The 72,089-nt window shown below is 34.2% G+C and overlaps 1 protein-coding gene across 1 annotated transcript; it reads left to right on the plus strand.

Annotated features, from left to right (window-relative positions):
* The first annotated feature begins 26,441 nt into the window (after positions 1–26,441).
* LOC122293885 lies at positions 26,442–27,556 on the plus strand. The gene is made up of 2 exons (XM_043102322.1): positions 26,442–26,592; positions 26,684–27,556. The coding sequence occupies exons 1-2, from the start codon at positions 26,539–26,541 to the stop codon at positions 27,380–27,382; spliced, it is 753 nt and encodes a 250-aa protein (XP_042958256.1). The 5' UTR covers positions 26,442–26,538; the 3' UTR covers positions 27,383–27,556.
* The last annotated feature ends 44,533 nt before the right edge of the window (positions 27,557–72,089 follow it).

Consider the following 72,089-nt stretch of genomic DNA (forward strand, 5'->3'; position numbering starts at 1 on the left):
AATATCACAAATAATTATATGGAGCTAAATCTCGTATACAGCTGCAACATCTTCTTAAAAGCAAGACAAATTCAGCTTCTTAAAAGGTACACATCTCTACAAATCCAGCTTCTTAAAAGCTACACATCTCTACAAACTATACTATTTAGTTAAAAAATACAGCTGCAACATCTGGAGCTAATAAAACCTACACAAATTCAACTTTTTAAGTTAAAAAATACAGCCTCAAAACAGAAAAATCCAGCCACATAACAACGTACAAAATCAGCCTTACTAAATGACATCCATAAACAACTTGCATTATCATTTTAATGTCCACAAACAGATCCAAAAGACATGTTTAAAAATACAACTTCCATTCACCAAATACTTACAGCAAATACAAGTTGCATCACATACAATTCAGATCCACAAACACTTCCAAAAAGATGGGTACTTCACAGATTTTCTATCCACAAACATTGCCAAAAACTAAACTAACATTCAGATTTTCCAACCACAAATTCATCCAAAGATTTCCATTAAAAAAAAAATAGAATAAAATCCATTCATAGTGGCTGCCCAGCCACATGCTTCCTCAGGAAGTCTTGTGGCTAAGCAGCCACTAGAAGCCGGAAATGCATGGGTCATTTAGATATACCATCTGAATCACTCATTGACTCTTCCCAAATTTTTTTCTGAACTTTATGGAAGTAGGCTTGCTGCATGGCATTCATACCAGAAAGATCCTTGCTCATTATCTCAGCATCGAACTTTCTTTTATCAAGCTCCAGTTGTGCACCTTTATCGCGATCAGCCTTCATCTGCCATTCTCTTCTCTCCGCCATGAACAATCGTCTATCCTCGGTCATTGCTCCTAATTTCATGTTGAACTCAACAACAAATGATTCTTGTGCCTTCCGCTTCCTCAAGCTTTCCTTTTCAGCCTTTTTTCCAGCAGGTTTCAACATTCTCCTCCACAACATCGCCCAAAACTTCACTTGACTGCTCATTGGAAGGTTGTCTATCGTGTGGCTTTCTCCTCGTATTCAGTGTATTCATGTGTTGATGGCATTTGGGTTGGTGTCTCAAAAGATTCCAAGAATGCTCCAAGGTGAAGTTCCCTCGTTCCATCTCTTTGTACAATATTTTTGCTCTTTCAATCTGAAAAAAGTATCCACAAACATTGTCAAAGAATAAATCTTACATAAATAGTTAAATATTAAAGGAAAATGGTACATACCTTATCTTGCTCGGTCGCACCACTCAGGTGCAATGACTCAACTTGTGCTAGATATGCACAAAACTTATTTGTGTATTTTTCGATCATGGACTAACGATTGATCAATGACCCAATTGAACGGTTCACATTATGTGGTTTCTTATATTCGTGATAAAAATCAGAAATCCTCTCCCACATTTGAGTGGATTTCTGATCAGTTCCCCGAATGGCATCAATACTAATGTTGAGCCAACCAGAGACAAGTACATTATCCTCCTCAACAGTGAAAGAAGCTCCTCTTTGAACTTTTTTTGTTGGAGGCCTCTTTCCACCGTGAAGAGGGGTTGATCCGACCACAACATTAGAATGTTGTGTAAATGTTGGAGTGGTAATAGGACTTTCTCCTCCACTTTGTAAGAGAGTGGTGAAGAATGGGTCCTCATCCAACAGATTGTCCATCCTAGGAGAATTATAATTATCCAAAGGTCAAACAAAGCAGCACATACAACACAGCACAATAAACAAGGCAGTACAATTCAAGCTTTTAACATTAGCATATATAACAGTATATGACTGCAATTGAAAAAAAAAATCTGCTACTAAGACACAAAAACAGTATAAAAAAAAAAAGAGAACACTTTTGAGATTTTAAGTTTGAAATTGTATATAATCATGTAGGAGATTTCATGCATGTGGTGTGCATCAGATTCAGGAGTTTTTTTCCTCTGTTGTTATAGTCAAGTCAGATTTTTGACTATTAAAAAAATATAGGGTTGATAAGCATAAAATGAAGACCCAAGTATACATCATGCAATCATAAATAGCAATCCTGTGAAGTACATTTCAATTAAGAGGAAAGTATAGCAATCAAACCATTTTCATTTTCAAATGTTACAGATCAGATAGCAAGCAATCAAACATTTTTTTTTTTAAATTCTAATCCAGCTTTAACATTTATTTGCATGAATAGCAATCAAACCACTATCATTTTTAGATGTTACAGATTAGATAGTAACATTTTCAGATGTTATATGCAAACATGAGTTGGTTTCCAGATGTTACAGATCTCAAAAATACAATACCAGAATCTGTGTAGTTGCTAGAGCCGAAGGCAAGACTGAGTGCACCTTAGAAAATCAGTAAAAAAATCACAAAATAAATAAAACCAAAGTCAGGGATATACAAAATAATAACACGAGCAGTTCCATTCACCAAAGTCAGGAATAAAAATAAATGTGCCCCGATTCATTGTGTGCAGCTGTGTTAATTAAATTATACAACATGAATATGCATACTGCTAAAGCTCAACTCTTATTTTAACTCTGGAAAAGAATGCACATGCATGGCTTGTAGGAAACAGAAGCTTTCCTATCGACTAAATAAAACACAAAATATTTCATCAAGTTTATACTATAGCACCTAGCTTCCACTTAAGCTCTAACATCCGACCACCAATAGGACAGGACAATGTGGTGGACATGTGTAAATCTTGAAAAATTGCAGGTAATATCCTGATCCAAATGAATAATCTTGCTGATGTTTTCAAAGATCCCTCATATTAAGATATAAAACAAATATGTTCACAATGAATGAGCCATAAAGATAGACCACCATTCCAGTCCCCAAATAAAAGAAGTTAGGGATATTTTTCTGATAAACTATTTCCTCTGTTCAAGCTAGGGGGCACACCTTGTCTGGAAATAAGAAAGTAAGAAAATAAATACAAGTTGCATGGCTGGTAAAATGTCTTAAAAGTAATGGTAACACTACTGTTGATCCCTTCAAAGAGATCAGTTTATCCCCTTTTTCTTTACTTTCTCTGATTTTCGTCGATAGAACCCTTGAGTATGGTTATTTTTGTTTTAATGAGTTCCAAACGTAAATAGAGAAGGAAAAAAAAGGAAGAAAGAAGAAAGAAGTGATTGGAAAGACTTGCTCTGATACTAAATCCAAGGGTTCTATCGACGAAAATCAGAGAAAGTAAAGAAAAAGGGGATAAACTGATCTCTTTGAAGGGATCAACCTCTGGATGCCCTACGGAATCTACATGCTTAAAAGATAGATCCTACTGGTGTTTCATTGTGCCACCTCTTCTCTACTATATAATGAGGCATTAAATTATGATTGAATTTGGAAATAACTTATTCAAAAGCAAATTTCTTTGAAAAAATGGATTGCGAAGAGGCGTTTGGGCAAAATTAAGTTTGCTTTCAAATGGCATTGCTTATGTCATCCGTTGCAAACAACCAACAGAATTATTGGTCATCTACAAGACCTTGCATAAATACATTTAGCAAAGGAAAATTTTATTCTTTCCCGTGAAGCAATTAGAATAAAAGGTTTTAATGCCTTATTTGGAAGAAATAAGGATTCTTCATTCGTTAATAATCAACCTGGAGGGGAAGATCCTTTTTAAGCTTGGTGGGATGTTAGTAGAGAGCAAAAAAAGAGAGCAAAAACAGAGCAAAAAAAGAGAGCAAAAGCCCCAATCGGGGCTCACCGTAAATCAGTAAGATGAAACCAAACTAGGGTTGCAGAAAAAACAAATCCAACGAACCTGAAGATGAACTTCAATGCACGAATCTGTTCTGACCTTGCGCTATACAAAACCCAAGATGAACCTGCTCCAAGAATCGAAGGAATGAAGAATAATAAATAGCTTGAAAATGAGAGAAAGAGAGAAAGGGGAAGAGAAAACTTACGGCCAGCCTTGGAGAAGAAGCTCGTCTGAAAATCGGTCCAGATCAGAGTGATTCTTGTGAAGAATCCAAGTGCTGTTTCGGTGGATTGAAGAATCCGAGTGCTGTTTCGTGCGAGAAATGAAAAAGAGAGAGGGGGAGAGAAAACGCGGGGAAGAAAATGAAGAGGGAAACGAAAAACCTGTTCGGTAATGAATTAAAACCGAGTAAAATAATAAGAAGGAGTGTGCAGTAGCCCTTCATATTTGAAGGAAACCATAAATTCACTGTAGGTCAAAACTTGCCATTTACCGGTTTGACTAATCCAATGCAGTGGCTTTTTACACATATTCATCATTTTATGCATTTGCATTGACTTTTGATGAAGCCAATGCCAATACTCTAAGCCACTTTATTCAAAAAAAATCTGTACGGTAAATCAACCACAAAAATGATGAAGAAAGGTAAATATGATGGTAAATTTATTACTACTTGTCATAATTGTGGAGTTATTTGTTATATAATAGATCACACTATTTTAACTTATACCAAGTACAGAAAATTCAAGGTGAAAGAAACCCAAAAAGAAAATGGAAAAGTTTAGAGAATCAAATCGATTATATGAGTCAACAAATCAATTTCATAAGTCTCAAACTTGGTGAACTAGCAGATCATTTTTACTTTCAAAATGAAGAACAGATTATTAAAAGCAGTGCAAATTGAAATTCTCAATGTACCACTGATTATGCACGCTAATACTGAACAAAAACTATTAGCTCGGAATTATAACTAATGAAAGTATTAACACAATAATTTGGTTATAAAGGGAAATCTTTTGAAAAACTCTTCAAACGTAAAACCCTACGGAGCAACCAAACCCAGGAAAGCCAATAGTATCGATTGAGAGAATTACAAGTAAAATGTTTACAAAACCATTGTAACTAAATACATATACCCAAGACATGTGACCCGCTTGTCTTGTACCGTAGTAGGAAGTCAAAATCTTGACACTCTCCAATCTTTGTCTTTCTAATTGGAACCTCTAGTAGTTAAACTTGAACACAGCAACTCCCCCTTGGAGTATGCTTTCACTCAATCTCACGGATTGAGCTTTTTGAAAAATTCTTCTCTCAAGGATTTTCTCTTACTCGATTTCTTGAAATTCTACCCAGATCTTCAAGCTCTTAAGACTTGTGAATATGTGCTCTTCAAGTGTTCAACCCAAACTCTCGGTCGAATTTTCTACAAATAGATAATATTGTGATTGATTTGGAGAAGGATTCTACTAACAAGTTTATCCAGAATCTCAATCAGATACGTTGCTAATGATTTGCAAATATCTTGAATTGGATCACTTATTCTGGATTGCATCAAATTCAAATAAGCTTCAGTTTCTTCAATAAAGCTTGCGTCTTTATCTCTTCAGTTGACTCTTCGACTCAAACCAACATAGGACTCTTGTAAACTCTTTATCTTATAAATTAAACAAGATTTGATAGGAGTTATACTCTGAATAATTATCCTTATCGGATACCCTCTTATTCAAAACTCATCCTTATCGGATGCAGTCCTAACGTTCTATTAAAACTGACATTCATCCATGATTCAAATTTAAATACAGATTCATTTACTCTTAGCCAAACATAAATAACATTTAAACAAATGAAAAGAATAAGTTAAAAATTAAAACTAAATGGGTGGTCAAAGAAGATGCCGTGTCACATTAATATGACCACTTACATGTTCTTGCATTCCTTATTTCATTTTATTAGTCTAGGACATACATTTTATTTTTCTGTTTTACTTTCATATTTCTGTTTTTCAGTTTTAAATTAGAAAAATAAAATATAAAAATCACTTTGGTTGGTTTAAGTTTTTTTGTTGGAAGTGTATGTTTGATATGTCAAAGTTTTGAGCATGTATGTTCTCACTTAATAAATTCTTGAATTTATGCATCTCTCTATTATGTGCAGTTCACTTTGTGCATATTAACCCTATAGGTCATCTTGGCAAAGTTTATTTAGAAAGCACTGGAGGAACTTATGTGTATGCATATTTTAATTAAAACTTATATTGTTTATTGAGATGCGCACCATAGAGGAAGTATGTGCCTTGAATTGACTAATACTAGTTAAACCTCGTACAATAATAAAGAGATCTTCCTTTGCCAAACACAAGTAGTTGATCCATATAGAAAAGTTGGTGTTGAACCATTGCTGAAAAAGACAAATATCCTACACAAATCTATCCCTTAAGTCTTTATAGAAAGAATCGCTACTCTAATTATTGTGAAAAAATATGAGCAACAAAAATGGACATAAAAAAATGGCCTTGCAAATTGGTGTTTGGAGAAGAGATTCATGTATCTAGGCCCTAAAATAAATTTTGATTTTTGAAGTGAGCAACAAACTCTTGGAAGCATTTATGAGAAGAAAATATTCATGAATAATATTATAAAAAATATATTGAAAGGAAAAAAGAAATAAAGAGTTGCTACCTTATATAAGTTGGCTCACTCATACACTCACATGAACTTTGACATTGATGATTTTATGAGGAATGAACATCCATAGTGATTGTTGTAAATAAGATGGTGTACTCTCTTGAATTTATTTTATGAGTTACACTATGTTTGAACTAAGATGTATCTAAGCATGTTACTTGCATCACTATTTATATATGAAAGAAAAAGAATATATAGTTTTTCTATTTTTTATTTTTATTTTATTTTTTGCTACTTATCATTTTTATGTAAAATAAATAAAGTGATAAAAATATAAAATATTTTTTTTGGGTGTCGGGTATTGGTCTAAGTCTTGGATTTGGTCTCTGATATATTGGTATAAGTCCCAGTGGGACTCTATGACTCAAGGCACACGCATAGTGCATCACCTTATCAATTTTGTGCCCCCTTGTGATTAAGACCTAGAAGTAATACTTCTAATCTACTTTCCTTCATCACGGTAAGGGGTCTATCAAAATCAAATCGTTCTCCTTTTCAAAGTCTAGGGTTCGGCACATCTATTTTTGAAGTTTGGGATTTTGGTTGTTGATTTGAGATGATTGGGCTTGGATTTTGGTTGGTCAGTGTATGCATTTATACAAATGATCATATGAGTTTATATTATTCATGTATAAAGGCTTGATTTTGGTGGGTTGGGGCATTATTGATTTCGGTTTTTGACTAGTGCCCATCAAGTGTTTGTGTTTATATCTCAACTAGACCATGATACTCATTTCTTGATCGTTTGGCATGCATTCATACTCATACATTAGGTTTATGCATGGTTGAGTTAAGATCATAGGTTGTTTTAGCAGTGTCAAATTAAGATTTTTCTCAATGTCTTCATCTTAGCACACATGAGTGGTATTTATTCTCTTATAAGTCTTATTAGATTAGTGACAAAAAGGAGGAATATTGGAGCTGACTGATTTGTTTTGTTATTTATTATGATATTGTGAAATTTAGGGAGAGTTTGAGTGTGTTGTTGCGGGGGAGTTTAATGAATTGGTTAAGGAGGAGTTGAATTTATTTTGTTGAGGGGAAGTTGAATTTTTTTTTTTTTTTGGTTTAAGATAGTTTAATAGTGGGAGGGAAAACTAAAATTTGGTTCGTAAAAATTACTTTAGAAATTTTTACTTGATGGTTGATTTCATTTAAATTTATTTTTGCTAAAAATAATTTTGATGTTGGATTAGAACGTGTTTAGACTTTGAATTAGATTTTAAATCGTGTGAATTATGACTCATTTTTAGACTTTGAATTAGATTTTAAATTGTGTGAATTATGAGTCATTATTCTATGTCATTATTTTTTATTATTTGTTTAGAATTTCTATTTGATTTCTTGGTCTGCAGGTTTTGTCACCAATCTGCCCAAGGGAGAGGTTGTAGATACAAGAGTTTGTCACCAATCCGCCAAAGGGGGAGATTGTAAATGTAAGATTTTGGCTAGGATTAGGTGACTAACTTGATAAGTTTCTATAAGACTAGGTGACTAAAATGATAAAGTTTATTTTATCATTGTGTTTGTACTTTTGGATGAATGTAAAATATTTATTAACTTTATCTTTAACAATATTGAGTTTATTTTGAACTCTTAGAGGTTGGTTATATAAGTCATTTATGTGAAATTTGAGTCTATAAGGATGTACACTTATCCAGAAAGGAAGCTGAATACAAATTAGTTATTGTGGATAAGAGTTATTGTGAAATGTCAGCAATCCGTCAGGAGACATATTCACAATAGATTCTATCCATTAGCACAGTCCTACTAAAACTGAAACTCTTTCTATATTATTTATTTAAGAGATCCTACTGGTTAAGATCTGTAGAGATTTATATTTACATATTTTTTAGAACACTTTCTAGTGCATATTTTGCTAAGAAAGTTCCTTTGATAATTTTTATATTTTTTTTATATCTTTTTTAGTGTGATCGTGCTTTTTATTAGAGAATTGATTGGTCGAGTTTCAGCTGCTAGAGTTCCAGGAAAAAAGCCAATATTTGAAAATTGTCAGAAGTTCTATCTGCTATTAAGGTAGAAGACAAATATATCATTTATCTAGTCAAGTATGAGAGTCAATTGACAAAGGTTTTGTAATTGAGAATTTACTTGTAATTTTATTTTCAAATAATAAAATTGACTTTTATAGGTTTTGTTGTTCCGTAAGGTTTTACATTCAAAGAGTTATTTAAAGGGTTTCCCTTTATAACCAATCAATGTGTCATGCAATTTATTATTTACTTTATGTGTTCATTTGATTAAATAATTACAAGATTGAGATCTAACTAATTTGTTCAAGAAAATTTATATACAATTTCGTGAATAAACAGGGGTACTTAGGTAATTTCAATAATGACCTATTTACACCCTTAAATATATGTCCCAAAATTTAATGATCTATTAAAACCCTTATCATTATTTGAGAATATGAGTGCTTTATTTATTCAACCATCATGCATATTATTATGAGTGGATGCTTGAATTCATTAATTTCTTAGTTAAAATGAATAAAGTTGACATTAGTAATTTTTTGTGCTCATGTAATTTATGTATTGATTATTATATTAACAAATAAGGTATATCTTTTAAGTATATTGATGACAAGGCATCCCTATTTATCTACCTATTTTCTTAGATGATTTGTAGTAGGATTTTCTTTATAAGTGTGATATTAAGAATGTAATTTTAGTATTGAGACCATGTAAAGGGATAAGTTTCACATCTATTAATATATCGATATACTTTAAGATCGCTTAGCATGATGCACCAAATTACCAAAATGACACTTTGGGTAGAGCCACTGCATAACGTATTTAGTGTAACGCCTGTCCTTGTGGTGGGATCTTTAGAAAATGATTTTAAAAAAATAGACAGGAATTACAGTTTCTTTTCAAATTTCTTTTCCTTCCATGTCAGGATACAAAAAACTTTATGCTTATAAATAAAACGCATTTCTTAATTTAAAAGATTATAATAGAAAACATCAAATCTTATAATTAAAGTCTCTCGCACAAAACGTTGTGTTTAGGCTTTTGTGCTCTTCCCATTAGGCCGTGTCTATCTTGATGCATCATGCTCATCTTGTCCATGGGAGGGCACAAGATGATTCGTAAGCATTACTTTAAATAGTTAAAATATAACAACATAGTTTTTCAGTCATGCATTCATCACTCCATACATATCTTACTTAGACATTCATTTCATTTTAAAATGTTGCGAGGTGGAAAAAAATGGTCTTTTCTCTTAAAACAGTTCCTCACGCTTCGCTGCCTTCATTTTTTAAAAAGTCTTATCATGCATATCTCATTTCTTAACGTGCATACATTCTTTCTTATCACTTTCATTGGCCGTTGCACACTGTTACGCCCCGTGTGTGAGGGTTAGCGGTCTTTTAGATCTGATTTCACTCGTGGCCACGAGTTAGGAATTCATTTCATTAGGGTGCAGCTCTGGATAAACTACCAGTACTACTTACCTGGCATTGCAATATGCCCAATCTAGTCCTTCGGTACCATCATCCGTTTGTTCATTCATGACTGTTATGTTTTTTCATACATTAAAACATTCCATCCTTTCATTCATTTCAGTTCTTTCAGTTTTTTCAATCCTTCAGCCTGTTCATTATTAAAAGTCACTTAAAAGTATGAGCTTAAACATCATCTTTCATGGCATTGTTTAAAGCATCAGTTCATGGCATTATTTAAAGCATCATCTTTAATATGAGCATTTAAACACTTTCTTCACGTCCTTTAAAGCATAAGGCCTAAGCCTTGTATTTTGTTTAGTGAAAATACATCTAGTACTTATCATGTATAGCATCCATTCACATGCATACACTTATATACTTGGGGTGCGTAAAAAGGGACTGCCAAAGAGGGTCGTTACGTACTTATACTTGAAAACTTATACTTAGTATTCTTTAGTAAAATGTGTTTCGTGTCATTTCGTAAAGCATTGTAAAGGAAAATCATTTCGTTTATTTAGAAAACTCTAGAAGAGTATGAACGTAATACTTACATGGACTACATGCCATACTCATTCCATGCTGTCTATTCATGTGCATGTCAGATGATAACCTACATGCATACACATAACCTTAACGTTATTCTCTATCTAGTACATGAACAACTATACTAGAAATAGAATTACATTTCACTTGGAATACTCTGAGTCCATCTCTAGGTTCTTACATGCTATTTACTATGCTAAAACCTTCCGGATCCTTTTACCATCACTACCTCCGTGTTTTACCTTAAGGTTAAGACATTAAAACCTTCGTCTTACTCTCCTATTAACCACATTCTGATGCATGACTTAGACCAACTAAGTCATGTATCTAGATCCTAGACAACATACCCAATACTACCTTCATGCTTCCTAGCTCAAACTCAACCTTCATTTCCAACCAGACATGCCACATGACTTTAAACCAACTCTGAGGTTTAAACATCGTGCAACTATGCTTAAGACAGATTACCCATTATATATGATAAATTTTCCAATACACGTATCTTACCAGATGCACATATACCTTACCATTTTTCACCTAAGATCAACTTCTAGTCTAATAAATGTCTACTTGTATAAACAAGTTCTATACTCTGATACTAATTTCTACTCAAACCCGATTAGTAGGACCTTCCTACTTCCCGAACCCTTTACAAGTTCATCCCAACACTTGACATGACAGGGTTCCATTCACCACTACATTTCGTCACGTTACATAGCTTGAGACAAATCTTGAATTACGTCACGACACCCGTCATGCTTCCGTTGCACTACTCTTACACTATCCCATCACTTCACACATACTTTAAACCATAAGTCAACTACAAGGCGATACTTGTAACCTCGGACTACAGACCACATCACTACTATTTCGGGACACCATTATACAGTTCCCGATACTACACAACATGCTCTACGCTCCTCTACTACTTGACCATCCTTTTCTTTGTAACATGCCATATGGTGCATCGCTACACTACATGGAATATGCATCATGTATACTCTCTTTGCTACATCACATATTACCACGACACACATCACACAGTAAGTCGCTACATGACACAAAGCGCACGCCACATGTACTCTCTTCACACCACAACTACGACACACACCTCACATCCATATTTCACAGCACAGTCTACAACACTACACAATTACGTCCAATACATCATTACACAACCACCTTTCACTTCACAACTACGCAGCGAACTCCACAATACTAAGTGCACAGTCCACAATCTATCAACTAACATTTAATATAAATAACAAGGGATAGATGGTTATACCATCAACAGGATAACCCGTGCGTGCTCGCTTCCCGTCATGATCAAGGCATTGAAAGAGTTGTACGTGGCGGTTAAATTGCGTACAATGGCTATTTGGACTACTAGAGGTGGCTATGGGTGTGGATTCGAGCGTAGGAGGGTTTGATCATGGTACTAAAGTGGTGGCCTCATAGTGGTGCCAAAGTAGCACACATTGGAGGCACAGTGATTCGTGGAGGAGGTTTAGGCTGTGGCTCATGGCATGGAAATTGAGAGGGAGGCTTGGTTGGCAAGGAGGAGCTCAATGAGGAGCCATGGTGGTCATGGAAGTCCGTGGGTGGCTATGTGGTGGCATGAGAAGCCGTGCACGGTGGTGCAAGTGGAGGAACCTGTATGGGTTTTGTGCAAATGGAGAAGAGGAGCTGCGGTGGAGGAAAGGACCGTGGGGGAAAGGGAGGCTATGGAGGTGGAGCTGGTGAGGTGGAGGTGCCGGTGGAGGTGTTCAAAGGCTCCTTGGCCCCATACGACGATGCAAGGTGAGAGAATGGGTTTTGAAACCCATTTCAGTTGAGCTGCAGAGAGAGAGAGAGAGAGAGAGAGAGAGAGAGAGAGAGAGAGAGAGAGAGAGAGAGAGAGAGAGAGAGAGAGAGAGAGAGAGAGAGAGAGAGAGAGAGCACGTGAGGAAGGGAGGCCAAGATGGAGGAGGTCGTCGGAGGGGAAGGGAGTGGCTAGTGAGATTGGGTTTTCACCCATTTCGGGTGGAGTTGCCATGGGAGGAGAGAAAGGGCACATGGGGGCTACCGACGATGGAGAGGTACTAGCCGACATGAGAGGAAGTTGTCGCTGGTGGAGGTGAGACTGGGCTGTGCACAACGGCGCCGGGCTAGAGAGAAGAGAAGCATGACCATGGAGAAGAAGGGGAGAGGCTGCCTGTAGGGCTGAGAGAGAGAGAGAGAGAGAGAGAGAGAGAGAGAGAGAGAGAGAGAGAGAGAGAGAGAGAGAGAGAGAGAGAGAGAGAGAGAGAGAGAGAGAGAGAGAGAGAGAGAGAGAGGAACAAGTGAAAGGAAAAAGTTAGGGGTTTGGGTATTTAATCCAGGTCCTTCGGTTTGGGATTTTTAAAACGATCTAATGTTGAGTTTAAATAGTGATTTGAAAATGCGTGAGCATTTGTTTAATTTAAAATACTGAGAGGAAATAAGATAGAATATTATTTTATGAACTTTAGTTCATAAAATAATATTCATTCATTATTAATTAAAATGATGAAGTCTTGTTAATCATTTGAAGAGAATAAAATCATTTAAATTAATTTAGAGTTTTCAACATAATTTAAATCTTGTAATGTTTTTAAATGACTAAAATAATTATATTTAAATAATTTTCCACAATTATAATATTTTTAGAATTCTTCAAAAATATAATAATTGTGTTATTTAAAAACAAAGCTTAGTTCGATAATATTAGAAATATCACATATAAATATTTTCAGAACATTTAAAGTATTCGTAAGTTTTGAAATACTTAGCTTACTTTAAAATCTACTTGGTATCTTTTCAAACACGCTATCAAGACTCAGCACGTAAAACGAGGCTCGTAACTATAAAATAAAGAAGGAGTGGGTTGTTACATTTAGCGTAACAATTATATATATATATATATATATATATATTTATAGATGAATGAATTATATGTGCATGTCTTATATATGTTTAAGATTCGTCTACAAGTTCTGTACAAAATTAATTAGATGTGGTAATTAACTTGTATGGTAAGAGATTATTACTAATTTTTTGCTTTTCAATCTTACAATATACGAAGGAATTACATGGTCCAGTTATATTTTGTAATAAAATCAAATGTTTGTTAGTGTGAGTATTGGATAATAAATATAATAATAATGGTTACTAAGAATGTAGTTTTACTAAATGAGAGAAATAAAAAAAAGGCTAATTATGACATGTGGCATAGGAAAATTCAAGATCTTCTTAATAATCAAGAGATCCTGAAAAACTTGTTGAACCTTATAATACAATCTGAAGCCTATCAAAGTTGAGCAAAGAAATATTAGTGCACGCGCTTTCTCAAGTCAGATTTTTTCATCCCAATTCCCATGGTAGAAGCTGTAAATTAGGGGCAGCTCAATATAAATTAAGGTTTAAGAAATAATTTTTATATTGAACATTTTACAAAAATTTTAATAAAATAAGGTTTCATTTAAAATTTTTAAATAATTTTTTTTAAATTTATATTTAATACAAAAATTTAAATTGAGACCTTATTGTAAATTTTAAACCTCAATTTAGCAAGATTTTAGAAAAATTTATTTAAAAATATAAATTATTTATTGTATTAAATATTAAATTAAGTATTATGGAGCCTTTGAACACATTAAAAAATATAAAAATTATTTAATTTTTTATCTCATGAAATAGTTTTTATATTTTTTCTACAGAAATTTCAAAACAAAAAAAATAAGAAACACGTCACTTTTAATCTTAGGGACTTGCACAGGATGGGGCGTTAGGCAATGGCGTAAGTGGCCGCCGTGGAGCAAGACTCTTCAGGGACGTGCCTGGACCTACATAGTTTTGTCTTGTTCCTTAAGGTCCAAAAGTCGCAACTGCTTAGAGGCAACTCCTTGGCCCAAAACACATTCAGAACGAGATGTACCTAGGGAAAACCAATAGTCAATAGAGAACAAGCCAGGAATCCACAAAACGTACTTGGGATTAGATAAAGAACGGCCTTCTTTGTGGTGGTGGTTGGCAAATGATATCTCCCACCAGGCATCACCTCTTACGAAATTGATTCCTCTTGGGCTCCCTAGCCATAACAACCGCATAGGGAAGCTTAAGCTATGTTTGACTGTTAAACTAAATTTAATTCATCTAAATTAATTATCGATAGAATTAATTATTTTTTTAAATTTTTATAAAAAAATTAAACTCATCTCAATAAAACTTATAAAAAAAAAATGATAGGGTTACTATATTTTACTATCTATTTATTACTTATTTTGTATTTAATTTTTTATTTTACTTAATGATTAAGGAAGTGGCTATTAATAAAATTATATATTTTTTTAATTTTTTCTTAATGACTAAAAATGTTAAAAAAATACTTAAAAGAAAATGATGAAAAAATAAAAAAAATTCTAATAGCTTATAAGTAGTAAATGGATAGTAATAGAATAGTAAGTCTATCACTACTCCTCACAAAAATATTAATATTCATAATTTAACTCAATTTATCTAAATATCGAAACGCATTCTTAGACTTTTTAAGAGGGGTTTGTGGAACACTCCAAAGGGTGGAGTCCATTCAAGGTTTCTCATACTTCGCTACTGTGAATCCCATGTAAAGGATAGAGCTCTATTAAGAATTAAAAAAATACTATTATCATAAAGAAATTTCACATAATTAACTTCATAAATTAAAATAATTTGATATTAGATTATAAAATTATTTTTATTATAAAGTATATTTAACATATTACATGAAGTCACACCAATTTGTGAATAGTAAAATTATTTAAATATTACTTATTAATATCATTTTATTTTAAAATTTATAAAAATTATATTAATTTTTGTGTTTTGTTTTAAAATTTATAAAAATTGTATTGATTTTTGTGTTTTGTTTTAAAGTTTGTAAAAGTTGTTGATTTTTGTGTTTTGTTTTTAATTTTGTAAAAATTATATTGATTTTTATATTTTAGTAATATCTAGATAAAAAGATTAAAAATCTGAAATTAAAAAATATTTTATATTTAAATAATAATTAAAAATTAAATTATGAAAAATTAAAAAATATTTATGTTCGGCAAACGTCACCGAATGGAAACAAGCACACAACCAAGCGAGCAAATAAATTGCACCGTTGGGACAGTAAATACATCCACAATTTACCCAAAAAAATATCAAAAACAGGAGATGTAAAAAGTCGCAAAGTCGAGAAAAGATTTCAAAATTCCCAACCAACCTCGTATGTTGGGCTATGTTGGCAATGATGTCGTGCGAATCGGGGCAACTGGCAGCGGCAAATGCACAGTGCACTGTAATGGATGAAGAGTGACAGATGTCACAAGAATGACACATCAGCCCGTAATTTGCTACTACCACCACTAGCAAGATATGTAGATCATGATCATTTCCGCACGTACAAATTAATCGACTGCATAAGTAGAAAGAAAAGGAAAAATATAATTATAAATGTAATTGTGTATTAATATATATATTAATTTAATATAATTAATTTTATTAAAAATAATATTAATTTAAATTTTAAATATAAATAAATTAATATTAATATATAAATTAATACGTAATTTTATTTATGTGTCGTAAAATTATAAAGCAAGAAGTAAAAGAGGAATTGACCTTATTTATGAGTCGTAAAATTATAAAGCCAGAAGTAAAAGAGGAATTGACCGTTTCATCCCTCTAGTGGACGAAATCCGTTCTTGACTTTTGAGTACCAATTCTTTTCACATTTTTCACTCGGAATTTTCTCTAATCTTATGGAAATGTGCCACGAAGCTTCCGGTGTCATATTCTCATTCACATTTAAAAAGAAAAAATAATCTCAATATTGATTTGACATTTGCTGGAAAAGCTTTTGCAAGCAGATTGGATTGGATGCCTATGTGCCATCGATGCTACTGGATAGAGTTAAAAGTCTTCAATTTTCGTGTGATGCAAGGAAAAAATTAATTAATTTTATATTTATTTATTTTTTAATTCTATTATATATAATTATTTTTATATATTATTTACTCACTCAATTAATATAATTAATTAAATCAATTATTTATATTAAAAAATGACAAAATTAATTATATTAATATACAAATAATACATAAAAATAACTATATATAAAATTTTTATTTTTTTAAAAAGAGTAAAATTTACATATTTTAATATTATAAATATCACTTTTCTATATCAGTATTGTACGAAATATATTAATAATTGAAAATAATAATATGACTATTAAATATGTTTAATACTCACTTATATATTTTTATTTTTTTAATAATTAAAAAAATGATTATTATAAATTTATATTTTTTTAATAATTAAAGGCGTGTAAAAAATATTTAAAAAGTTAATAAAAATATTATTTATATATCTAATCACCCTGACATTGTCCTCAATCATTTATGACTAACAGAAGAATCTTGCTGTCCCATGTTGCCATCGACATGGCACGACAAAGTCATTGTTGCAACCCAACCCACTTCGTGTATGATCATGATGCATTCTCTGGCATCAAACATGATGTGGGTCCGAGTAGGAATTAAAAAGAAGGAAAATGTTAGATCGCCCGCTAAGGGATCTCGTTGGGAGTTACTCTTTTTAATTTTTTTTTCTTAATAATTAAATAAAAATTATTTAATATTATTATGAATTTTTTATATTTTTTTAAATATTAAAAAAATAATGTGAAAAAAATAGAAAAATAGAAAAAAATATTTTGACCTAGCGGAAGCTCCCAGCTGGAGTCCTCAGCAGTGGCCGTAGCACTATCCTAAAAAGAATACGTAAATAATGAAGCTGATCATGTCCAGCTGGCAGCTATAATAGTCAAGCTATAAAAGTCATGGCATAATGTAATTTAAAAATAGAAAAATATAGTTATAAGTACAATTATACATTAATCTGTGCACTAATATAATATAATTAGTTAAAAAATAAATTTTATTGAAAACAATGTTAATTTAAATTTTAAATGTGAATAAATCAGTATTGATATACATATTAGTGCACGACTGTGCTTGTATATAGTAAACCTCTTCAAAAATATTATCATGTAAATTAATGTAGTTTAAAATAATTTATGGATAAATAAAAAAATTATTTAATTATTTATGTCTCATTTGAAGATGATTCAAGGATTATAATTGTATCAATTCTTCTACATACAGTCGAGTTATGCAACCGATGTGCAGTCGCGACGCCACGTTAGATTAAAAAAAAAATACAATAAAAGTAGAATAGGAAAAGAAGCCTATAGAAAATTGACTTTTATCTCACATTTATTTCTATTCATGATCTCATATATTTACAACCAGAGAGACCTAATTTTAGGCATACAAGATATGTAATTGAAAAGGAAGATTATAATGTAATAAATGACAATATTTACAACCCGACGATAGGTCTCTAAACACTTGTTTATTTGTCCTAGGGAGAGAGGTCTTCGTCTTTGAGGGAGAGAAAAACTGAGAGTCTCAATGACAACGAAATGAAAATCGTCTTCAAGGGAGAGAAATCAAGGGAGAGAAAAAAAGAGAGGGAGGGAAACCGAAGGAGGTAGGGTAGATTTGGGAAAATGTCAAAATGAACTAAATTCGTTGAAATGGTGCATTGTTATTTCATTGAATGGTGCGTTTTTATTTTATTCATGTGAGACCCGTTTGCCTCAAGGTTGCACCAGGCGACTGCAATAAGAGTTTTTCTAATTATATAGAAGAATGATGGTTCTATTTCATAATCTAGCAATGTTAGTTAAAAGTGGTAACTTTTATTTAGCATGGGATTGAAATATGAATCCTTGAAGCTTGGTTTGAATTTAGAGATGATATTGGATGAGATGAGATGTGATAGTTTTAGATGAAGAATAAAAGTTAAATAAAATGTTATTATTATTGTTTTGGGATTTGAAAAAATTGAATTGAGATTTGAAAATTTTGAATTATTTATTATATTTTATGTGAAAATTTGAAAAATTTATAATAATGAGATGAAATGAGTTGATATCACTTCCCAACTTTTCCAAAATTCTCATTTTATCTTATCTCATCATTATAAGTTTTTCAAATTTTCACATAAAATATAATAAACCATTCAACTTTTTTAAATTCTAAAATAATAATAATATTAAAAAATAATATTTTATTCAACTTTCAATTTTTATCTAAAACTAAAAATTATCATCTTACCATCCAAGCATATTCGAGTGTCCTTGAGATTGTGAAAGACCAATCATATGAATCTCATATTTATAGTTCATACAAGAACTCATGTAAGGCCTAAAGTTAAAATAGAAATAGAGATACATAGTTGATTACACAGTATTTATGGCTGTCCGATTACAAGCTTAATATTTATTATGCATCTATTTTATGTATTTATCTTTCTTTCACTTTTTATTTTAGAGTTTCTTATGAACTTTAAAGGATCAAATCCCATTTCGAGTACCATTTAGAAGGAAGTATGATTTCGATCACTAATATGAGAAACCTAAAAAAGAGTTTGGGGGCATAGCGCCTCTTCAAACATTAATCAGCTTTGTGTCACACAAGCTCATTCTAATGCCTTATCTTTTAGAGTTATTTCAATTTTTTTCTTTATTGGTACTCAGAATTTGATAATAAAGCTCAGACTAATTTTATGGGTGTATAGAATTTCAACTAAGGAACTGTTTGGTTTTTAAACTCAGCTCATCTAATTATTACAATTTTTTTAAAACTTTACACAAAATAAAATAAACAATTCAACGTTTTCAAATATCAAAATAAAAATAATATTAGAAAAATATATTTTAATAATATTTTATTTAACTTTCAACTTAAATCTTAACTCATATCATTCATTTGTGAAAACAAATGAGGAAGTGTTTGCAATCAAAGTCTCGACTAACTTTGAAATACACAAATTTTTGACATGATCTCATGAGTTTCACGCAAGCACATGTCAAATAAGTAAAAGAGAATTCATTCTCCGGTATAAACGATAAGTCCATATATAGTCATGTGGATGCAGAATTTTGAATCAAGAACGTCTGATCCTTACGGCTTGACCGCTATGCCACCCCTTCATGCGCTGCCTTGGCCTTTTAGGTTATTCTCAGGAAGTTGCGTCTTAAACATTTCTCCTTGAAGTGGCCCCACAGGATTGGCTTGGAAATGCACCACCGTTTGGCAACTTCAACGAGTTTAAGGTTGCGAGAGTACTAGCTCCTATATTGAGGAAGACCATGCCAAACACGTTCCTCCATGGGTTGATTAGCATATCATCAGGCCATATATAAAATGTGTTATTCCTCCAAATTTAAAACGTTCTGGGTATCTAGCTGAGGTTGGCTTTCCACGATTTCCATGTTCATTGAGTGGGACCAGAGCATGCAAATCCCGACCAACTTCTTCTACATACAGCCAAACAATTTATCTATGCCACGTTTGCTTTCCAACTATTTTCTCAAAATTCTTCAAACCATTTTTTCATGACTTTAATCAATATATGATCGATCTTTTCAATACCAAAAGTCTATGACACAGAATTTTTAGAGATAGATTGGATATGGACAGTAGGATCATTTTTATTTGCTTCTTTTAAAAACAAAGCCTATGACAAAGAATTTTTGCCCTATGAAACCTATAGGTTTTTTTACTAAAATAATTGTAAAACAAGAAACCAAATAGATATTTAACTGCAATAAGAGTAAAATGACTAATTAACTTGAAAACTATTTCAGGTAAAATCAAAACAAAACTGCAATGAGTTTGCCACTGCTCAGCTAAGCTAGTACATCACTTACATATATGTATGCAGGCTACAATATTAGGCTAGTTGGTGGAAAGTCCTAGATGGAGATTTTCTATTGCTTTTTAATTTAACTATTTTTTAAAATGAGGAGAGAGATAGACACCATACGAAGGAGGATTTCAAAAATTCTATGTGTAATTAGTATTTTTGCATATTTTTTATTCACACCACTGATATGATTTGTTGTATTATTTTTTTAAATATAAAATAATTATTTTGATCAATCAAATTAATACACTTCCACTGATATGATTTGTTGCATTATTTTTTTAAATATAAAATAATTATTTTGATCAATCAAATTAATAAAATGTATAAAAAATATATAAAAGTGATTGTATGTAATTTAACACTTTTCATTAGATACATGGCAATGTTGACTTAAGCATATAATGTAATGGAATATGCATGATGTGTTTATCTCTCTCCAAATTGTATAATACATGTGAGCCACAAAATTGTAAAAGGTTGTCGAATATGACATGTTATGTTTTCCCCACACACACATGGACGGTAATTGTCTACATTGACTTTAGGGTATCTTTAGGTTGGAAAAATGTTAAGAATATCTGAGGAATATTCTTTTAAGATAATTTTGAGATATTTATAGTTTTTATTTGCTGTTGTGAAATCTTTGAAAATCAGTTAAATAGGATTTCTTAAAATATGATTTGTGTTGGGATTGGTAATTAAAAGCGAATGAGTAAATTTGAAACATAATTTTTAGGATTTTTTAAAAAGTTGTTTTGACTTTTGTTTTGTTTTTGGTTTTTTCATATTATTCTTTTATTGAAATCTAAGCTGCAAATAATTAATTGAAAGTATTTTGGAGAAATAAAGATTTTTTCTCCAAGATTTAAAGATTGAATTTGAAAAATCTTTTCTGAAAAAAGAAAATGAAACTTTCTTTCATGCCAAACACGTGCATCTTTCCAATAGTTTGCAGGTCTCGGATTTGTCAAATAGAAGCCATCTTTCCATCAACTAGCTAGGACTTTGTTGTTCAAAAGGGGTCCATGATCAACTTTCTTTTGGTAAATATCGGTGGCAAAGTTTGGTTACCAGCTTCTTTCTCTGACCAATAAAATTATTTTCCTAGACCTTATAATATTTGAGCATTAGAGAAAGAGATTGAAATGGGAAATATACTTATCTATTTTGTAGGGTTGTATTCAATCGTGTAGTCCATCATGGGCGTGAACTTGCACATGCAGGCATTCCTGGAGTCAAAAGGTCATCAGTGCCATGAGAAGCTGCTTCGGAGTACATGATTCGATCTCCCCCCCCCCCCCCACATCTTTCATTTGCTTTATGAAATTTGTTAAAAATTACATATCGCTTTAACAGCTCCCAATATCTTGTGAGACTTCTAGAAGTTGATCATCAGCTGAATCAATTAATTAATTATGAGTCCTTTGATACAACTTATATTATATGCCAAAGTAGTAGCTATATGTAATGATACTCAAATGCATCACTGATGTGAAAAGTCTGTCGTACATTTGCATAAAAATTTATTTTTATTTTATGATTTTTTACTGTTGATTTTACAATAAATTGCGTATTTACACACTAAGAGCCTGTTTGGAATTGAGTTTGAAAGTTTAAAAAGTGTTTTTAATTGTTTAAAAACTCTTTTAAAGAAAAAATGATATATTCAGTAAATTTATAACAAATACTTTAATTACCTAAAAAAAGCTGAAAATCTATTTTTTTTAAAGTTCCAAATTAAAACTTTTATTAAAAACCTCCTACAGATAACTCTATATTTTTTAAAAATTAATATAACTAATTTTAAAAGTACTTTAGATACATGTTTATCAAACAATAAACAATTTTTAAAGTATAGAACTTATTATTTAAGTTATAAGCTATATGTCTTAAAATTATAAGTTATATTTCCCACCATAATTCTAAACATGCACTAACTTATAGGTAGTAGAGCTTTAAGATATTTTACTGTTACAATTATTACCACGTCTCTCATTTTCTATTGATGATGATATCCTTTTATCAAATTTCTTTGAGATTCAAACCTAAACAATTACCTTCTTCTCATCTCAATATATTTTTTGAGTAATATTACGTAGAAAGTGAAAGGTAATAAACTCTATACAGGCTTTCTGAGAAAAGTGAAACAACACGCAAAAATGGATTTTTTTTTTTTTTTTTAAAAGAGTCCAATTTTTTTCGAGTATTTGCACACCTTGAGCTACACAAATCATCTTCAATATTTTTGTTCAACAAAATTGGAGTTTTTTTTTTTTTTTTAACTTTTTCATTTGGCCGATCGTAAGCTATAATAATAATAATAATAATAATAATAATAATAATAATAATAATAATAATAATAATAGGCAGACTCGATTACTTATTTATATGCATTGAAAGATTTAATTAAAAGACAATTTTCACCTCCTAAGCTCGAATCGGAGAATATTTATAATTTGAAGCCTGCTTGAAGAGATAGGCAAAGAAAAAACTAAAATAAAATTAGGAGATCAGATGGAGTATATAAGGTTTATTCTACTGACCAAACAAAATCTATGAAACAGTATTACAAGATCGAGAGTCGAGACGAGCTGAGATAATTTTTAGTTTTATTTTTAGAAAAATTGTTATCATTAATTTATCAGAGAAATTTACATTATGATATGATATATTTTGAAATATTTCCATATCAAACATGATATCATAAATCAAAATAATTTATTTGAAATTCCATTAATACACTATTTCTTTTTGTGATTGGTCTGGTCTTTACTAGTGATGATACTCTCTATAAACAAACATTCAAGAGAGAATATTTTCTACCTAAATAAAGATTCAACCTCGCATTTTATAAAAAGAAATGATTAAATCTCTACATACAAAAGTCCAAGAGATAATTTTTTTTAAATTTTTTTAATTAATAATAAGGAAACCAAAAAAGAAAACAGTAAGACAGATGCGAAAGAGGATGAATTACAATTTGGACCAACTCGTGTAAATTTTAGAATCTGTGACGGCTTATGAAGATAACATGCTTGTCTCTTTTCAATTACAGAGGTTAAACATAAAAGGTTTAGCGATGATGAGTCCGGTGATCTAACGCATGAGGAGTGCACACAGATGTGGGTGGCGCTTGAGAATCACGCATGGTGATTTTTACAAAATCATCACTTTCTTTAGAACAATTTGAAAATAGTGAATCTATTTGAGTCTGATAATTTAACGCATGATGAGTGCACACAGATGTGGGCAATGCTTGAGAATCACGCATAGCAATTTTTGTAAAACCATTAATTTTTTTAAAATGATTTTAAAATAATGGATCTATTTGTATCGTGCGTTTTTCTCGAAAGTTGTCAAAAGTTGTTGATTTGTTTGTTTTTTACCTTGAAAAAAGTAAAATAAAACTTAATAAAATAAACCTTAATAGATAAGGCAAGCGAACGGAGAAAAGAAAAAAATCAATCTGGAAACCGTAATTTTTAATTTTAAATTTTTTTGGGGGGCCTCGACGACCTGCGATATTTATGTATTATTATTATTTTTTTTGTAAGCAGACAACCTGCGATAGTTGGTCTTGGCCATTCCATTCTTTACAGTAATAAAATAATATAAAAATTCTTTCCAAAATCCACGTAAAAGTTAAAAGATTAATCCTACCCAATATGTGGTTTAAAAATATATTTTTAGCAAGACTCAAGTCTCTCATACATTAATATACTCAGTAAATCAATCATTTGCTTAGAGGTTAGCCAACCTTTCCAATCACACGACTCTTCTTTCTTTCTGTTTGTAAATTTACGAGGCACCAACTGATCTTGACGGAATCAAGGTTTAACATTCTTTTTCAGCGGCTAAGCTCCCATTGTTTGATTTTACCACCACCTTCTCCATCTTTTTATGTCTTCTAGTGACAATACTTAAGAATCAAAATACTCCATCGAATTCGATTAAATTAAAGCTTGAAATTACTCGATTGCTTCTCGTAAAATATTCTATATTAGAAAATGTGATAAGTGGTTTGGATTGGGAAATAATCTTATCTCACCTCATTTTATTTCATTATTATAACTTTTTAAACTTTTACATAAAATATAACAAACAATTTAATTTTTTCAATTCTCAATTCATTTTTTTAAATTTTAAAATAAAAATAATAATATTTTATTTAATTTTTATATTTATCTAAAATTATTTCATCACATTTTATCTCTCAGTTCAAAACAGGATCTTTGATAATGGCTTTTTGTTTTAATTATTTAATTTTTTATATTAATCTCAACTTTTATCTCCTAAAAACAAACATAACATTCGAGTTGGGAGTGGACGAAAGCATCTCCATGTGAGACCTAAAAGATTGCAGGAATGAAGCCTAAAGAACGTCAGCATCCGTAGGGTTTTCTTGCTCCCGCTTTTATCGCTGAGAAATGATTCACCTCGCGAGTCTGAGCAGAGAAATTTGACTTTTTCTTCAATTTTTTTTTGGGGCAATGATCTAGTCTATGCGTGAGACAGAGCAGAGCAGAGCATGTCGGAGTTGGGTTGCTCTGCTTTTGGCCGTTTGCGTTTTTGTCTAAACCACACCGAGAAAAGCAAATCAAGGGAACAACCTAGAAGGCTAGAACTGTCGTATGTTTTGTCACCGTCAAGGCCCTGTCTAGAAAATAATTTCTTCCTCGCTCAAAAAAATGAAAGGAAAATACTATTTATTATTTTCTAATTATTCATTTATGTGATATTAAATAATTAAAAAATAAGGAAGATATGATAAATAGATTTTTAATATATTTAACACTTCTGAAAAAAACAAAAACACAACTCTCTCCCGCTATAGCTCATTCCTCCTGGCTCCTACTCAGTAAATTTATGTCGCTGAAACTTCCAGGAAATTATTAGAAGTGCTGCCATATGACCAACGGTATAGAACCGCACATGAGTTCCGTGTCACCTCGTGAAATCACGCTTCCGAGTTCCGGCCAACAAGTGCGTGCGCTCACGTCACGTCTTAAAATCGGCACATGGGGCCAACGGACACATGGGCAGCGCGGCACAAACACTGGCGTTCTTAAGGTACCGTTTAAGACCATAACTGTATGATCTAACTATTTTAATTTGTCTCATTTTCTAGGAATAAGAACATGAAAGTGGTAGAAGCGTAAATCTCCAACTTAAGGGGCAAACGATTGATTGTAGTTTCTATTTATCAATTGTCTTTCTCCTTGATAAGCCAAGTGGCAAGTAACATGGACACACTTCATTCATTTTCTTTTTTCTCTTTTATTTTTATTTTATTTTCTAGCAATATATAGGGTAAAAGAACAATGACAAGTACTTCCTGTAAAGATAAAAATTTGATAGGATTAAATGACTAAATGATAAAATTTATCTTATCGTATTATTTGAAATTGTTGGATGAATATAAAAATAATTATTGATTTATCTCTAAATAATATTGAATTTATCTAGAAGTCTTAAATATTGTTTAAATAAGTCATTAAGGTTAAAATCGAGTTCTAATAGATCTGTATATATTCAGAAGAAAGCTAAACAGATATTAGTCAATACAGAAGAATGTTATCGTGAAATATTAGTAGTCCGTTAGAACACGTTTTCGCGACTATTAATAACTGTTAGAAGAATCCAACTGTGACTGAAACTCTTTCTAGACTTTCTATTTAAACGGATTCGGTTTTGTATTTAAGAAAAGAGTTTGAGCCACGAATTCTAGAGAGTATATTCTAAACATTTATGAGAGAAAATTCACTTGAAGATTTTCATTTGGTTTATCATATTTTCTTGAGTATGATCGTGCTTTAAATGTGAAGTAATATCAATTGGATTTCAACCTCTAGAGTTTTAGAAGAGAAGTCAACATTTGAAAATCGTTAGAGGTTCTAGCTGCTATTACGGTAGAAGACAAACGAGTCGTTTGTCTAGGCAAGTAAGATAGTCGAATTGTAAAGAATTTGTAATTGATGATTGCCTTGTAATTATTTTTCAAACAATAAGATTAATTTTTCTAGATTTGACTACCCTGTAAGGTTTTACATTTAAAATTTTTTTTAAAAGGTTTTTTTTCTTAACTAATCGTTATGTTTTACAAAGTCGATTATTTATTTTAAAATATTTAATTCATTTTATAATTTTGTTAATTAAATCTAATCTATTTATTCAAAAAAATTGATAGACAATTTCATAATCCACATCTTATGTTAGCAATTTCACTTCCTATAAGAGGCCAAAGGACCGCTCAAAAAGGCCACCTCTTGCTTCCACCTCACCCCTCTCTCTCTCTCTGCGCGTGAAGACTCGTTCAATATCTCAGTCCAATTATAGGAAGATGAACAACCAACGCAACCCTCTACTCAGCTGGGTTTACAACTGCCAAGGGAAGGTAAACATGGTTCTCCGTTTGAAAAATGCATGATGGGGTTCCTTTATCTGCTGTTTGAGAGCTAATTGTGTTGTCAATTTCAATCATACAGACAATGGAAGAGCTAAGAACGTCCCTTCTATACACAACTTTGGAACTTGATCAAACACGGTTGGCAGCTCAAGAGGAGATTAGAAAGAAAGATGAGGAATTAATTCATTTCAAAGATCTGCTTAGGGAAGCCATCAGGGAGAGAGACGAAGCACAAGAGAAATGTCGACTCCTCCTTGAGAAGATCTTACTCCAACATCATCCAACTCCAACTGCTCCTCTTTCAGGAAATTCTAGCATTGAAGACGAACCAAGAATTAGAGGAATCGACTCAAACAATGGCCTCTCATCCTCAGATTGTGAGGAGAGCATTGTTTCACCTTCTCCGGTTGTTGACCCAATTCCACAATCCTTGCCACAAGCAACAGTAGAGCAGCTAGTGTCTGGGAAGCCATTACCGGAAAAAGGTAAGCTTTTGCAGGCAGTGATGAATGCCGGTCCACTCCTTCAGACTCTCCTTCTCGCCGGACCACTTCCCCAATGGCGGCATCCACCTCCCCCACTTGAGTCCTTTCAGATTCCTCCGGTGACCATTTCTTCACCACCACAGCCAGCGCTCCTCCCTCAAGACTCAATCACCAACATTCTACGTTGCAATAGTACCCCCACCAGCTGTGGCATCAACAGAAAAAGGGTTCTTTGTGAAGCCTCTGATTCTCCTATAGATCAGACAAAGTACCAAAGGCTTGTTATTCAATGACAACTATTTCCAAGAAATCCCAATATTTTTCATTACGATTAGAATCCACCAACCAATATTAGTTGGGTAAGTGACCGATCTTGCAATATTTGTACCGAGGTTTTTCCTAGGAAAGGAACTGCCAAGATTTTTACTCACTGAGAATGGAAAAGAAAAGAGCTTTCTCTTTGCTCCTATCTCCCTGTTCTTTGGCTAGATATTTTGTCTCAGTTTTTTCACATTTAGTGGATTCGTTGATGAGAAAACATTAACCAGAAATACTTGGGGACCCGAATTTGGGTTCCGAAGTAGCGTCCGAATTTATTTATTTATTTAATAATTAAAAAAGTATCTTTTAATAATGTTATGAATTTTTTTATATTTAAGAAATAAATTTATTTTTTAAGTTATTCGAAGGATTTTCAGACTAGATCCTTCCATGTAATGGCCTGGTGTGGAGTTGTTAGGAGGGAAGAGAGGTGTCCAACAACCAGAAGGTCTCAGAGCCCTGCATGTCGGGTTGAGTGGATCCCACAAATCAGTCTGGATATACTGCAGTGTGATTTGTAATTATATTAATGGGAAGTATGATTCTTGATATCTAAATCTTTTCTGAAAATCTTTTTTCCCCTGCCCTGCTCTCTTACCATTTTACTAAGAGTATTGATAATAATTTCTTTATCTTTATATATAAAATTATATATTTTAAAGATTAATTTTAAATATAAAAATTTTTTTATATTAGATTATATATTTTTTGATCAAATAATAATAAAATAATAAAGAGAGAAGAGAAAAAAAAAGAGAAAAAAAGAGAAAAGAAAAAATTGGTAGGAGAGAGAAAATAATAAAATAATATTTAAAAAAAGAAAATGACATATTCAAATATGAATAACGACTGTTCATAGTTATTTAACATTATGAAGATAAATAAACTAATATAGATAAAATTGTGATAAGTTTATTTAAATTTGACTTTAAAAATAAAGATGAATAAATAAACTTCATAATGTTACTAAAAAGAAAAAACTAGTACTTTAAAAAATTTCAACATACGTAAAGAAGTTACTAAAAGTAAATTTATAAATTAATTTGATTTATAAATATATTAAATTTATTTTATAATAAAAATAATTTTATAATTTGATTTACTATATTAAAATACATTTATTTGTGAGTATTTAAATATTTGTCATTCAGTAATGCGTCTTTTGTCTATCTGCCCGCACTCATTTTGTTCCAACTTTTCTTTAATGGTTGCAGTTATTTCAGCGAGCCCCTCTCTCTCTCTCTCTGACGTTGAGAGTTGCACAGAATGCTCTTTTGACCAGTCTAGACGATCTCTTAGCAATGCAGATGAAGAAGCATCAGTACGGCCTGGAGCCCTTATTCATTCACTAGACACGGCTAGACTATAACTTCGGAATTCTTTTTGGCTTAAAGAGATTCTCCAAGAAGGGAATGTATAAGTTTCTTATATTTCCTTTAAAAATTGTTGAAAGATAAATTTAAAATTCATTAAAGATACTTTAATGATGAAATGTATTTTTTTTACGGGGATATATAAGTCTTATATATCTTACGTCTGTATTTAATATATTATCATTTTCATAAATAGAGTAATACTATTTATCATCTTTATTATCATTATTTTTTTACTATTTTATGATGTGATTTTAAATAATTAAAGACTATTTATTATATTTTATTTGTAAATATATTATCTAATATTTTTTTGATCAACAAAAGCACTTGTTTTATTTATCAAAATCAACCAATTACATCAAAGCATCATGCTTAATGACTTGATAAACAAACTCTAGAAAAGAGTGTCACCAAATTACAAGATCATCTATATGTCATGAATGTTTAGCCAAACAATGGGCCACAACATTGACCATACGACCTCTATGCTGAACAGACACCGTAGGAAACCTTTGAAGTAGCCTCCTAATTTTAAAGACCAAATTTTCCCATATAGATATAGATTCCTAATCATTAATAAGCTCTAGTACCACCAATAATAAATCTATTTCTACCTCTAATTCATTAATTTTCAAAGACAAAGTAAACTTGAAGGTCCCTCAACACTGTCAAGAATTCTATTTCTATCGGATCAGTCATTTCATGTTCTGGTTTATTTGCTGTAAAAATCACCTGATCTTACTTATATCTAATAATTCTATTATCTAATATTACATTATGAGATAATAAAAAAATATATTATTATTTTCAATAAATAAACTAATTGACATGGAGATTATTACTATTATACCAAAATATCATAATACATATTATTTTGTGGTAACTACCGTGACATGGTATACACTTAAAAATAATTTTTTTTTTTCTATAAACATATAACTCTTTTTAACATTCTTTAAATATTTATATTTTTATAAAAAAATATAAAAGTAATTAGAAAAGCATCACAATTATTCTTTCGTCGGGCATCAACCCAAAATTAAAAGAATGAAAGTTGCCTCAGATGTGACAGCATGCAATTGATTAATTTTTATAACGAGAAAGAAAAGTCATACAAAGAAAGAGAAAGCAAAAACATCGGTGACATGACAGGAAACAACAACACCCGAACCGATTTCATAAGGTGAGCTTTTGAAGTTTGAACTTAACAGCGTAAAAGCCCGCAACTGCAAAGAATGTTGGGGGCCAAGCCCAAAAGCAAAATGTTATTTCTTTGTGAAGTGGGATACGTCGTCCAGTCTACACGGTAAAGAAGATAATAAAAATAAAGAAACGTTGGAGTGGATCGAGCGTCGAGATACATTGACGAAAAAGACTGGAATTAGACAAAAACTTCCTCCATCTCCTCTTCACATGGGAAACGTCAACTCACCGTTATCTGTATTCAGTTTCTGCATCATTCCATGATGGGAAATACTTTTGGTCGCCACCGTCAACTCACCTACGTATGGTCGCCACCGTTTTCTTTTTATTTATTTATTTATTTAATTTTTTTACTTAATTATTAAGTAAATATTTTTTTAATAAATTTCTAATTTTTATTTATTTTTTACAAAATTTTAATAGATTTTAAAAAATTAAATAAAAAAGATGAAATCACAATTACCTATTCCGTGGATGTTTCGGAGACCTCCATAATTACCTCCCTTGAAGCCCCTTCCATGATTTTGTACTACTGTTCTGTGTAAGACTGGCAAAATTAAGAGCATTCACAATTAATAATGTAAAATATAGTTTTATGTAAAATATAAAAAAAAATTGAAAAAAATTTCTTCAAATAACGAAAACTTGTTCAAATTTGAGGTAAAAATCCATTTAAAAAAAAAAATTAAAACAGTTCTCTCTGTTTGGTGCTATTATATACCAATTCCCTATCTTTCTTTATTTTCATTTTAATATATTCTTTCTTTTATTTCTTACTAGCATCTGGCTTTATCACACGGCTGTTTTTACGTTCTTTTATAGCATTTTCAATAGCCTTTTCGTCATATTCTTTAAAATATATTATTAAAATCTATTTTTTTTTTAATTTTATTTTATCTATTGACTTTTATAATATACCATACATCAAAATATTCATAATGGTTTCTTTATCATGTCCTTCAAAATATATCACTAAAACTTTTATAATAGGTCATACATCAATTTATCTATTTTTTTCATATTATTTTAATATTATTTCTTTTAATATTTTTTTATTCATTTCAAATATTTCCTCTAACTACCAATAAATTTGCAATATCTTCATATTTTTGGATGTTTACAATATCTCTTCTTATATAATATTATATAATTGTGTCATATTTCGGATTAATCCACATTTAAATGCCAAACCACTATTACAAGTTTTGGATCCAAGTGCTTTTCTCTTCTTCACCACCTTCAAACAATCATTTAACATGCATAGGAGAGATATGGCCAGAAATAAAATACTGGTAAACAAAAACAGTGGGGAAAAACATCGGAAAGAGAAGAAGAGCGGAAGCTTTCAAAACTCTAAAACTGTACCCATATGGGCACTCTCTAGCTGTAGAGAATATTGTTCACAACTCCAAAACTTGAGTGGCCATATGGGTAAAGGATATGACTCTGAGTATGGTATATAACTTGAGTGATTCCCAGAACCCACAATGGTTATTATATTAAATGAGTAAAGGATATGACTTAATGTTCTTGTAATATTAGGACACTGCTATTACTGTGGTTTGTTGTTTTTGGAGTAGAAAAATGACCTTGATCAATGATGGAGTCGACGAGCGAAGTTGAAGGAAGATGGTTGTAAGGGGATTTTCCTACATACCACTAGGCTAAGGTGGGGTGGCCATATGGGCTCAGGGCAGAGCCCAAGGCTCAGCAAAATGAGGAGGGGCCCATCAAACTGACTTGTGGGCCAAGTCAGGGTGGTCGTGTGGGCCGTCGAGCTCTTTGGGCTCTGCCGGTCCCTCAAGTACTTATCAGCATGGGTGAATGTGAAGCAAAGGGGAGCCCTTCAATCTCTGACACTACTTCATCGATGGACCAGGAGAGACACCAAGATGGCCACATCAAATGGGAAACTGTGCTGCATTAATGGTGCCTTTGTCGAAGCACCCCGCATTTATGGCAATCCAGCTCGAGCCAAACGTCGCGTTAATGAGACTGGATCAAGAGTCATGATGGGGACAAAGGACCCACAAGGGTAGAGAGGATCTGCCCCCCTTCTCGGATGCTAGTATAAATACCAATCCCCAAGTATGAGAAAAAGGCTCTGGCTCCCACTGCTCTTTACTTCAGTGTTTTATTCGCCATTTTCAAAGATATGATGGCAAATAATATGCTCGGTTACAGTCTCTCATAGCCTCTCATCCTTACTATACAATGGATCTCTTCCCTCTCGTTTTTCTCTCAACATTGGAGTCTTTCTCTCATCGGGTTGAAGATGATGAAGATTTTTCCCACTGAAATCTGGCCCAAAGTTTGAATTGTCCAAAAAGATCCTCCCTCTGTAGATCTCCCTCCCTTTATATCATGTAGCCCTTTCACAAGTCACTTCTCTTGACATCTTTATGTCACATCGTCACTTTTTCCTCTCCTCTTATTACCATCCTCTGCCTGTACTGCTCCCCTTGCCCTTGTACCCTTTCCTTCTCTTCATGCTTCCTCTCTCCTTGTGGAGCCCCCCCAAGGGGCTGGGCCTAGGAACTCCCATGGGCCAAGAGAAAATTTCCTTGTAGTTACTCCGCCAATTTCTATTAAGGGTGGGCAATGGGGCCCCGCTACCCTGCCGCCGGTTGCCCTACCCCTACATGGCAGGATGGACATCTCGCCCTGCATCTAACCCCCTTAGCTGGGGCGGGGGGCAGCGAGGGCCTAACCTTACCCCTCATTTCCCATCCCTGGCCCCCCTTATATATATATTATATATGTAAAAATATTATATATACAAAAACATAAATATTTTTATTTTACAAATTGTCTATATAAGTATGTATATTACAATTTGTTAGATTTGTTCACAAAGTATGTACTAGCAAATTTAAAAACTATATAATTTTTAAATTGTAGTCATGTTCACAAATTTAAATTTATAATTTGAATATAAAAACATATTTTTAATCACTTTTGGACCTAGAATTAATTTTTAAACCTAGTGGAATATAGTTTACATTTTAAGGGGAGATGAGGCGGGGCGGATTGGGAATTCGCCCCGAACCCCACCTCCAGGATGCGGGGGGTGGGGGCAGATGTAAAAACCCCACTGCCACCCCTATGTGGAGTGGGGTGCGAGGAGGGGCTACCCCACACCGTATGGTGCGAGTAGCACACCTAATTCCTATTGGACCAGTCCTATGGGAATTTTACCAGCCTGCTTTTCATTTCACCTTGTCTCATTCTATTGGGTCATCAGTCTTTCCGTTAGTTGGCCTGTAGGTGGGGTTCTACCCCATCGAGCCTTCTTGTCGTCACTTTGTTCTCCTAATTTCCTTGAACTCTCCCATTTCCTTAGTCACCTTCCCTCCGCTCCAATTTCCTCAGCTTTGTTCCTTCCGTTGCTATTTCCATAGCTCAGCTCCTTCCGTTCCTATGTCCTTTAGCTACCTTTGTTATGTTCCTATTTCCTTTAGCCAACTTTCTTTTTGCTCCAATTTCCTTAGCTACGTCACCCCACCGGGCCCTTTTTCTTTCCTTTTGCTTTGTCTCGCCGCTTTTCCTTGGATTTCTTTTTGCTTTGCCCCACTGCTTTTCTTGCATTGTCAAAGTGTTAGTTTTTTTCGATAAAAATTCCTTTGGTGAAGATTCTATCGATGGAGATTTCGTTGATGGAGATTCTATTGAGGCAGATTCTGTTGATGCAGGTGACGTGATCTCAGATGTGCCTCCAAGGATAGAAATGTCAAGTTATATCAAGGATAAGTTTAGGATCATTTTCCATAAGGACAAATGATTATTAGAGTATTTGTGAAGATTTCTTGTAAAATATGATGATGTAAAATGCTATGTAAAATTCTTTTTAGATTTTTATTTTTATGAAAACAGTAAGTGAAAGGGGAATTATTATAGTCACAATGAAGGATTTGTTGAAAATGGAATATATGGTTGAACTTTGAGGGTCTCAGAGTTGTAACTTTTGTTTTTCTTTTCTATTAAGCCAATTAAGGCATTAATAAAACAAAATGTGGAAATTTTAATCTCAAGATAAAAAGTGCCGAGACCTATAATTAAAATATTCTCGCTAATCATCAAACAAAATTCATTTAACACTCACTTGATGAAAATCTTTGATTAATTCAAGGTTTTGTAGTGCCTAGTGTCAACAACAAAACAACAAATAAGAGTAAGAGATTTATCAACTTTCGCTCATTAAAATTCAGTCATCAAACAAAGTAAGGTGTGAAATTAAATCAACAAAAATCTAGCAACAATGAGAAGCATAGAAGCTTTACCACAACCCAAGCCATAGAAATTAGCCGATCATCTTCATCACAAGCTAGTAAAAATACTAAAGTGAAAAATATCCAAAAGTTGTATGAAAATCACCTATGAACAAAGTAGGAAAGTGTAGAAAAATAAAATGAAAACTTCACCCGAAAATCCCTCTTCCTTTTATATTTGGAATCTTCTCTCCTTCGCTCTCTTCTTGCTACGAATCACAACCTCTCCATCATAACTGCTTCTCTTCATGGTCCCTAGGCTTCGATTCTAGAAAGATTGCATAAAATCACCTTAGGTTAGCTTGCTGTCGGGTCTTCAATTAAATCATGGTTTGCCCCTATGAATTCTTCATGGGTTAAGCTTCTTTCCTTCACAGAATAGTCATGTATGGGCTTCGATTTTGTGATGTGGGTTGCTTTCTTTATATTTCTTCTTTGGACATCATTTGTTGCTTGCATTACCATCATGTCGGCTTCTAATACCTCAATTACTAAATGCATGTAATCTCTTGCCAATTGCCTTCTTTTTCTTCACAAATTTTGTACAGATGTAAGCCTTGGTTACAAGCTTCAATGGGCTTCACTCCTGTAATGGGCCAAGATTCAATTGTAAGTTTACTTAAATGTTAGTCAGCCCTACAACATAATGCATTTATATTTAATTAGAGGTAAAATATCATTTCACATGCCAAACAAAGTTAATTCACATTATGTAATTAATACTCTTATTTTAACACATAAAAGCTCTTTTAACCCAAGATATTTAAGAGTGTTAATACCGCATAATTGATCATTTATCAGCAGGTTCTGTTGATGCCAAATTTATTGATGCCAATTTTGGTTAAGATTCTGCTGATGAAGACTCCATTGATGAAGATTTTGCTAATGAAGATCCCGTCAATGGAGATTCCTTTGATGAAGATTCCACTGATGGAGATTCCCCTGGTGGAGCTTTTACTCATGGAGATTCTACTAATGGAGACCTTGCTGATGGAGATTCCGTTGGTGGAGCTTCTGCTGATGGAGATTCCGCTGATGAAGATCCCATTGATGAAAAATTTCACTAATGAGTAGCCTTAAGGCTAGACTAAGGGAGGTCGGGATAGCCTGGGGCTAATCCTGCCTATTGACCTAAACGTGGAGGTAGTCTGTTCGAGCAGTTAGTGACTGTACCTACTCCTGCCCTTTGACGTCATAGGAAAGGGTAAGTGAGGGCCATGTTGGTGCTTCGCCCACTCTTTGCTGTGGCGGAGGTTGGGGTAGGTATTCGGGTGGTTGGGGTTGATCCTGCTCTCCCCCATAGGGGAGGTAGGTTATTCGGATAGTCTGTAACTAGACCCGCTCTTGCATGTTGAAGCTCATGAGGATGGTAAATCTCTAGCTTAGAACGATTGAGGACTGGTCGCACTCCATTAGGGAGGGGTCAGAGTGCCTCCAGCCAAACAACCCCTTTTGTACTGCTAGGAGATAATTCAGATGGTGTTGTGATTGATCCGCTCCTTCATCGCGATGGGGATGGGGTAATATTCGAGCAGCCTCAATGCTGGACTTGCTCTCTCTTATGGGGGAGGTTGAGATAGCCTGAGGCTAATCCTGCTTGTTGACCGGCACGTGGAGGTAGTCTATTCGGGCAGTTAGTGACTATACCTGCTCCTGTTCGTTGACGTCATAGGAAAGGATAAGTGAGGGCCAGGTTGGTGCTGCACCTACTCTTCACCGTTGTAGAGGTCAGGGTAGGTATTCAGGTGGCCGGGGGCCGATCCCGCTCTACCCACGGGGGAGGTAGGCTATTCGGGAAGTTTGTAACTAGACCTGCTCCCACTTGCTAACGCTCACAAGGAAGGTAAATCTCTTGCTTCGAACAACTAAGGACCGCTTGTACTCCATTGGGAAGGGGTTGGAGTGGCTCAAGCCAAATCGCCCATTTTGTCTTGCTAGGAGGTAATTTGGATGGTGCTGCGACTGATCTGCTCCTTCATTGTGACAGGGATAGGGTAATGTTCAAGCAACCTTCACTCTCCCCCATGGGGAAGGTCAGGATAGCCCGGGGCTAATCTTGCCGATTGACCTGCACGTGGAGATAGTCTGTTTGGGTAGTTATTAACTATACCCACTCTCGCCTGTTGATGTCACAGGGAAGGGTAAGTGAGGGCCAGACTGGTGCTACGTCCATTATTTGTCGTAGCTGAGGTTAGTGTAGGTATTCGGGTGGTTGGGGGCTAATCCTGCTCTTCCCCACAAGGGAGGTAGGTTATTCCGGCAGTATGTAATTGGACCTGCTCTTGCCTGTTGATGCTCAAGAGGAAGGTAAATCTCTAGCTTCGATCGATTAAGGACCCACTCACACTCCATCGGGGAGGGGTCAAAGTGCCTCAAGCCAAACCACCCATTTTGTCCCGCTAGGAGGTAATCCGGATGGTGCTGGGACCGATCCACTCCTTCACTGTGACAGGGATGGGGGTAATGTTCCAACAGCCACAGGGTTGGACTCGCTCTCCCCCATAGGGGAGGTCGCGATAGCCTGGGGCTAATCCCACTTCTTGTCTTGCACATGTAGGTAGTTTGTTCGGGCAGTTTGTTAATGTATTTGCTCCTGCCTGTTTACGTCATAGGTTAGGGTAAGCGAGGGCTAGGCTGGTTCACGTTGAAGTTGTTCGAGGAAAGGCTTCGGGGGGGCACTGGCCATGGAGGCTGGGCCTTGGTTCTTTGGTGGATGTTGACCAATCGCGATGGCTGCAAGGGGCCTCGTTGGGGATAGACAACCCCTACAATCTTGACGATGAATACCAGCAAGAGCAGAGGTGGCTCATGGTTGTCTGTTATGGGTTCATTCTGAACGCAGTTCATGCTTTGTAGTGGGTGGGCGATCGTTCTGTTGCAGTGGTTGGAGAGCAAGCTAGAGGGGATAGATGATGCCAGTGGTCCAAAAGTTACCGTCGGCGAGCTCCCTCGGTTGCACGACAAGTGGGCGGCATTGGGTGCGAATGGGAGTTTACAATGCTAGCCTCTACCAGGTGGAGTTTGGTGGGTTAGCTCCCAGGTGGTCTGGGCTTGCGGCTGGGTTCTGTGAGCAATTGGGTGCATGACAAGGTGCACCCAATGTGTGGTACGTGCGTGGCACTATGGTGCCATGCAAGACCGGCTCAGTACATTGTGCACTTAAAGTGCACAGTGGACACTTAGTCCTCGCCTCGAGGGTGTTCTATCTTGTCCTCTATTCTTTGTAAATTTGTAAACCACACGGTCATGGGTGAGAATTTGCAATCATTTTCTGTAGTGTGATTTTTTTAAAAATAAGAATAAAAATAAAAGTGAGAGGTTGAGGACACTTATTTGGGAGAGTTTCATCTGCTCGTTTGGAGATAGTCTAGCGTGCTGAAAAATCATCATTCTTCCTCTTTCGATTCCACAAAAAAATCTTCAGCGGCGTACATGGAGTAAAAATGATGTTCTTAATTTTCGAATCACTTGGAACAGGTTGTTGCAGGTATAAAAAGTACACGTAAGGTCTGTAAGGACCTTTAAAAATAGATCCCACAGAGACTTGGGCTTTCTAACAAAATTAAGAGCATTCACAATGAATAAAGTAAAATAAACTTGATGTAAAATATAAAAAAAAAATCAAAAAAATTTCTTCAAATAATGGAAACTTGGTCAAATTTGAGGTAAAATCCATTTTTTAAAAAATTAAAAAAGTTCTCTCTTTTTGGTGTTGTTATATACCAATTCTCTATCTTTCTTTATTTTCATTTTAATGTAATCTTTATTTTATGTCTTATTAGCATCCGGCTTTCTGACACGGCTATTATTATGTTGTTTTAGAGCATTTTCAATAGCTTCTTCATCATATCTTTTAAAACGCATCATTAAAATATATTTTTTTATTTTATATACTAATTTTTATAATATAACATAGATTAGCTTATCTATTTTTTCTCCATATAATTTAAATATTATATATTTTAATATTTTTATTCATTTCAAATATTTTTTCTAATTATCAATGATATCCTCATATTTTTTGATATTTGTAATATCTTCCCATATACAATATCAAATAATTTTGTTATATTTTAAATTAATCCAAATTGATAAGCTAAACTAAAATATAAATTAATTCAAAAAATAAAAAGAAGAGATTATATAATGAAAATATTCTCAAAGTATATTATGAGAATATCAATTTTCGATAATTGTGAAAGAATATGGTGCCTTGAGCTTCTAGTCACATTAAATTGCTCTAGATTTGTTCCCAAAATCACCTCTTTATCAAGACACAAATTCACAAACACCTAGCCCTTATTTCTCTAGTCTCCATAAGGGCCTCTCGAGTAGTAATAATAGTGGCAGTCGCAGTATCTGCATTTTCTTCGATGTCTTATAACAAGGGGCTTGCGGTTGCTAAGGAAGCTGCTTCTCTCACTGCTCAACTCTGCCAGGCATCTCTTCCCCCACACTCTCTCGCTTTTCTTAAATTTGGCGATAGGCATACAATGTTTCTTGTTATCTAGCCTGGTTCATGTGCGTGTTTTTGTTTGCATTCAGAAAATAGCTCACTAGAAGATATGGAGTTGTTATTATTTGAATAAACCTTGGTGCCTAGGGGTGTTATTTGAGAGAAACCCAGAACCTAAGAATTGTTACATGAGAGGAGTAAAGTCCTGATCTGAATTTCAGCAACATTTTGAGTATGGTATATAACTTGAGTGATTCCCAGAACCTACAATGGTTATTATATTAGATGATTATAGGATATGACTTAATGTTTTGGCAATATTAGGATGCTTCTATTACTATGGTTTGTTGTTTTTGGAGCAGAAATATGACTGATGGAGTAAACGAGTGAAGTCGAAGGAAAATGGTTGTAAGGGAATTTTCCCTACAAGGGTAGAGAGGATCTGCCCCCCTCCTCGGATGTCAGTATAAATACCAATACGTAGGTACAAGAAAAGGGCTTTGGCTCCCACTACTCTTTACTTCAGTGTTTTATTTACCATCTTCTCAAAACCCTTACTAACTTTAGCATTGGAGGCTACCCAGCCCCCAGGCCGCCCTCCCCTAGCTTCAACCTCCTTGAAGTTTTACAGGCCATTATTGAAGACTTGAGTCATTGTAACCTTGCCCAAGGGAATATGAAACACGACGTTAACAATGGTGCCTTCAACTTTTGGTTTTGTCTTTGGTGCCAAACAAAGAAGAAAGTGTGGGAACGAGAGAGGGTTTGAAATAAAAATAAAGGACTTTTGAAGAAATGGAAAAAGTTAGCACGAGGAGACATAAACTAATTTAAAATGTTTACAATGATGAATAGTTTCTTCCACATCTTGTGGGAGTACTATCGCAAAATGTAAATTGAAAATGGAATACAAGATCCATTGGAGGGCACTTTTGAGAGAACTTCTTTATATTTGAAAGAAAATTGTATTATAGAGCATCCATTGGGAATGCTCTTGCAAAGAAAAGAATAAACATAAAGGGAGTGATGTCAAGCATTCCAAAACTTGCTAACTTGAGTCGTTAGTGTTGTTTTGACACAAAAAGAAGAAGAAGAAGAAGAAGAAGAAGAAGAAGAAGAAGAAAGAAAAAAGGAAAAAAAAAAAAATAAGAAGGCTTAGTATAGGAGTGGTATCCACCCTGCCACCTTGTGGTAGCCCTAGTTGCGCCCCCAAACTAGGTGGTTAATGGTGGCCACCCACGAGGGCTACCCTTGAAAAATAACGACAGCAAACTCAAAAATTAATAAAATGAGGGATGATGGTCCAATGTAAAGTATTTATGAGGATGATAATTAAATTTTGACTAAAAAGAATTTTTTGCTAGTGTAATGTTAGTTACAATCACGTAACAAAGTGAATGTGTGATATATATATAATTTTTTACTTAATATATATATATATATATATATAATTTTTTTTGTAGTTTAATTAATGCATTAATGATAAAGAATATAATGTATTAGTTAACAATATTACAGTCGTATATGGAATATTGTGAACAACCCACTCGACTCCTCTAGGGTTAGTCAAATATTTAATTTTAGTCACGGACCCTAAACCTTGTTCTAATTTTAATAGATGATGTTAATCGAGCCAAATCCATTTGAAATTGTCGAAATATCCTTGAAGTCCAAAATTTATATTTAACTGAGTTATTTTAGTTATTATTGAACCAAATCCATCATTATTTTGCCCTTTTTCTCTCTACGAGCGATTAGGGCTTCTCTTGCCGCATGTGTTGATCTTCATGTCAGGTTGCATGGTAGCCATTGACGGTGGTACAATTCTTGACCTGGTTGTTTCTGTCCCTTAGCCCATCCCAGAGATGGTGCTAACGCCTCTTGCTCTGAAGATTGTTCATGGTGAGGTTTACTTTCAGTTTTCCAGGGAAGAAATTGCATGATCTGTGGATCCATTATGATATTAAGTTGTCCTCAAGTTCTTGAAGCAGCAACCTTTGTTGGATGTAGTCCGTGCCTTCATTCATAGCAGCTAGGGTCTTTCGGCCACGCTGATGCTTTCTTCCATGCGACAGCCTTGTAATGTCTTAGTGCATATGGCTAATGAAGCCAATTTCGCTAAAACTTTGTCGTGGGATTTTTGTGAGATCAATGGGATTTTCTATCATGCCTTTCGCTAGACACCTAAATTTGATGAGGACAAAGAGTCCTCTTGGGTACTAGTATGGATTTCTCTTTTAGGTCTTCCTCCCAATTATTATCGTGAAGCTTTTTTTTTTTTTTTAAGACTACTCTTATGGCTCCTATTGGTACGTCGGAATAATCCGACTCGTTGCATTACGAGAACAGATGGTGCAAGGTTGTGCGTAGAAGTTGATGCTGCCAAGGAACCATTGACTCACTTTTGGATTGGGGAACCAGGTTTGCCTACTACTAGGAAGCAAAATATTATGTATGAAACTCTCCTTGCCTATTGTTGCAAGTGTAGAATGCAAGGCCATAACTCTTAGACTTGTCGAGCAGTTAAAACTGTGATGATTATGAAAGCTCGGGTATGGAAGAAAGGGCAGAAATTGACTGAAGAGGTTGTGGAACCTATTATAGATCTTGTGATGAAACCATGTGTCTTTGCGGATGATTCTCTATCCGATCCCACAAGGGGTATTCTATTACTGTCAGAGAAAGAAGGTGCTTCGGCTCTTGTTATGAAAACCACAGTGGTGCAGTCTGACCTCTTTGGTGATGCTCAGTTAATTTTAGAAAAAGATGTCACTAAGCAAACTAATACGGAACTGAGCATCCCAGCGTGTGTTGTGAACTTTGTTATAGAATTTGTGCTAGGGGAGTCTTCTATGGTTGGTTTTTCAGAACAGATAGTGGACCCAGTGATTATGGGTAGTGAGGGGTGGCTCTTTCTTATTTACTATTTGTGGTTCAAAATGATAAGCTTAGTGAAGAGGAACCTACTGATGTGCCAGTTTAGGAGTCGCTTATTCTGGACGCTATTGCTTTGGAGTCGGAACCAGATATATATCCAGAGGTCTTCCCACAAGATAAAGATTATCTTATGGAGTCTGAGGTCAATGAAGGTAAAAAGAAGTATAAGAAAAAGACTTTTGTTAAAATTAGAAGTTCTTCTCGGGTTCTTGCCGATATTCAAATCTCTCTTGATGATTGATCCCATTTTTGTATGGAATATTAGGGGGGTTGGTACCTCTAAAAGTAGGTTAAAACAGTTGATTAGTAAGTTGAAGCTGAAAGCTGTTGCTATTTTGGAACCTTTTCAAAACCTTGATGTTGCTTGTAGAATAACATGAGTTCTAAAATTTGATAATTTTATTTCAAATGAGGCTGGGGGGGGGGGGGGGATATGGATTTTTTAGGATGGTACTATTGAGGTGAATTTGGTTCAAATGAGAATGCAATTTATTTCTATTAGAGTAGGTGAAAGTTCTAAGAAGTTTTTGCTTATAGTGATCTGTGCCAAATGGCACAACTTGTGGGATGATCTCAGTATTAATAATTTGGGTTTAGACCCTTGTGTTTTTGTTGGTGATTTTCATATTATCTGTAATGATTCAGAATGAAAGAAAGATAGGCCTCGTCCTATTATGGATATGGAGGATTTTAATAACTGGATACATTAAGGAGGTTTGACTGAAATGGCTATGAAAGGGAGTGCTTATTCTTGTTGCAATGGGTGATTTGGCCTTGCTCGCTCTTGGGCACGTCTCGTCGTGTTCTTATAGATGCCTCCTTTCTCTCTTTATTTCCAAATGTTATTTGTTCATACCTGCTAAGATCTACTTCAGACCATGCTCCCATGTTTATTGAGTTCAAGAAAGATCCTTTCTCTTATGGGCCATCTCCTTTTCGATTCCAACAGATGTGGGTGGATCATCATAATTTTTTGGAGTGTTTTTGGACTACCTCGACTTCTTAGGCTTGTGGTTCGGCTTTTCAAATTTTGGCTATGAAATTAAAGCAGAGCAAGGTGGCATTGAGGGAGTGGAATAAAAGGGTCTTTGGGCCGTATTGATGCTCTTGAAAAACAAGTTGAGGAGATAGAGCAAAAGCTTCAATTAAATTGGTTGGAAGACTTGGAGAGAGAGCTGTATTTGGTAGCTTCGAACCTGGCAACTTGGAGGCGCCGGGGAGAGACTTGATTGGCTCAAATGGCTAAACTAAAATGGCAGGTTGATGGTGACCGAAACTTAAAATGTTTTCATGCTTGCCTAGCCAACAAGAGACAAAAGCGTGTGATAGAAATGCATTCGAATGACGTTGTTTTTGAGACTCCAGAAAGCATTCACCAAGGTGCAATGGATTTTTTCTACTATTCTCCAAAGGGAACTGCCAGCTGGGCAGCCTAGTCTTAAGTGATTGAGATGAAATATTGCATATTTTAGCTATTTAAAACCAATGTATTTTAAATTTTTCGTGACATTATTATTAGTTTTAGATGGAAAAATAGTTAATAAGAATAAATACGAGTTGTGATTTTTAAATAATTGATATTATGTTTATGCTTAATTTACAACTATGACATAATTATGCAATAATTCTTAACATGCACATTCATCACCATACCTCTCTTCATGTTGTATCAAGGGTCCACTTCAAAATTAGAGATCACTTGGAGGAGGCTGAAATCACAGATGATTACTTTGATGGTTCTATGGAGGACAAATATGTAAAGCAACCACAAGAAAAGGGAGTTGAAATAGAAAACTTGGATGAGAAAACACTTTTTACACGAAGAGCTTCCCATAAAGAACTCTGTTATATCAGACAAGCAACATGCTTTCCAAAACCTTGACCCTCTGTCTACCTAAACATTGAACACATTTTGCATCATATTGACTGAAACCATTCACAAACCAGATATTGATATCAATATAAGGCTCAAATCAACTACTAATTTCATGTATCATTAAACTAATATCTATATATCATGAGAATAACCAAATATAATCACAAAATTAAAAGACAACAAGTATTTTCACAGTTATAACTCCAAAAATATTTCCTTAAATCTTTTACATTCAAACATTATCATCAAAACATACCCAAATTAACAAAGTAACAACAGGAAAAAAAACCCTAAAATATTTGAACAAGGATGCAATAGATCTGGCATGAACAAAAGCTACACAAGCTGTAGTAGAGAACAAAAGCTAAACATATCCAAATCGACAAAAAGGACCCAAATTGCAGAGAACAAACCTTTGGGTCACGAGGATGACGGCGATGGCAAGGGATTCGGCGCTCAAAACAGAGGGATCATCTTCGGCGAGATAGTGAAAAACCCAGGGGGGAAACGGCGATGGATAGGGTTCCAAAGCTAGATTTCATGTGAGAGAGAGAGAGAGAGAGAGAGAGAGAGAGAGAGAGAGAGAGAGAGAGAGAGAGAGAGAGAGAGAGAGAGAGAGAGAGAGAGAGAGAGAGAGAAAGGGGTGGTCGGGACTCGAGGGGGGGAGATGGGTTGCTTGTGACACTGCGGCGGCTAGGGTTTCTTAGCTCCTTCCGCTTGAGAGAAAGACAGAGAGAGAGAATCGGGACTGGGACACTCGATCGGGGACCGGGGGGGTATTTCCCTCTTTTATACAAACCCAGTTGTACCGGGTATTAAATACGGAACCCGGGTTTCATACCCGGGTCCGGACCGGATGTACCGGTTATTATCATTGCGGGTTTCGGCCCGGATTTGACCCGGGCCGAAAACCGGAACCGGAATCCGGTTATCCAGATTTCTGGGCCGGGCCGGATTTTATCTGGCCCGTATAAACAGCCCTAAATCTAGTCCATGACTAGTGCCCTTTTTCATTCTTGCACTCTTCCATCCATTGCACATACCATTATTTTTATTTTTTTCTTAGTGAATATTTCCACCATTTTTAAACGAGTTTGATTTTAAGTAACTTTCCCTAAGGAGACAATCTAGGAATTTATTCCTAATTATTACATGACATCCTCCTGCACTTGGGATAGCCTTTGTACTACTCATTTTTGAGTGAGTCAAGTTTTTGGCACCGTTGCCGGGGAAAAGTTGTGTAACTTAAATTTAAACTTGTTATTTTATTTTTAATTTAATTTAATTTATTTTTACTATCTTATCTCCAGTTACACATCTCATTTGCATCAACCACTCAGTCACTTGAATCTTATTTATGCTATTTAGATTGATGTTTCATGTCATGGGTGAGAGACAGTTCAAATAGGTTGCTTAGAGTCACATCAAATGTTGATAGTAGTATACATAGCTCAGAGATAGATAGCTCTTCTGTCTCTTCTATGAGCGAGGATATTGAAATTGAACAAAACATGGCTGCACCTGCACCATGCACTCTTAAGGATTATTTGCAACCCGCTTGCACCACTACACCTTCATGCATTATTTTACCTAATGATGCACCTAATTTTTCTATTAAGTATGGTATGATGTCAGTGATACCTCAGTTCCACGGGATGGATTCTGAGAATCCTTACCAGCACTTGACAGATTTTGAGTTGGCTTGCACTACTTTTATTACTAGGATCATTACTGATGAATTTATTAGACTTCGTTTATTTCCTTTCTCTTTAAAGGATAAAGCGAAGATTTGGTTTAATTCTTTGAGGTCTAATTCTATCTCTAGTTGGTCTGATATGCAGCGTGAATTCTTACAATTTTTTTTTCCTTTTCAGAGAATTTAGTTTTTGCAAGAGCAAATTAGTCAATTCAATCAGAAACCTGATTAGACTTTTCAGGCCAGTTGGGAAAAATTTAAGGATTTGATAAATATCTGTCCACATCATGGCTTCGAATCTTGGAGGTTGGTGAGCTATTTTTACACTGTTCTCACTCCAGAATGCAAGCAGTTTGTTCAGATGATGTGCAATGGAGAATTCTTTAGTAAGGAACTTGATGAAGCACTATCATTTTTTGACTATCTTGCTGAGAGCGCACAACAGTGAAACACTCATACTGATTGAGTGCCGTTAACAGCATAGCCACTAAGGGCTATTTTTGGAGGGGGTAAATATGAGCTTAAGGAAGACACTGATGTTCAAGCTTGAATAACTGCTTTAACCAGAAGACTGGAGGTCATGGAATTGGAAAAAGTGAAGGCTGTGAAAGTAGTAGAGGCATGTTCTATATGTGTTGATTCAAAACATAAGACCCCAGATTGCCTAATTATGCTAGTATTTCAAGAAAGTGGATCTGAGCAGATGCAATCAGCTAACTGGATTAACAAAGTACAGAATCAGCCTTTCTCCAACACATATAATTCGGGGTGGAGGAATCATCCAAATTTCTCATGGAGAAACGATCAGCCTGGCCTGTCTCCACCATCTCAGCAGCATCCATTTCATCAGGGTGCTCCTCAGCACCAGTATCATCCATATCAGAGTTCTCAGAGCTATCATTTTGTGGCTCCTCCTGGATTTCAGCCTTATGTATCTACTCAAAATTCTCAGCCTCAATCATTTGCAAAGAAATCTCTAGATGATAATATGACACAGATGGCCAATACACTTTAGCAATTCATGCAAATTCAAGCTACCACAAACAATCAGAACACTCAGGCCATAAATGAGTTGCGTGGCACTGTTAATAAGATGAGCACGACCTTGAGCACTCTAGAGAAAGGAAAATTTCCAGCACAGCCTCAGCCTAATCCTCAAGTATACAGACAACAACAACATCAAGTGCATAATGTCTTAGGGGACGTTATTGAGACAGCGAAAGCCGTTCTTACTTTGAGAAGTGGGAAGGAAGTTCCCCAACTTGAGATGGCCTTAGACACAAAGGTAGTTGCTCCTACACCTAAAGATGCAGCAGAGACTGATGAAGTTGAAAAAGAACCAGAGGTAGTGAGACCAGAACTGAAGAAACCTATGAGTGCAGATACTGAAACTAGTAAGGGGTACCAACCTGTGGTTCCCTATCCTCAGAGATTGGCAGTTGGCCAAAAGAACAAATACCACTTTGAGATTCAGGAGATTTTCAAGCAAGTAAAGATTAATATTCCACTTTTGGATGCCATACAACAAGTGCCTTTGTACGCAAAATTTTTGAAGGACTTGTGCACAGTGAAAAGGAAGTTGAATGTTAAGAAGAAAACTTTCCTAACGGAGCAAGTCAGTGCATTGATATTGAGCGAGACTCCTTAGAAGTTTGGAGATCTCGGCTCTCCTAACATTTCCATTATGATCGGCGAGTCACGCATTGGGAGAGCTTTACTTGATTTGGAGAGTAGTGTGAACTTACTACCATTCTCAGTGTATGAGCAGTTAGGATTGGGTGAGCTAAAAAAGACCTCAATCATGCTACAGTTGGCTGACAGATCAGTTACGGAGCCGAGGGGTATTGTAGAGGATGTGTTGGTCCAGGTGGAAAAATTTTACTACCCAGTAGATTTTGTAGTTCTTGATATGCAGCAGCCAGCCTCCACTATTTACCATTCTCCTGTCATCCTTGGAAGACCATTTCTAGCCACATCAAATGCTTTGATTAATTGCAGAGTGGAGTTCTGAAACTTACTTTTGGGAACATGGCACTTGAATTGAACGTTTTCAATGCTTGCAAGATGCTAGCTCATTTTGATGACACAAGTGATTTGAATGCTGTGGAGAGTTTGACACCAACAGAATTTATTTGCTCAACTTTTCCTTTCTCTGATAATGATTCTATTTTTTAGACACATGAATTTTTACTTGATGAAAAAACTGACCATGCTGAATTTTTGGACTGTTTTGCAGATTCTTCTTTACCACTTGAAGTACAATTTGCAGGTGCAAGATGGAATGTGTATTGATACCAACTAGAATGGTTACTGGTTGGAGAATGTGCATTGATTATAGAAAACTCAATTCAGCCAGTAGTAAGGATCATTGTCCTCTACCTTTCTTGGATCAAATTTTAGAAAGAGTGACTGGTAATTCAATTTATTGCTTATTGGATGGATACTTTGGTTATTATCAAATTGCTGTATCGCCTGAGGATAAGGAGAAAACCACTTTTACTTGTCCTTTTGGCACCTTTGCTTTTATCAGAATGCCTTTTGGTTTGTGTAATGCTCCAGCTACTTTTCAGAGATGCATGATGAATATTTTTTCTGACATGATTGATGATATTTGTGAAATATTCATGGATGATTTCTCTGTTTTTGAAAAATCTTTTGATAGTTGTTTGTATAATTTGGCACGTATTCTCCAGAGATGTGAGGAAAAAATCTTTTACTTAATTGGGAGAAATGTCAATTTATGGTTACTCAGGGCATTGTCTTAGGACATATTGTTTCTTCTGAAGGTATAAAGGTCGACAATGCAAAAATTGAATTAATATCTAAACTTTCTATCCCTAGGACAGTTAAGGATATTCGTTCCTTTTTTGGTCATGTTGGCTTTTATAGGCGGTTTATTCAAGGGTTCAGTTCTATTGCAAAACCTTTGTGCACACTTTTACAAAATGATATTGAATTTATTTGGATTGATGAGTGCCAAAAAGTTTTTGATACCCTTAAGCAATCGCTTACCACTGCCCCTATTATGCAACTCCTGCAGTGGGACCTTCCCTTTGAAATCATGAAAAATGCAAGTGATTATGCCTTAGGAGCTATTTTGGGGCAGTGTGTGGATAATAGACCTTTTGTGATTTATTATGCCAGTAGAACCTTGAATGATGCCCAGAAAAATTATACCATTACTGAAAAAGAATTGCTTGCAGTGGTTTTTGCACTTGATAAATTTCGGGCTTACATTTTTGGTTCTCTTGTTACTATTTTCATTGACCACTCTGCTCTTAAGTATTTGTTGGCTAAGAAAGATGCAAAATCACGCTTGATTCGCTGGATTCTACTACTTCAAGAGTTCAACATCAACATTAAGGACAAGAAAGGAGTTGAAAACGTGATAGCTGACCACCTCTCTAGATTGACATCATCCTCATTTTCAAATGTTAGCCTTCCTTTTGATGATAGTTTTCTGGATGAGCAGCTGTTTGTGATCAATAGAGCTCCCTGGTATGCTGACATAGTTAATTATCTGGTGACTGAGCAAATGCTTTTTGAATGGTCAACCCAAGATAAGCGTCGGTTTCTATCTGAGGTAAAACATTTCTACTTTGATGACCCTTATCTTTTCAAATATTGTTCAGACCAATTGATTTGAAAATGCATTCCTGATGATGAGTTTTCTTTAGTATTGAGATTTTGTCATATGGGTGCATGTGGTGGTCATTTTTCAGCAAAGAAAACAGTGGCAAAAATTTTACAAAGCGGTTTTTATTGGCCTTCCATGTTTAAGGATGCTTATAATTTTTGCAAAGCATGTGATTCTTGTCAAAAGTTGGGAGCCATTAGCAAAAGAAACATGATACCCCTTTCCCTCATTCTTACTTTAGAAATCTTTGATTGTTGGGGAATAGACTTCATGGGACATTTTTCGGGTTCTTTTGGAAACACATATATTTTATTGGATGTGGACTATGTTTCAAAGTGGGTTGAGGCCATTGCTTGCAAAACCAATGACCATCATGTTGTACTAAAATTTTTACAATCTTTGTTTGCTCAGTTTGGCATGCCCAAGGTTATCATTAGTGGTGGGGGTTCTCAGTTTTGCAATAAACCATTTTCTATACTTGTAAAAAGATATGGTATCACACATCGAGTTTCCACCCCCTATCACCCCCAAACAAATGGGCAAGCTGAATTGGCAAATAGAGAAATAAAAATCATTCTGGAGAAAACGGTAAATCCTAATAGGAAAGATTGATCGATTAAGCTTCTTGATACTTTGTGAGCCTATAGGACAGCTTTTAAAACTAATCTAGGAATGTCTCCTTATCGATTAATTTATGGTAAATCTTGTCATTTACCTGTTGATATTCAACATCGAGCTTTGTGGGCCATAAAATATGTTAACTTGTCACTTGATGAAACTTCAGGGTTGAGAAAATTGCAGATGAATGAATTGGATGAAACTCGTCGGAATGCTTATGACAATGCTCAGCTGACAAAGGAACACATGAAAATTTTACATGATCAGAAAATTCATCCAAAGCATTTTACACTTGGCTAGGAAGTTCTTCTTTACAACTCTCGCTTACATATTTTTCCTGATAAATTGAAATCCTGGTGGAGTGGTCTGTACATTATAAAGAAGGTTTATCCTCATGGTGCGGTAGACATTGTCAATCCAAAAAATAGAAATTGTTTCACTATCAACGGACAACGTCTAAAGTCATTTCTGAAGGTTTTTGATCCACATGAAGAGATCTTGCTTGTGCAAGATTCCAGGGAAGTGTTTTGATTTTTCTCTCTTTACAGTTTTCTTTACTTGCAATTTTCTATTATTATTATTACTATTATTTGTTACTTTGCTTTGATTTTATATTTCATGTTGATTTTTGTTGTTGTTTTGCTTGCTTATTTCTGTGCATTTTGTTTTCTTTCATTCGATTCATTGAGGACCATGTCTCTCACTAGTTGGGGGGTAGCGTGTGTGCACAGATAATAATTATAAAAAAAATTAAAAATTAAAAAAAAATTAATATGATATGCATTGATACATATATGATTGACACACACTCCAATTCTGTTATTTTGTGGAATTTGAGCATTTTGGTGGAGTAGTTGAGTGGAATCATTTTGTAAAAATTTATTTTCAAGCTTAAGCATAGAACATGAATTTTTTTGATCCATCATATTTTGTTGATGAGTAGCTTGAAACACCTGGATACTATACTTATTAAGATGAGACTTGATAAGATTTTTGTAGAACGAAAGACAAAATTTTGAAGGACATTTTGCATATGCTTAAGCTTGTAGTCTTTCTTATTTACTATTCATTGATTTAACACGGGAGAAGTAAACTGCAGGACTACCGAGCCATGCTAAAAAAAGAAATAGAGAGAGATTCGATAAAAAAAAAAAATTGGAATAAAGGCGACATAATGAACTTTCCTAAGTAAAAGGGCTAGAAACAATTACCCAAGACTTTGGGAGTTGAGTGTTCAATCTTTAAAAACAGAGTTTGGCGTGAAAACTACTAGTCCCTTGGGCTTTGAGGTAGTTAGAATCAGCAATGATTAATCTTAAGGTTAAAAAATCCTATGACAAATCATGGTTGGTAATAAGGAACACACAACCGGTTTAGCTCTACACACACATTTGAGTTCTAAGAAATTTGCCTCAATTCTATGTGAAAGATTGTTGAGATAGTCTTGATGGGTATAGCCCTTGGGGGTTGAATGGTAACGTGTCACTTTTGTGAGAATTCAGAATTATGTTTGATTGCTTTTGTTTGAATCTCGAGCTTTATGCAATTTTCATCTCAATTAATTTTCACTATTTTGCTCAAGGATTAGCAAAAAGCTAGTTGGGGGGGTGTGATTGAGCTGAAATATTGCATATTTTAGCTGTTTAAAACCAATATATTTTAAATTCCTCGTGACATTGTTATTGGTTTTAGATGGAAAAATGGTTAATAAGAATAAATATGAGTTATGATTTGTAAATAATTGATATCATGTTTATGCTTAATTTACAACTATAACATAATTATGCAATAATTCTTAACATGCACATTCATCACCATACCTCTCTTCATGTTGTATCAAGGGTCCACTTCAAAATTAGCGATCACTTGGAGGAGGTTGAAATCACAGATGATTATTTGATGGTTCTATGGAGGACAAATATGGAAAGGAACCACAAGAAAAGGGAGTTGAAATAGAAAACTTGGATGAGAAAACACTTTTTACACGAAGAGCTGTTGTAGATGGAAGACAGCTGGAAGGCAAGCTGTTCATTTCAGGTTTCTTGCTTCTACAATAACATAGTAGCACATGGAGAGCTCACAAGACACGAAGAGCTGTTGTAGACAGAAGACAGCTGGAAGGCAAGCTGTTCATTTCAGCTTTCTTGCTTCTACACATGGAAGAACACTACGGAAGCATGGGCTGCACATTTGCTTTGAATTTTAAAATAACATAGCAACACATGGAGAGCTCACAAGACAGCTGGATTGCTGAGACACACGGCTATAAAAAGGAGCTTAGAGAACGAAGAAAGAGTAGAGGGGGAAGGGGCTGAAAGGCTTTGGTGTACGGCAGTTTTTATTAAAGGCTGAAATGCTTTGGTGTTTGGCAGTTTTTATTAAGTATGCTAGGAATTGTTCTAGAGTTTTATTTCATTAAGTGTACTACCTTAATTTCTTGCAAGTGTGCTAGTTGGTCTCATAAAACAAAAGAATTGTTTTAGAGTTTTCATTAAGTGTGCTAGCTCGTTTAATGAAACAAAAGAATTGTTCTAGAATTTTATTTCATTAAGTGTACTACCTTAATTTCTTGCAAGAAGGGTTCGGTTGAGAGTTTTTGTTTTTGTTTTTTTTTTCTTCTGAAACATGATACATGGGGCGTAGAGGGAGTTGAGCTTTTCATTCGTGAAGTGAAGTGAGTCGGTTTAGATTTATTTTTCTGGAGGAGATTTAGTTGGTTTGAATTATATTTTTCAGAGAGTGAAGGAGAGAGCTTTTGTTTTTGTTTTAGTTGGGCAATTTATTTGTTGTTTACTTATTTCATGCTATTTATTTTTCACACTTCTTTAAGCTTTTATTTAATAGTGATTACAATTGTTATGGATTAATGTTGAGAATTTGTGATTTGAATACAAGGATGAATTCTAGAATCTTGGTTTTGGGACTTTTCAATTTTCAGTTTTTATTTTATCAATTACTTTCTAAATTAATCTTAGCTTAGTTTTATTGATTTCTTAGTTCAATTGCATATTAGATTGATATGACTTAAATAATTTCAGTTTCATTGTTTAATTTTTTTTCAGTTTAGGTGACTCTTTGATTAATAATTTCAATTTGTTAGTCTTTTACATTTCAATTTCGACACTAAAAAAAAATCTAAAAATATGAATCTAGTCTGCCAGTGCCCTTTTTCATTCTTGCACCCTTCCATTCATTGCACATACCATCATTTTTATTTTTCTCTTTGTGAATATTTCCACTATTTTTAAACGAGTTTGATTTTAAGTAACTTTTCCTGAGGAGATGATCTAGGAATTTATTTCTAATTATTACACGACATCCTCCTACACTTGGAATAGCCTTTGTGTTATTCATTTTTGAGTGAGTCATTAAGCATCTAATTTCTCCCGTCATTTCTGAGGAGGAGAATGTCTCCCTTCTTTGTGCGCCTACAGTAGAAGAAGTCTTTGATGCTTTGTCTTCTATACTAACTCATAGCACTCCTGGTCCTAATGGCTTTGGTTTGGGATTTTATAAGAGCTATTGGGAGGGGTTTAAATTGATGTGTGGAATGCAGTCTTGGAGTTCTTTATGTCCAAGCATCTTCCAAAGTTTCTTATGGCTTTGTATTTGGTTTTAATACCAAAGGTGGATTCACCTATAGGATTTGATAAGTTCTATCTCATTAGCCTTTACTCCGTCTTTTACAAAATTTGCTCCAAGATTATTGTACATTGGTTAATAGGTCTCTTGCCTCGCCAGATTTCTTTGGAACAAGGAGACTTTAATCCTAGTAGAATTATCTTTAAAAACATTAGCCTCACTTAGGAAATGGTTGAATGTATGAATAAAAAAAAAAAACCATTGGAGAAATATTATGTTGAAAGTGGATATAGCAAAAGCATATGATTGCGTGGATTGGAATTATTTGTTGAAGGCCATGCTGAGGTTCGTCTCTTCTCCCCAATTCTGTGACCTGGTCCAATTTTGTGTTTCAAGCCCTTGGTACTTGGTTATGATGAATGGTATAGTTAAGGGCTTCTTCCCAGGAGGCCGCAGCCTTCATCAAGGTGATCCTCTGTCACCTTACTTGTTTATTATTCAATAAAAGGTCATTTCTAGGATGATTAATCGTAGTGTGGCAAAGAACAAATTTGGCCATTTTCATCAGGCCCAAGGTATGCCTATTATTTCTCATTTGATGTATATGGATGATGTTTTTATTTTATTAATGGGAGTTAGAGGTTGGTTAGAGTGCTTCAGCAAATTCTGAGTCAATTGAATGGTGGTCGGGATAGTCTATAAACAAACATAAGTTTGCTTTATATTGCTCGGACAAACTTCCCCTTACTCGTCAGCAGAGTCTATTACGATGTACTGGCTTCATGGAGGGGACTTTCCCTTTTCAATATCTTGGGGTGCCCATAATTATTGGGTGTCTTAAGTAGTCACATCTTGAAGGCATGGTAAATAAAGTGAGGCTAAAAACAAGTGGTTGGAAGATCGACTTCTTTCCATCGAAGGGAAACTTGTTCTGTTAAGGCATGTTATATCCAGCATGGCCCTTCACCTTTTCGCTTTTTTACAGTTAAGCTACAATCAACAAGATCCACAGGTTGATGAGCTCTTTCTTTTAGAGAGAGTCTAATGGGAGAGATAGAAAGAAATGGGTGGCTTGGAAACATATTTGTAGTCTTGTGGAAGAAGGGGGACTCGGTTTGCGGCATCTCCAGGACACTCAGACAGCCTTATATATGAGGTTTACTTGGAGCCTTCTATAGGGTAATTATCTATGGACTAATTTTTTCAAAACTAAATATGTGGGATCGAAACCTTGATTGCTAATAGATGCTACTAAAGGGTCAATATTTTGGAAAATGGTTTCTAATTGCATTCCTTTGTTGTTAAATAATTCTAAATGGAAGACATTTAGAAATGTCTATTCATTTTTGAAAGGCTTGGCATATGGCCTTGAGTGTGGATGATAGATTGCGCCATTTTGGTATTCCCCTTGTTTCCAAACGTGATTGTTGTATTGCAAGCCATTATGAAGATATTAACCATGCTCTCTTTGATGGTGATTTTTGACTCACTCAAAAATAAGTAGCACAAAAGCTATCCCAAGTACACGAGGATGTTACATAATAATTAAGAATAAATTCCTAGATCGTATTCTCAGGAAAAGTTACTTAAAATCAAACTCGTTTAAAATAGTGAAAATATTCACAAAGAGAAAATAAAAATGATGGTACGTGCAATGGATGGAAGAGTGCAACAAGAATAAAAAAGGGCACTAGTCATGCACTAGATTCATATTTTTAGATTTTTGAGTGTCGAAATAAAATGTAAAAGACTAACAAATTGAAATTAACAATCAAATAATTAGATAAACTGAACAATGTTAATTAATCTGAAAATTAAATAATAAAACTGAAATTATTTAAGTCCTAATTAAACTTTAATCAATCTAATATGCAATGGAACTAAGAGATTAATAAAACTAAGCTAAGAAATTAAACTAGATTAGAAAGTAATTGACAAAATACGAAACGAAAATTGAAAAATTCAAAAATCAAGATTCTAGAGTTCATCCTTGTATTCAAATTACAAATTCTCAAAATTAATCCATAGCAATTATAATCACTGTTAAATGAAAGCTTAAAGAAGCGAGAAAAATAAATAACATGAAGTAAAGAAATAGCAAATAAATTGTCCAAAATTTTAAGCTAAAAATCTTAAAAATATTTCATAAAATTTAAACTGAAATTAAATAAAAATTAGAGAATGAAAAGAGCAAGTTAATTGAATGGAGATGAAGATGAAAAGTAGTGAAGAAGGCTAGCTAGCAGCAGGGGACCCTTCAAGATTCTTCAACAATGCAGTGAATGCAAGAGAAAAAAAGAAAATTGAGAGCGGCGCTAAGAGAATTGAAAACTCTCCTAAGAGAAAATAGATGTGTGTGGCTCCAAATATGTTGCGACTTAATACTCTTCAAAAGAAAAAGTTCATACGGCACTCAATAAAAACCTCTCCCGCAGGAAATCTCTCCTGTAGGTCAAAGTCTCTTCCCATTAATGTAGTGTGCGTGAGTCAAATGCCAAAATCCCTAAATGTTTCCTCGGTCAAACGGTCAAAGCCCCCATAAAGACTAATGTGCCGTACACTTCTTGAACAAATGAAAAGCATGAATCTTTTTAAATCCCTTTTTATTTCTTAGCTTATATATAAAAAATAAAAATAAAAATTAGAAATAAAATAAAATAAAAATATATTATGCATATAAAGAAATATTGTCCAATTTAAATTATAAGTTATAAAATTAAGCATAAATTCAAGCTATTAATCAATTTAAATCATTACTTAGATTTATGCATCTTAATCATTTTTTCATCTAAAACCAATAATGATGTAATAAAAGAATTAAAATATATTGGTTCTAAATGTATAAAAATATGCAATAACTCAGTTCAATCAATTTTCCTCAAAACATTTGGTCCTTTTTTGGCAACCTTTTTAGAATTCCTCTTGGTAGGTCTTGGAAATATAATGTCTTGACTTGGTTTAGGCATGCTAGCTCTTCCTTCCAGGTGGGTTTTATAGTCGGTATTATGCCTATCATTGTTATTTGGCGGCTTTGTAGTAGAAGATGTGTAGCTCGAATGGAGGGCAAATTGGAAACTCATGAAGTTGTTGTTCAATCTATTTGTGTACGTGTGGATTGATTCCCTTTGTCATGTAGTTAAGAAACCGATTAGGTTGTCTCGTCTTGATGGCATGATCCTGGAGGCTCTGCGGATTAAATCGATTGTTGCAAAAGCTAGAGGTTGCAAAGTGGTTAAGTGGCATAAACCTCCATCTGAGTGGTTCAAGTTGAACAAGGATGGTAGTAGTCTTGGAAATCCGAGCTCTTATGGCATTGGTTGCGTTATTCGTAATGATCTAGGTAGGCTTGTTTAGGCTTTTGCTTGCCCTATTGGTCTCGGCTCTAACAATAAAGCAGATCTTCTTGCGCTCCTTAAAGGTTTGAGGCTTTGAAAATCTTTTTGAAATGTGATAGTAGAGATTGATTCAATGATGGTTATTTCTTGGTAGAATAGAGGGCGTTGTGGTGTTTGGTACCTGGAGGATTTTTGGGAAGAGCTTGTTGGATTGACTCATATTGTCATTTTTAGCATGTTTTTCGTGAAGGTAATAAGGTGGCTGATTGGTTAGCCAAGGAAGGTGCCTCCGGCATAGAATTGGTTTACTCTAATAATTGTAACATGCCTCGGATTCTTAGAGGTTTTCTCCGTTTGGACTTCTTTGGCCTTCCCCCTTTAAGGTGTTTGTAGTCTTTTTATTGTTTTTGTTTATCTTGTTTTTGTTTACAGGCTTGTTTAGTTGTTTATTTGGTTTTGGTCTTGTTGGATTTTTTCTCCCATGGGTCTTGATTGTTACCACAGTATTTCTCTGCCATAAGTAAGGATATTATCAATAAATTTGGGAGGGGGTTACTATTGGACATGTGACTACCCGCTCTTTATTTAAAAAAAAAAATCCATCATTATTTTTAACTCTAAGCTACCATTTTAAAATTTAGAGCCTTCAATTCACTATGAGTTTTATTAATCCATTGTTACAAAATGAATTTACTTTATTTTGGAAATTTTTACAAGATTTCAATAATTTCCCTTAATTATAGTGTTAAATTTCGAAATTGTGTAGAAAGTTGGAAAAGTTCCAAAGTTCCATACGAACCCTCCCTCTGCCTCTCACCTTTTCAGTTTCTCTTATTGCTTGGTTGCATCTACGTTCAAACCACCACAATGGAAGGAAACACTAGTAGAAAATCAACACTCTTGCGCCCAACGTGAAGTTGCAGCAACCAACATCCACTTTATAATATCCTCCATTACACAGCCGACACTCTTCCTCAAGTTCTTCCTCTCTTCTTCTCAGCAAATCAACACTCTCTCAAGTGGGCAAGTTCAGAAACTAAAGTGAAAGACATAAACCAGAAGCACCAAAACATCACCATAGCAGCAACCATGGCAGGTGGGTGCACATGCTTGAGTCAAATGTGTAAAAAATTGAATTTAACATTAGCTGTATAGCACCAGCAGTATACAGTAACACATGTAAGGGCCTCTGTTGTGGATTTTGAATCTTTCTGTTCAACCCTTGCATAACATACCCTAACTCCTTTCTTAGAGCATTGGAATTGGCTAGTGTATATCCCAATTTAGCTAATATCATCCACATGTGGCCCGTATTGAATTAGTCAAACTAAAATTATCTAAGATATGAGCTACAATAATTCCATCCTACCAGTCAAATATGACGTGCACTGTAACAAAGTCAAATGTGTGTGTGTTTTTTTTAATATTCTACAAACCTTGTGCACAAAGCATCTTTCCTGCGGCTCTTTCTTCTTCTTCCCACATTCTCTCCTGCGCACTTCTCCTTCTCTCCTGCGTGGGTCCTTCCCTCTTCTCCTTCTCTCCAGCACAGCAAGCCCTGCTGCCAGCTTCTCTCCTGCATGGTTTTTACAGTATCTCTTTATTGGCATCTTCTCTCTAGCACGACAAGGCTCCAGCTTCTTCTTCTTCTCTCCAACATGGCGAGGCTCGTTCTTGTCTCTAGCTTCTTCTCTTCCCTGGCACTACTCACTTAACGGAGGGTCAAATTCCTTGGACTACATTTTATTTTTCTCTTTTCTTTAGCAACAGCTCCAAAAGGGGCAAGTTCCTCTATTTCCCCTCCATGAATGCTCCAGTGCTACTTATACGAGAACATCAACTATAAACTGAGAAATCCAGCACATTCATATCCAACTCCAACTCAAACTTTATACTATCTTCGAGCTTCAAGGTGCATTAATCACTTAAAGATCCTCCCATCTTCGTCCACGGCTTTTCCAACTTTTCTCCAATGATTCTTTGTTTCTTGGTTCTATACTCTAAATCCATTCAACGTAATATTGATTTCTCCAATCCTTATAGTTTCACTTGTCACTTAGCTATTTAAGATTTAGTTTGAATTTGTACTGGCGAGCAATTGGATCAGTCATTTGGGTTTCTTCATGCAAACTATGGTGGGTGGTTTTTTGTTGTGTTTGAATGCGCTAATTGGGTTTTTTTCTATAGGGTTCATATTGGTAGCTTCGTAACCTATATGCAATATGTTGTTGTTTATGTTATTTTAGTCCTGTCTTATCTTGTTTTTTTGGTTTGGAAATATTTCATGTCCAAGATAGCCTTGACACCTGATGTAGTATCTGTTAGGTTTGACTCCATGATACTAATATAAGATGTTGTATGAGGGATGAACATTTGTATTTTTGAATAAGGGGTTGTAGCTATAGCTAAACAAACTTTCAAAAATGGTATTTTTCATTTTTCAGGGATGGTATGTATTTGTTACTACTTTGTGTGCCCCTTGGTTATAATATGGGAGAAAATAGTCATATATGTGGTTAATTATAGGCTTAATCATCGAGTGTTAAATGTACTGGATTTTTTTTCCTCTTGAGAATTTTCATGTGAGTTATCTTCATCGTGTTTGATAGACAAATGTAGGAAGCTTAATCATTGTTTGTGATTGTGGCAGTGTTATTTGTGTTGGATTTGTGTGTTCTCAGGTGGCAGTGTTATTTGTGACTGTTATTATAGCCAGGCAGTGTTGGATTGTGACTGTTATTGGTGTTGGATTTGTGTGTAAGTCTATTTGTGTTGGATTATTGCAGGCAGTGTTGGTACTGTTGGATTGTACATATGAGATTTTTATTTGCATATGAGATTTTACCATCTATATACATATGAGATTGTTATTTTATAGATTGTTAGATTGTGAAAATGAAAATGAATATGATTGTTGGAGGTTATTAGAGATTATGAAAATAAAATAGAAATTAATTAAAGAAATATAAATAATAAAAAAGAATAATATTTTATTACTACAAAGAGTGTGATGGTTAATCCAATGTAGACTTTAAATTTTGAGTGATTAACTAAAAGTAAAAAGTTTACATATTAGTCAAATTTTGAAGATTGGAATGATCACAATGCTCTTATGTGTCATATAAACCACTTTTCCTCTTCATTTTAGTGAAAAGATTATTTTGGAAAGTTTACTAGATGTGCAATATTTTAGTGGTGTCTATGTATTGGCTTTTCTTTGTTAGCCTATTTTAAATTCACCTGTCTATGATAAATGTCATGCGTTAGGATGATGGAACATATATTGTTTTAGTATTATCCCATGTTTATATGTGTTGCTACGTAGTTAATGAACGGAGTGACAAGAAAGATGAAATAAAAGAATTGTGAATAGTAATAAAAAGTAGGTGAAAAGTAACAATAAATAGTAGTAAAAAGTAGGTAAAAAGTAATGAATAATAGTAAAAGTAGGTGAAAAGTAATAATGAAGTAATTAATAGTTGTGAGAAGTGTTGAGTACCTCTCAGTACCCAAACGCAACCTAAAATATTGACATGAGCTTAGCTCTATTTTCCTCAAACCTTATTCGCCCTCTCCATTCCTCCTCTCCATTCACCATCGCCGTTGTTGTTCGTCGTTCACCTTTCATTGCTGCTCCCTTCTGTTGCTTCTCCACCTTGTGTTCAGATCTATACACTCTCACCAGTAGTTCTCCATCTACCCCACTCTTTACTACTCCAATCCATCACAAGTTTCTCTCTTACTTTCTCTCTTGAAGATGCAAGCGTTTGGCTAGGACTAGATGACTAAGATGATAGACTTCATTTTATTTTTGGTTTTATAACTTGGATGAATGTAAAACACTTTGACTTTATCTGTAACTATTTTGATTATATCTAGAAGTTGTTAGGAAGTGTTTTAGATAATTCAAAAGTATAGAAGTCAAGTTCCAAAAGTTTTGGTCTTATTCATAGAAGAGTTTGAAAGACAAACTGCTACTGTTGTGAAGATAAAGTGTTAGGTGTCAGTATTCCATTAGCGGAGTCCTTCTTCAACACAATTCTACTGTCTTACAAAATGCTTCTAGATAGGATATTTAAGTGATCCTATTAATGAGAATATGCAGAGATTTCAGACTTGGAAATTTTGGAGAGTCATTTTGAGTGCATATGTATGAGAAAATGTCTAGTTGTTTTTCTCTTATCAAGTGTGATCGTGCTTCATGTTGGAGATTGAGTGATTGCGATTCAACCACTGGATTTCTAGGAGACAAGCCAATGTTTGAAGATCGTCAGAGGTTCTTGCTACTACTACAGTAGAAGCAAATGAGTTGTTTGTAGTGTTAAGTACGAGAGTCAATTGACTAATGTTTTGTAATTGAGACTTGTACTTGATTTTCAAATAATAAAATTTACTATTCTGGGTTTGGCTACCCGTAGGGTTTTACCTTTAAAGAGTTCTTAATTTAAAAAGTTTCCTTTCGTTACCAAGATTGGTGTTATGCAATTAATTTATTTTATATTATTGTTTGGTTATTAAATAATTGCATGATTGAAAACTAACCAAATTTTTGAGTGAATTAGTAGATCTTTGTGGTACTATACAGGGATATTTGGGTAATTCTAATTGGCATCAGAGTGGTTCAGTTATTTGAGTGTGATTGGTGTCCTTGTAGATTATGTCATCATTGTTGTCACCCCCGCCACATTTTGATGGGGAAAGGCTATGCTTATTGGACACTTTGTATGAGGGTTTGCCTCAAGTATTTGGATGAACGTGTGTGGTATGTCGTTGAAGGAGGATGGAATAAGCCCGAGACAACTCTTGATACTTGGACTAAGGATAAGATCAACAACTGTAACTAGAATAGCAAAGGACTTAATGCTATTTTCATGGTTGTATCTCCAAAAGAATTTAAACGAATCTCCATGTGTGAGATTGCCAAAGAAGCTTGAGATATTTTGGAAGTTACACATGAAGGCACAAGAATTGTAAAAGATTCGAAATTACATATACGAATCTCAAAATTTGAAGAGATTAAAATGTTAGAAGATGAGAGTTTTAATGATATTTATGCTAAACTTAATGATATGGAAAATTCCAGATATAATCTCGGCGAGAAGCTGGAATATTCAAGGGTCGTGAGAAATATTTTAAGGTCATTACATGAAAGATTTCGCCCAACAATTACAGCTATTGAGGAAAGGTAGGGTTTGGAAGCTATTAAGGTTGAAAAACTGGCTGATTCCTTGCAAACATATGAGACCTCACTTCCTTAAACAAAAAAAGGTAAATTTATTGCTTTAAAAACTGTGCAAGAAGATCGAGATAATTTTTCTGATGAAGAAAATACGAACAATGAGAATATTGCTCTCATTGCGAGGAAATGCAGAAAATTCTTGTTTAATAAGAAAGCTAGTGGAGAGCAAAAATGAGTTAAGGAACTTTCTACAAAGAAAAATGATTCTAAAAAATGGAATAAAGAAAAACCTGAGTAAAAGGACAAAGTAAAGTGCCATGAATATTCTAGATATGGTTACATCAAAGTGGATGCCCAAATTTAAGAAACAAATAAGGGAAAAACACTGAATGTGACAGTGACAGTTCATAATCTACTTATAGTTCATCATTTGATGATGAGAATTCCGTTATAGCTTTTACCACTGTTATTGACGATTTTCCATAAATTGTGCTAACAAAATCTGAAAGTAAATTTGATGATAGTGACTCGGATATAACTCTTGTTGATGCTGACCACGAGCTAAGCATACAGGAGGTTTATAATGATTCATGTGAAGAAGTGCTCAACCTTTAAAAGCTTAAGAAGAATCTGTACAACAAACTCACATTAGTGGAGACTGAAAAGAACAATCTCGGAAGCACTGCAAAATTTCTAGAGTTGAAATCTCGAGATTGAAGGTTCAAAGGATGTACTAGACAAAGAATTGAAAAATTCCTAATAGTGCCAGCAAATATCAACAACTCAAAAATTAGATGAAATGTGAAGTATTGGAAAGTCCACCTTTGATCGTACTGGGTTAGGGTACAAAAATTTCCAAAACAAAGATCCTTAAGCCTTATCATCTGCTATCACTACCTTCAAGAGTATTATCTTAATAAAAGGAAATCAATTTGTGGGTGCTCCAAAAGAAGTCACTTCAAAGCCAAATCGTGTTGAAAAACCACATGAAAGATCAAACTTAAAAAAGCTTAATCGAGGTGATTTGAAGGTAAGTCTGTTCCTATTTGTCATCATCGTGGTATTTCTGGCCACATAAGGTCATATTGCATTAATTTGAGTAGAGCGTAGAAAAATGTAGGTGACATAAAGTCAAAGAGGAAGGGAAAAGAAAAATGTAGGTGACATAAAGTTAAAGAGGAAGGGAAAGACTACTGAAAATAGTTCAAGAGTCAAGCCATCAAATAACCTCTACAAGCCTCAAGCTTGGTGAACTATTAGAATTTTGTCTTTATTGCCCAAATGACTAACACAAGAGGGGGTGAATAGGGTTTTATTTAAAAATTAGTAATTATAAATTAAATACATAATATAAAATATGAACAAAATACGAAATAACAATAACTATATAGAGTAAGGGTAAGAGAGAAGCAAACTCAGTATGTAAACAAGGTTTGGCCTCACTGCCTACATCCTCGTCTCAAGCTACACTTTGAGTATTCCCAAATTCACTATTCAACCTTTTCAGGTGGAGATAGAAACCTATCAGATCTTGAGCAACACCACTACAAAAAATCCATGTAGAACACTCTATACACTTGTAATCACCTTATATATGGTAATTCAACTATTCTCTTTGTAGAATACCATCTATACTCACAATGGTTGTATACACCATTTTACTCATGATACAAGAACTGATAGTGAGTAGATTATCAGAGAACACTCCTCAATGAGTGAAATAAGAACAATACAGTGTAAACTATATATCTCTAAAAATGAACAAGGGTTAAGGCTCAATACTTTGAGAAAAGAGATTGAAAGTTTTGAAGGAATATTGTATGCTCTTATTGTTATATATTTGAACATCTCTATGAAAGTTTCGAATGAATATTGTATGCTCCTTGAAGCCCAACTTTATCATTTTAGTGTGGCTGGAGATTTAAATTGGCTGATGTTGTTGACAAACGGGATTTGGCAGAGATTTGAGGGCTCTAAGTTTCTATTTAAAAATAACCATTTTCACCCATCGGATACAAAAAAGAAATCTCACATTGCTCCTTAACTTGGATTATGTTTTTCCATAACGATAGTATTGCCAAGCAACTATCTTTCAGGAATGTTCCAGACTTTAATTAGGAAAAACCCTCTACACCTCAACCACCAATTTTCTCTCATGAGGCTGTCAATACCATGATAGGAGTAGAGATCCATTTTTTTGGTAGAACTGATTTTGAGGTTGTTACAGACTCAAAAATGCTCAGTAATCAGTCTGTCTCAGAGGTTATTAGCAAGGGTGAGTGAGATTGATTGTCTTAATAATCAAATATCTGAGTTGTGTCAAAAGCTTGCTAATAAGGATATAAAGAATAAAGAGTTGAAAAAATTTACAGATTGGTATGGTCATGACCTATAACCACAAACAGAGAAGCTGGAATGAGAGAGAGTTCAAATACAAGGTCAGCATTAATAGATAATAGTAGAGTTTCAGCGTTTACGAGAAAAATTGGAACAACTTGTTGTTAATCTCGCTGACTTAGCAAGATAACTTTTGGCAATTTGCGTCCAGCATATCTTATAATTTTTGACTAAGTAAGATTTGAAGAGATGATAGCTTGTCTTGTTCTCATTTGTATCTTTATAAAATTAGTCTTGAGTTTCATCTAATTCACATCAAATCTTCTTCACATCTCTATAATTCCCCTACCTTTCTTCAACATTCACGCTTTAATGTTTCAATTCTTTTCTCAATGGCTTCTTGTCCTAGCACTCTCTAGATCTATCCATGACGTATTCTACACCTCAATCTTCTGTTTTTTTTGCAGTTGCCATAGATGCCATGCTGCAGTAAAAAAATAATAATTTGGCTAATAAAACAGACTCCGACTCATTTATAACTTGGTGAGTCTCTGGGCTCGCTACTCCTCCTCCATAGTTACCTTTTCCCAACGGCTACAAACTAGAACCTACAAGGTGGAAAGGTTTAATGAACAAATTGTTGTATTTTAGTGAATTGTTCAAAAGTCTCATGCACGAGAAGGAGTTCTTCAACAGAAGAATAAAAAGTTAAAGTTCATATTAGACTCTTCATTCCACTTGTTAGTTCCCATAGATAGGGATGACATGATATTATATGAAGAGAATGAAGGTCTCAAACATGAGGCTAAGAAGCTCAAGTTTATATAAAATTGTTTTAAAAAAAATTTCTATCTCTATTTTTATTGACTATAGTATATCTCTTACTAGATATTCATAGCATGCATCATATCTATTTATCTTCTAATCATGCATAGTCTATCTTTCGGCTAAGGTTTTGTGAAAATGTTTGCCACCTGATCGTGTGTGCTTGTGAACTGTAGTACGATATTGCCCTTTTGCACATGATCACGAAGAAAATGATATCTAATTTCAATATGCTAAGTTATAGAATGTTGTATTGGGTTCTTTGAAAGATTTATAGCATTTGCATTATCACATTTGATTAGAATATGATTATACATGAATTTAAAATTCTCAAGTTGTTGCTTCATGTAAAGAACTTGAGCACAACAACTACCTACAATAATATATTCTGCTTCAATAGTAGATAATGCAATAGAATTTTACTTTTTACTAAACCATGAAATAAGTGCTTGACCTAAGAAATAACATGTTTCACTAATACTTTTTTGATCAACTTTGCAACTAGTATAATCTGCATCAAAGTAGCTGAGAAGATCGAAAGGAGTTTGCTTACGATACCAAAACCCTAGGTTACTTGTACCAATAAGATATCTAAAAATTCGTTAACTACAGTCAAATGAGATTCTTTTGGAGATGAGTGAAAACGTGCACATAAGCATATATTGAACATAATATCTAGTCTACTAGCTATCAAATATAATAAGCTACCAATATTGAACAGAAGCTACCTTGATATACCTCAAGTCAACTGGCTTACCGATTTCATCCTTATCAAGTTTAGTTAATAGGCTCATTAGTATTTTAATTTCCTTAGTACCTTCTATACTAAATTTTTTGAGTAATTCTTTGATGTATTTTGACTGATTAATAAATGTTTCACTTTTTGCTTGCTTGATTCGCAATATGAGAAAGAAGGGAAGTTCTCCCATCATGCTCATTTCAAATTGTTCATGCATACTCTTAGTAAAAACTTGGTGCATTTTTTCATTAGTAGCATCAAATATTATATCATCAACATAAATCTGAATAAAAAGAATATCATCATTTTTGTATTTAATGAAAAGAGTTGTATCGATTTTTCTCTTGAAAAACCTTTTTCAATCAAGAAATCACTGAGTCTCTCATACCAAGATCTAAAAGTTTGTTTAAGTCCACATAATACTTTTGTGAGTTTGAAAATATGATTTGGAGAAATATGATTTTCAAAACTTAGAAGTTGCACAACATATACCTCTTCATTTATAAAACCATTTAAAAAAGCACTTTTAACATCCATTTGAAAAAGTTTGAAATCTTTATAACTAACATATGCAAGGAGCATTCGAATAGCTTCTAACTTGCGATTGGTGCATATGTCTCATTATAATCGATTTCTTCTTTTTGATTGAAATCTTAGACTACAAGTCGAGCCTTAATTTGAGTAATGACTCTGAACTCATTTTTCTTGTTTCTAAAAACCCATTTTATTCCAATAATAATATGATTTTTGAGTTTAGGAACAAGTGCCCAAATATAATTTTTTTCAAATTGATTTCACTCTTCTTGGAAAACTAGAATCCATGATTCATCACTATTTTTGGGGTGAATCTCATATAAAAAAGTAGTATAATTGTAAATATTTTTGAGATATAATCGAGTACTTACACATCGTAAAAGTTCTCCTAGAATTTGTGTCACTGGATGATTTTTCACAAATTTCTACTATTTGGTTGCATTTTGCATTAAGTTTTGATAATTTTTCCTGATGTCTTCATGTTGGACTTCCTTTATTGTGTTCTTTTTGTTGAGATTGAAACTTTTTGTGTTATTTATGTGATACCCTGTATTTACGTATATTTTGAGTAAGTAATTATTGCATTTCTTAGGATTATGGACTTTCTTGTTTTAAATTTTAGATGATTTACATGGTATTATTTTATGACTTTTAATTGTGAAATTTAATTCAATGTGCTTTATTGGTATTAGTTATTGATCATTATTTGCAATGCTCTTTATTTTAAAGAATTTATTATTGGATTCTATTATATTATTTTACTTAGTCACTGTGTTTAAATTAGTTTATTTAAATTGCCGCTTTGAAATTATTTGTGTTGGGTCAATTTTTATATCGAGTGAAGGGAGTGCACGTGGCGTGTGCTTTGCGTTGTGTAGTGATGCACCGTAAGGCGTGTCACATATAAAAGGATGGTTGCATAGTTGAGGGGCATAGAGTGTATTGTGTAGCGTTGGGAGCTGTGTAACAGTATCCCGAAGCAGCTGTGACGTGGCCAGTAGTCCAAAAGTGACACCTGGTTGAGAGTATGTGAAGTGGTGGAAAAGTGTAAGAGTGGTGCAGCGGAAGCATGATCGGCATCTTGACATAACTCGAGATTTGCCTCGAGCTACGTGATGTGACAGAGTTACATTTGTAGATGCAGTCCTCTTGTTAAGTGTCAGGATGAACTTGTACAAGGTTGGGAAGTTGGGAGAGTACTATCGGCCGGGTCTAAACAAGTTGGTTTTGGAGTATGGAGCTTTTTTATACAAGCAGGTGTTCATTGGACTATAAGTTGGTCTTTGGTGATAAGAGGGATAAGACACATGTGCCTCTGGCGAGACACGTGTGCCAGACAGGTTTATCATATGTAATGGGTAATTTGTCCTTAGCATGGTTGCATGATGTTTAAGCCTCAGGGTTGGCTTAAAGTCATATAGCATGCCTGAATGGGAATGATGATTGAGTATGGGCTAAGATGCATGAAGGTAGTGACGAGTATATCGCCTAAGGTTGGGACGCGTGACTCGGTCGGTCGGAATCATGCATTAGAATGTGGAAATAGAAGAGTAAGACAAAAGTCTTAGTATCTTAACCCTAAAGTGAATTATAGAGGTTCACTTTAAGGAATAGGACCTTGAAGGTTTTAGCATAGTAAATAGCACATAAGAGCCCAGGAATGAATGGAGAGTGTCCAAGCGAGGCATAGTTCTATTTCTAGTAAAGTTACTTATGCATTAGATAGAGAATGACGTACGGTTATGCGTATGCATGTCGGTTGCCATCTGACACACACACGAATGGACTGCATGGAATAAGTATGGTATGAAGTCTAGGTAAGTGTTGCGTTCATACTCTTCTAGAGTTTTGTTAAATAAATGAAAAGGAAAATGAAACACTTTTCTCTAAAATGCTTTAAGAATTGATGCTTTTCTCTACGAAACACATTTTACGAAAAAGAAAGCTAAGCATAAGTTTTTAAGTAAAAGTACGTAAAGGCCCTTCTTGGCAGCCCCTTTTCAAGCACCCAAAGTATGTAAGTGTATGCATGTGGATGGATACTATAAGTGGTACGTATTGTATGTAGATTCATGAAATGAAATGAACTGATGCTTTAAAATGATGCACGGATTGACATTTTAAACGATGCCACGAAAGAAAACACTTTTTTAGAAATGTCCCATGCTTTTAAAATGACTTTTATGAATAAAAGGACTGAAGGACTGTAAGAATTGTTAAGAGATGTAAGAACTGAATGAAAGGAATGAAAGAACTATAAAGGACTGAAAAGGAATGAAAGGACTAAAAGGAATGAATGGATTGAATGCTTAATGTATGAAGATACGTAACGACCATATGAATGGAAAGGAAAAGGTACCAAAGGACTGGACTTGGCAGATTGCAATGCTGGGTAAGTAGTATTGGTAGTGCACCCAGTGTTACACCCTAACGGAATGGATTCCCAACCCATGGCCACGAGCAGAATCAAGTCAAAAAAACCGCTAACCCCAGCACACAGGGTGCAACAGTGTGCAATTGCCAATGAAATATATACGAAAGAATGAATGTATGCATGTTAAGAAAGAATGCTTGTATGTATGAAAATATGTATGTATTAAAATTATTTTCTAAAGGACCCATCGCAAGGACGGGCATTTCAAAGATCAAAGAACTTAATTTTGTCTCTCGTCATGTGTCTTGAATATCTACTATCTAAAAACTATTTGTTTTTGCTTGTAGAAGATTTCATGCATACTTATAAAAACAATTAAAATGATTTTTCTTGGCACCCAAGTTCTTTGAGTCCTTCATTTATTAGTATTAGAAGAAATAAGAGTTTTAGGTACCCATACGACCTTAATAGTCATTGTATATTTTCTTCTAATAGGACAAGCACAATAATTACGACTATTTCTATTACAAAAATTGTAAATAACCTGTAGCATATATGAAGAACTTAAGTGATTGTAATAATACCTTTCTTTGAACAAGTTATTTTTGTGAAAATAATTTTGAATACTGGATTTTGATTTAGAAGGATCATCAAATAAGTTTTTTATAAGGTTTGTATTTTTGTTTTGGCATGTATCTCAAGCTTGTTCTGTCAAAAACACATCTTTGAATACAAATAAGTTCTTCAAAATTTCTTTTTTCTGTTTGAAAAATTTTCAACAATCTCTTTTAAATCAGTTAGTTTTTCCTTCAACTCATGAGTCCCATTTTTTGAAACGATGTTTTCTTTTCTTAAAACATCTATTTCATTTGTTAAAGAAAAATTTTTATTTTTCAAAGCAATATATTTGATACCCAATTTTTCAAGTTTCTCATATACCTATTCTAAAATATTTTGCAATTCCTCATACAAATGATTTTCATTATTATCAAGATTGGTTACCTTAACTTCATCTTTAGCCATAAGACAAATATTTGCTAATTCTCCATTACTTGCTTTGCTGTCTCATTACTTATTTTACCCTTATTTCGATCTTTAATTAGCAGAGGACAATCTAGGTTGATATGTCTAGGTTTATTGCATTTATAACAAGTTAAAAAGTCATTTTTATCTGTATCATTCTTGAAGAAATGTTTGAAGGATTTCCTTTGGAGAGTTTTATTTTTCTTTAAGAATCTCTTAATTTTTCTTGTTGTTATCGCAATTTCTTCATCTTTGTCATCACTTTTCTCATCTTCATCACTTTCTCTTTCATAAGAAACAACTTTAAGTGCCAAACTCTTCTTTGGTTTTCCTTCTTCTTTTTCTCTTTTTAACGTGTACTCATGGGTAGTAAGTGACCCAATGAGTTCATTTACTTCGAGTTTCTTGAGATCTCTAGTTTCAAGAATTGCTGTCACTTTTGATTTTCATGTTTTGACAAAGAGTTAAACTTTTCTTACTATCTCCATGTTGGAATAGACTTTGCTAAGAGCTGTCAAGCTGTTTATAATATTAGTAAAACAAGTGTACATACTAGAAATAGATTAATTATCATTCATCTTAAACATTTTATATTCACGAGTAAGAATATATATTTTTGATTTATTGATTTGCAAAATTCCTTCATAAGTAACTTCCAAGTTATTCCAGATTTCTTTTGCCATAGTGCAAGTCATTATTATATTGAACTCATTTCCATTGAGAGTATTATATAGAAGATTTAAAGTTGTTAAATTCAATGTATAAATTCTATCTTCTTCACGATCAAACTCTAGTTCCTCCTTTTTGACCTTTGCTCCAACAACCAATTTTGTTAGGATATAAGGTCTATCTACAACACATTTCTAAATTGCTCGACTTTGAGCCTGAAAAAATATTCTTATTCTAGCTTTTTAGAATGTATAATTTTCTCCACAAAACAGTGAAGGCCGACTTTTAAATTAACTTTCATCAAATATAGTTGCAATGTTAGTTATAAGATTTTAACTTAAAGTTAATCTTACAAAATAGCCATTGCTCTGATACCAATTGTTGCCCAGATGACTAACACAAGAGGGTGGTGAATTGAGTTGTATTTAAAAATTAGTAATTATAAATCAAATATACAATATAAAATATGAACAAAATACGAAGTAACAATAAATATAAAGAGTAAGGATAAGAGAGAAGCAAACTTAGTATGTTAACAAGATTCGGCCCCACTGCCTATGCCCTCTCTTAAAGCTACCTCTTGAAAATTTCTAAATTTACTATTCAACTTCCTTTAGGTGAAGATGGAAACCTATTACACCTTTTAGCAATACCGCTACAAAGCATCCATATAGAACATCATCTACATTTGCAATCACCTTACATGTAATAATTTAACTATTCTCTTTATAGAACACCTTCTACACTCATAAGGGTTATATATAGCTTTTTACTGATAAAAGAACTGATAGTGGGTAGGTTATCAAAGAACACTTCTTAATGAGTGAAATAAAAACAATAAAGCGCAAACTATATCCCTCTAAAAATAAACAAGGGTTAAGGCTCAATGCTTTGAGGAAAAATGATTGAAAACTTTGAATGAATATTGTGATGCCCCCAGATTTCCATTTGGGATTGGACAGACATCTGAAGTATTGGGACATGTAACACAAAGTTATTTACCCTCGTTCATGACATATAGATGCAATGTTCCTAACATGCATCTAGCATTATACAATATTCGCAGCGGATAATTTTTTTTTCTTGAGTAATACTATGCATCAAACTTATAATATCCCAAATAGTTAAATTGTAATCCAAGTATCCTTAACAAAATAAACATTCATGATTTCAGTACGAGTCTTAGAAGATTGTAATATAAAAAACATGGGAGACTAGGCTCCATATTTACATTACCAAAATACAATATTGAGGAAGTTCGTCGAGTAACTCGTATAACTTGACTAACGAGGCAAGAATACTATCTAAAAACTAACTATGGAAGCTATAAGCTCTGCATCATGTCTGCGGCATCTAGTCAGCCTCCTCCAGTCTACCAATGTCTGCTCCCAGCTGTGATCTTGACACATCGCCTACAATTCAGGGGGAATGGTAGTTGGGACTACTACAATGAGATTTGATTACAAATCTCAGTAAGTTAAAAGGAAACTCCCACACAGGTTAATGATGTATGCATGGCAGTAAAAGTATGAATGCATAATTAAAGTCTTAAGTAAGCATAGCGTAACTTGAGATATTGTGATGACCCGTTTTTACGTATATTTTCACTGAAGGTGTGTTTTTAATTTAATTAATATATTAGTTCTTTTATTTTAAATTATTGTATTTTAATTGGTTTTTATTTTATTTGATATTGTGTTTAATTTATTTAGTCATTTTACGGTTTTTTAAAACCGTTTTCGGCGGATCTATTTTTGGTTTCCGAAGTGAGGATTGGACCTCATTTCTTTTCTTTTCTCTTTTTCTTTTTCCCTTTTTCCTTTTCTTTTATTCTTTTCTTTCATTTCTTTCTTTTTTTTCTTCTTTTCTTCCCCGTTTCCTCTCTCCCCGTGCACTACCCCTTCCCTTTCTCATTCCCGTCGCCGCCTGTTTGTCAGCCCGATTCTCCACTGTCCGGCCACCGTGTAGTGCACCACCCCCACCATTCTCTTCCCCTCCCACTAAAGATCATTCCC

This window comes from Carya illinoinensis, chromosome 14, assembly GCF_018687715.1.
Source record: "Carya illinoinensis cultivar Pawnee chromosome 14, C.illinoinensisPawnee_v1, whole genome shotgun sequence".
Classification (NCBI taxonomy): domain Eukaryota; kingdom Viridiplantae; phylum Streptophyta; class Magnoliopsida; order Fagales; family Juglandaceae; genus Carya; species Carya illinoinensis.

Bases quoted from the DNA above. Each gene is read 5' to 3' on its own strand.
- LOC122293885 (XM_043102322.1), top strand. From the start codon at position 26,539: ATGAACAACCAACGCAACCCTCTACTCAGCTGGGTTTACAACTGCCAA. The intron at 26,593-26,683 runs GTAAACATGGTT...TCAATCATACAG, and splicing joins TTTACAACTGCCAAGGGAAG to ACAATGGAAGAGCTAAGAAC.